Source organism: Peromyscus leucopus, chromosome 23 (assembly GCF_004664715.2).
Source record: "Peromyscus leucopus breed LL Stock chromosome 23, UCI_PerLeu_2.1, whole genome shotgun sequence".
NCBI classification, from domain to species: Eukaryota; Metazoa; Chordata; class Mammalia; order Rodentia; family Cricetidae; genus Peromyscus; species Peromyscus leucopus.
Window position 1 is genome coordinate 42,771,242 of NC_051082.1, and position 72,089 is coordinate 42,843,330.

The 72,089-nt window shown below is 37.1% G+C and overlaps 1 protein-coding gene across 1 annotated transcript; it reads left to right on the plus strand.

Moving 5' to 3' along the window:
• The first annotated feature begins 3,649 nt into the window (after positions 1–3,649).
• LOC114687274 (cytochrome P450 3A13-like) lies at positions 3,650–38,574 on the plus strand. The gene is made up of 13 exons (XM_028861964.2): positions 3,650–3,720; positions 5,346–5,439; positions 13,590–13,642; positions 15,198–15,297; positions 22,235–22,348; positions 22,635–22,723; positions 23,343–23,491; positions 27,270–27,397; positions 28,640–28,706; positions 31,206–31,366; positions 33,476–33,702; positions 35,380–35,542; positions 38,479–38,574. Exons 1-13 carry the CDS (start codon positions 3,650–3,652, stop codon positions 38,572–38,574), a joined length of 1,512 nt encoding a protein of 503 aa, XP_028717797.1.
• Positions 38,575–72,089: the final 33,515 nt, after the last annotated feature.

Genomic DNA, 72,089 nt, shown 5'->3' on the forward strand with positions numbered 1-72,089 from the left:
AATGCTGTAAACAATCAGGAGAAGGCTTAAAATGATTATAGTCAGTCAGCTGTTTCTCTTGGTTTGTTTTCTGTCATTGTCTTATCATTTGTCTGTCGCTTTGCAATAGGAAGGTTTCAGGGCCCTAGAACTCTCAATGAGGGACATTACACTTGAGATATACTTACAATCAGGCCTGCCCTTCCAGAGTGTATTATCATAGATTTGGTTGGATTACCTACATAATTAATAATTAAATGCCTTGTGACAGATCATCTGAGTATAGAAAGCTGCCACTTTGCCTTCTAGGGTCTAGGAAGAAACAGTACATATAAATGATGCTTTCTGTGGTTCATTCCCTTGTGAGTTCATGTGGGTAACAGATAGTTCTATTAGACATTTCTGTGAAAGATGGGAGCAATCATCTCTGTAGGACACAGTTGACAGATCAATGTAGCCATTACCCAAATTCCATCTTGAGGAGTCATGAGGTTATAAAGTTATCACAGGAATTTTTTTGAAATATTACTTGCATGATCATGAATCACTCAAAGGTAGCTGCAGCATCATATCCCCATATCTGGACAGTGAGTCATCTGACTCACAAAATCTGTACCTTTAAAGTATATAGTTATTTTTCATTTTGTGCACATGAATGTTTTGTATGCATGTTGACTTAATAGTATACATGAATACTTGAGTGAGTACAGAGGTGAATATATATTTATATATGTATGTCCATCTGTGTCTTAATTACGGTTTCAATTTCTGTGAAGAGACACCAAGACCATGGTGACCATTTGGCTAACACATGTCACAATTTGAGTTTTTGGGGAAAGATTGGAGCAAATACCCTTTGACCTCAATAGGAAACAATTGGCAGATCATGGTAGGCATTGTTCCAAAGTCCACCATGAAGAGACATGAGTTTATGAGGTTATTACAGGAATTTGTTTAAAAGATTATTTGCAGGAGCATGAACGGTTCAAAGGCAGTTGCAGCTTTAAAGCCACACACCTGAACAGAGTATGACTCACAAAAGCTGTATCTTTAAAATATATTTACTTTTCATTTTGTACATGTGAATGTTTGGCATGCATGTATGTATATGTATCCCATGCATGCCTGATTCCCAGGGACTGTAATTGTAGACCATTGTGAGCAGTGATTTCCTGCCTGAGAACAGAACCTGGGTCCTCTGCAAGAGCAGCAAATGCTCTTGGCTGCTGAGCCATCTCTCCAGGACAAAAGTTACACCTGGGAAGCTGTGTACAATTTTCAGTCTGAGGGACAGGAAAGGTCAGAGAGTCTTGTCAGGGGGCTGTGATAGTTGGCTATCCTCCCCCTCTGAGCGACCTCACTGTTCACTGTTTATAGCTCAAGAGGGATCATGTGGACCTTGCTTTTCAGGTTACCCATGTTGCTGATGATTGTTATTTGCTAAACCTGGTGAGTTCCTCAGTAACATTAAAACTCAAGGTTAGAATGTTGTATTGTATATTAACTCTAGGAATAGGACCATCAAGTGTTAACCTAAAAGTTTAAAATAAAATGGCAAGTGGAGGGAATTTATGCTCTGAATTTTTATGTTATATTCTTCCTTCCAGTTATCTCCCTGGATTATTTCTTGTAGTTGTCAATATTTGTATTCAAAAATGTTATACATATACATTATAACATAAGTGTATCATGGTTAAACATATATCTACATGACTCAAATTTTAAGTATTGGCACTACCTTGTAAGCTCAGAGGTCATATAGGGGACAACAATCATCATAGTTGCCAAGGTCCTCTCTCCATCATGATTTTTTTTTTTTGTTTTTTGAGACAGTGTTTCTCTATGTGGTTTTTGGTGCCTGTCCGGGATCTTGCTCTGTAGATCAGGCTGGCCTCGAAGTAGCAGAGATCCTCCCAGTTCTGCCTCTCTAGTGCTGGGATTAAAGGTATATGCCACCGTCACCTGGATATCACATTGTGATTTAAAAACACCTCCAACTCAATCACCAATCTTTTTGGATGTTCAGTCAAATTGGGACTATGTATGGATATAATTCTAGTTATCTTAGAACCTTATAAGGGACTGAACTTCTGATGGACCCTAGAGCCTTTTTAATTATATACATTGGGATCACTTAAGACTTATCCTGATACTCTACAGTGTACTCTCCCTGTCTGTTTAACCTGCATCTAAGAGAATAACATTACACCCAAATTTATTTACCATGGATTCGCATACAATGAGATTTTACAACCTAAGCAATGCACAACTTTTATCTTAAATTATGCATCCACATAATCCTGACTCAGAATAATCCACGTCCGTATGTGTGGGTTGTGGTAATCATTTGCTGAAAGCAGCCAACAGGTAGAAAGCAACCCTATATTCACCATAAATGATGAAATCAACACATCAATATAGCTTGCTTGTGTATGCTTGTTTTTGCAGTGCTTTTTTTGTTTTCTGGGCATTTCAGGGTTTTTGGGGGGTCTCTAAATTATTTCCTACTCTGTAATCTTTGCTAAAGATTTCTCTAAGGAATCTGTCATTCTCTCTTTGCCATACCATCTGCAATGTCAGATAAATACAGAGCTAAGTTCTTTGATGCGTTACATACATAAGCAGTAGATACAGTCAGATTTACATGCACAGATTACAGATAGACCATCACATAGTGGACACAGACAGATGCATGGGTTGGGAGGAGTGGAGAGAGATAAAGCTTGGCCTTTCCTTTGTTCAACCTACTCCAAAATGGAAGTGATGAGGTAACATTAACACAATTTATGCCTCTCAACATATCTGTAATTCATTTACCTGACACAGGGACTGGGAACATAATGGTCAACAATACCAAGATTATTTCCTTTAATAATATCCTTGTGTAAAGACAATATGTATAGAAACCATTAATGGTGGAAAAAACACAAGAAAAGAAAGGTATGGACCTGAAATTGGTGTCACAATGCCTTTAATCCCAGTACTGAAGAAACAGAAGCAGATGGACCCTTGTGAGTTTGAGGCTAACCTGGCCTGCAGAGTGTTTTCCATAGAACCCAGAGCTAAAAACAGAGAGACTTTTCCCAGAAAAAAAAGATAAAAGAAAAGAGAAGAAATACATGGAACATTTTTCATTTATTATGAAGGGATGAAGTGATGTGTTTGCCAAAATGGTTATAAAATATAGTTAATATTCTATGGCACAAAAGGATCCCAGTGATAAGAATACACATCTATAGGGATTTATAGATGGAGTTTGTGTTTTAAAATGTTTTGCAGTTATGACAGCCACAGAAATATTAAAGGAAATTAAATGCTACCTATTCTATTCCATTTCTGGTAAACATCCATGACCTCTGATCTTACCAAGCATATTGGTTTATTTATTTATTTATTTATTAACTTATCACATAAAATTAACTTTGAAAAGTCAAAATGCATGTTACTGTGAACTATCAACTTCTGTCAACTGAAGAGGACACTCATACTCTATACCCGTGATAGATACTCGGTTGGTCATTTTATTCACAATAGTGACTGCTCCACCCACTTTCCTATCACATAAATACTGCAGATTGTCTTCACGGATTCACACCTGGACTCAGAAGGGGAACTCATGTCCTCACCTACTAGGAAAAGTCATAGAGAAATTTCTTGAAGGAAAAGAGCAATGGACTTGTTTCCAAACTTTGCCGTGGAAATATGGGCACTGCTGGCTACCATCCTGGTGCTCCTCTACCTGTGAGTAATTGGCTGGATGCCTCTCCTTTGTGGCCTTACAGTTGGGATGATTTTCTGGCCCTTTTTCCTTGTCAGAATGCCAAAAGATATAATCCAATGGAAATTCATACCCCTAGCTGAACACATTTTGGCTGTAAACTAAACCATTTAATTCATGTTACTTTTCAGGCAAATGTTCTCAACTGTTGTTAAGTAGACAATGCTGTTCACAATCAGGAGAAGGCTGCCTCTTGGTTTGTTTTCTCTCATTAGTTTTATCATTTATGTGTCATTATGCAGTAGGAAGGTTTAAGGGACCTAGAACTTCCAACGAGAGAAACTACAAAGGAGATATTAATGATTACTTAGACTCAGGCCTGCCTTTCCAGAGAGTATTGTTACAGAGATTCTTAGATTATTGACATAATAACCAACTACCTTGTAACTGATCATTTCAGTATAGAAAGCTGCCATTTTGCAGTCTAGTGTGTAGGAAGAACCAGGATAAAGAAAGAATGCTTCATGTAGTTCATTTCCTCGTGAGTTCATTTGGGTACTACATAGTGCTTTTCAACGTTTCTGGGAAAGATGGGAGCAAATACCCTTGTCCTCAGTAGGACACAATTGACAGATCAATATAGCCAATCCTAAAAATCTGCCTGGAGAGACATGAGTTTATGAGTTTATCACAGGACTTTGTTTGAAAGGTTACTTCCATGAGCATGAATGACTCAAAGGCAACTGTAACATCAAAACCCCACACCTGAACTGATGACTTGCAACATCACTATTTTAAAAATAAATATTTATTTTTATACTGCCCATATGAATGATTTACCTGAATGTATTATGTGTATCACATGCATGCCTTATGCTCACATAGGTTAAAGCAAGGCACTGGATTCTCAGATACTGGAATTATAAACTGTTGTTAGCTCTCATTTGGGGACTAGGAACCCAACCTTGGTCTTCTGCAAGAGCGGCAAATGCTCTTAGCTTCTGAGCCATCTCTCCAGGCCAAAATCTACACCTGGGAAGCTGTGTACAATTTTCAGTCTGATGGAAAGGCAAGGTCAAAAAGTCTTGTCAGGAAGTTCTGCTGGTGGGCTATCCTCCCCTTTGATCAACCTCATTGTTCACTACTTAAATAAAGTTGAGGCAGGATCATGTAGACCTTGCATTGCAGGTTACCCACACTGATGATTTGTGTTTTAAGTCTGGTGAGTCTTTCAGAAACATTCAAACTCAAGTTTATAAAGTTTTATTACATATTAACTCTAAGACTGGAACTATCAAGTATTAACCTAAAAGTTTATAATAAGTTGGTAAGTGAAGGGGATTATTGCTCTGAATTTTTATGTTATTTTCTGCCCACCTGTTAACCTCACTGGATAAATTCTCACAATTCTCAATGCATCCAAGGATATAATATATATATATATTCCCATATACAATCATTTCTACTCATATTATATATTAAGTCAATAATATATATGAATTAGTGTATATATGTGTGTATATATTCATCATTATATGTATTTATAAATGTACATGTGGGAATATGAGATTTATGTATGTGTATGAAAATGAATAACTATGTGCATGATGAGCAAGCCCGTGACCTGACTTTCTCCTTCATGTTTTAGTTATGGGACCTCTTCTCATGGACTTTTTAAGAAGCTAGGGATTCCTGGACCCAAACCTCTGCCTTTTGTTGGGACAATGCTTAACTATAGGAGGGTGAGTGTTGTTGGTTTTCTACTTTGCTTCTGTGATTGTGTCACTTACACAACTATCTTTAAACCTTGTCAGTTCATCTATGCAAATGGCCAGTGGGATTAATGGTAAGACTTTCATTTGGCAGAATTGTTTGTGCTATACTGACATCATTGCCAGGTTACCTTTGGGTGTTACTGACATGTGTTTGTGACCTCAGGTTTGTGTCAGGTCTGGTGAGGACCCTGGCTGTTGGCACACTAAACCTGAGCCTGAAATGCTAATGTGTAGACTTTGGAAGCATCAATGATTTTGTTTCTTTTTCAGTTTAGATTCAAGAAAAATACAGTTATTCTTAATAGTATTTAAAGTAATACATGTAAGGCCACTTAGTGGCATCTCATCAACCTGTGTGATTTATTCACATCTGAGTTCAATAATAATATTTATACTTCTTGCTGAGTATCTCTGGAACATGCCTATCAGGAGGCACATAGTTATTTTGGGGGAATATGCACATACTTGTATCTTCAGCTGAACTTTTTAATCCCATTATTACTTCCAAGGCTCTAGCCAAGCTTTTGCCACCTACAAGATTTGCCTTTACTCCTTTTCATTTCAAGGTAGAATCCTATGTGTGACTCTAAACAGCAGGAATGTGGGAGATGAGACAATATTGCCTATGAACCTCAGATATTTAAGCAGATTGTGAAATTTGTTTCTTGAAACAGAATTAGGAACATTTATATAAAGTCACTAATAAAATCATGATTTGACAAATCTGCCAAAAATGTATATGTAGTGTATGATATATAATATGTACAAATGCATACATTTATACATATACATGTACCTATATAATAGGGACTGTGAATTTACACAGAGTTTTTCTTGATGCTTTCTAAAGGAAGGACTCCTGGCTGTCCTTCCTGAGCTCATGCCCAGGGGCAGTGCCTAGGTACAGACTGCACTCTTGGCAGATTTGCTTCTCTAAATACTCAAAATTTGCTTAATAGATGATAATTTTTCAAAATTAAGGACTCTGTTGCTTATGTTCCTAAGATTTCCATGCTTTCTGCCCCGATTCGAAAAAGCAACATCTTCTTTATGATTTTTGGATGAACTCTTTTTTAGGTTTTCTTTGAAACAAACTTCTGGGGTTTTGTTTTTGTTTCAAGTAGTGTCTCCCGTAGATAAGACTGGTCTTGAACATGATGTTCAGATGATGACCACAGATTACTTCATCCTCTTACTCAGTGCTTGTGCATATCATGATATCTTATATGTAGGCGACTGGGTCCCAGTCCCATGGTTGAGGATGTACTATGCTTACCCAATAAGAACTGTAGGAATAAGAGCTCCAAAAGGTGGGGTTTTGAGAAGGAGGACCAAGGGAGAGAAATAGAAATGACAGATAATGGAACATACATGTCTTACATAAGTTTGTGACTTATGCCAAGGAAGTTTATTAATCAGCATATCTTCTTACATACTATTTGCAGGGAGAATTGGCCAAGGAGAGCTGAGAGTTAAGTCAGAAAATTTTGGCAGAGAGAATCCAAGTTACCTCAGACACTGATGCCTTAAGACTGATAACCACAATCCAGGGAAAAGAGTAAGATTGCCAGAAACTGCAACCAAAACTTCCTAGAGACCCTGGCTCCAAACCCATAGAGGAGCTTTGCAAATCTGTTCCTGGAATGCCACAGAACAGTCATGCCTTTTGTTCTTTTGCAAAGGTGTCTGAGAGAACTTTGGATTAGTCTGCATCAAACAGTACCTCCTCTCCACTTTTTACTTTTTATGGCCATATGAGTTATTTGTATCTAAATGATTAAGATCCACAGATAACCCTTAAACTAGCAAATGCTTCCTAATATTGTTAGATGAATTACCAACACTAAATAATCTGAGGATAATAGTGAACAAATGTTTACCACTGTTAAAGAGATTATGTCTGGCATTTTGTGTAATAAATTTTTGCTGACTCCAAACAGGAATTGACTGTATGATGAGCATGGCACATGTTAGTAAGTATTTGCTTGATGGTTAGGAAATTCTCATGTGGCCATATTCCATGAAAATGATTTTTTATTCTCTTCCATTTTCATTCATGTTCATCATGAATTAAAGGAGCATCATGGGCATATATAAAGCCAGCGTGATACTGTAAAAGTGATTAACATTGCATTGTTTGTACTGTATCTCTTAGGCTCAATACCCAAACTTTTAAAGCATTTAATTATGTTCTAGTTGTTGTGTTCAATTTTATGTTTATTCACCAAAGTTCCGGAAGTATTATAAGGTTAACAAAATGGGCAGTTACACTAGTTGGGCGAGGGCCAATGTGGAAGCAGCCTCTGACTTGAAAACTGTAAGTACTGCAAAAAATAGTTAAAATAAAATCTAGAAATATTTTTTTTAGAACAAGCCTGATGTAGTTCAATAAGAACGCATTGTGCAAAGTCACCATACTTAAAGCATCATTAGGTTGCACAGGAACCACAGCAAAGGAAGACAGTTAAATAAAAGAAGGCTCCCATGAGCAAAGGCATCTACACAGGTAGTGAGGATGCAAGTATCACATGTAATTTTGAAGTGATCTGCCTTTCTTTAACAGAGGGACTTGCAGTCTGTGACATCTATGGAGGGTTAACACAAGCAGTGAGGTCAAATCTAAAATGATATGCATACCATGGTTAGTCATTTTCTCTAAAAATCCCACAGGTCACCCCATTATCTAGGACAATGGCTCACAGCCTAAAGTCCTTTTCCTCTGAAGATAGTATAAACAGAAATTTGTAGCTTGAGTATTCCTGTGTCCACTCAGCTCTTGTAGCCACTCAGACGCAAATAAACACACAGATGCTTACATTATTTAAACTGTTTGGGCTAATGGTGCAGGCATCTTGCTATCTAGATCTTACATCTGAAATTAACCCATTTCTATTAATCAATAAGCTGACACATGTTTGGTGGCTTTACCTGTTGCCTTTACATGCTGCTCCCTGGACAGCAGGCTGGTATCTCCTCACCCAGCCTTCCTGTTCCCAGAATTCTCTCTCTTTGTTCCACCTATACTTGCTGCCTGGCTACTGACTGCTCAGTGTTTTATTTATCCATCAATCATCCACAGCACTTCCCTTTTTTTTAGAACACAAACCTCACAGCCTAATGTTCTGTTCCTCTGAAAATAGTATAAACAAGAAGTGGCCAATGAGAGGATTCTAGGAAGTTATCTTCATCTAGACCAAGTTAGCACCACTAAAACAAGTCAGCCAGCTCCTCAGATCATGCATTCAGAGGCAAGGCAAGAGGTTCTTTAGAATCATGGAAAAAGCCACTTAAGTGGAATTCAATTCTGAAGCAGGGCACAGGAAAATCACTGCATTCTTGGAAATGTCCATTCAATGGGGTAACCTATGGGTGATCAGAATGATGAATAATTTGATGATGCCTGATTTTTGATTCCACATGGATCTTTGAACTATGGGCCTTTCCAGTCACTCACATGAGAAGAACATGGAAATACTGTCCCATCAATGACAAACAAATAAGAATAATTTATGATATAACAATATAGTTAAAGTGAGTAGTGCCAGGCCCCACAGGTGAAACATCAGCATTGTAAAATAACTACCACACCATTAGTAAATTCTCTAGTAGGCAGGTCTTCCCATGTGACTGGATGGGCCAAAGGGAGTATAAGCCATACAGGCCCAGAAGACTTCTGCACTTTTCATGTGTCTGACAGAGAGTAATGCCAAAATTGCTAAAACAAATTGAATATGAATGACAGACTTTCATGTCTCCTTGACCACTCAAATTCCTTCTGCAGTGAGATATTTAATATGTCCCCAACTTGTAAGTGGGCCCTATGATACCAGGTGGACTGCAAGGGGTGAATTGGTCTGCATGCTGCTTTCAAACTCATCATCCTCTGCATCCTTAGCTTCTGTCACCTGTACCACAGCAGATGGCTTCATAGCCTGGGAATGTAGGACAAGGCGCTTCATGACCCAATAAGATCTATCAGCTTCCTGTGTGAAAATAAAAAGATCCTCTCGTCTATCTGACCACAAGTTCAGAATCACACAATTCCCATATCGCAGGAACTTTGCACAAAAGGTCTCCTTATTGAGCATGTCTACTCATAAATACCCTGCTCCAGTTAATCCTTTTTGTTCTGTTCTCAAAAAGAATTAAATTAAAGTACAATTAAGAAGATTTGTAGAAGTAAGAAGGTATAAATACTCCCACTTTTTACTTTTTCAAGCAAAACTTTAATATAATCATGTGCAACTTCTCATCTTTGAGGAATACAAAAGAGGCCAGTTTTATGTACAATGCATATTGTAGCACAAAATTCCTTAAAGGCATCAGAAGTGTATGCTGAAGCACTAATTTTTAAACACTTTGGATGGATCAGCTATAAAAAAAAATGATCACTAGCAATGAGTAATCCAATGCTTACCAGCTTTTCCACTTAATAGGGTAGACATGAGGAGGAACCCAGAATAAATGTCATACTAACATGAATATATTTGAGGCTGCCAAATAATTGAAATGCCTGTAACATCCATCTGACATAAGATAGTAAGCGCTGGAGATTTACCCCATAACAAGAGGAAGGCAGAAGGTCTACACAAGCAGAAAGGTTACAATTTGTCATACTTGAACTCTAGATAACTGAAACTAGTACTATACATAACACAGTGCTGATGGGAAATCACATGAGTCAATAGCTAGCTTAAACCAAACAGTCTCAGCAACCATCTGAATAAAATAAGGCAAAGCTAGATTGAAAGCTTGATTCCCTTTTTCCAAATAACCAGGAAGACTGTAGTGTTCTTGAAAGTATTGGAGAAATTAAGACCCTCCTGGTTCTGACAGTTGTTGGGCATGCTGAAACAAGTAAAACATTTCTTCATCCTCAGTCTGTTTAATAAGAGCCCAAGGAAGTATTTGAGCAACCTACATGAAATATAAACTGTCAGAGTAAGTATTTAGAGGTTGAGGCAATGCAAAGGAAATCAACATTCTGGGGTGATTTAGTTGAAACATTCAATGTATGAGGTGTTACTTCTTGAAGTATAACATTAGTCACCGCAGATGGACTCTCACCAAGGAGCACATATCTATTTGTGGGATTGTGTACCTCACACAAAGTGTTGGGATAACTAGAGAGTAGTGTTGAAAATTTAAAATAAAGGATCTTTAGGATATGAAGTACAAAGCTAGCCCATAAGGTCAAATAGTGCTACCTCTCAAGAGTCAGTGAAGGCACAAATTGAATCATGTTGTGAAGAGGTGAAGGGGTGAACTATCATGTCAATTTATCATGTGATAAATTGAAGGGCTTGAGGACACATTTTTTTGTATAAGCCGAGCAAAGATTTTATAATAAGAAGTCAAGAGGCAGCCAGCATCAGTGGGCAGAAAAACCCAATGTATAGGTCCCTTAGGTTGCAAGAGTGTTCCAGAGGATATGTAGGAGTAACTAACAGTATAGGAGATAAAAGAAGCTTTGTGCCAATACTGGTCAGCTGTGCATGAGTGATGATTAGATGTATTAATTGTAAGGTGTTTGAATCTGAGGAATAAGCTTTCTAGAAGAGGGGTCATTATCTCCTCTAATTATGGAGAAATAGAGAGTCAAATCGTTTGTAGTATGTTTCAGGGAAGTTCTCACCCAATTAATATATCCTTGCATCTTTTGAAAATCAATAAATGTTAGCAGTTACATACAGATCTTGGTGGGCAAATGGTATGCATGATCTTTTGTAATATGACGTAAATAAGAAAAGGGAGCTGTAACCTGTGATTTTTCTGAGGAAATTTTCAGCTGAGTCTGTTGGAAGTGATGCTGGAATGTGATAAATAACTGAGTAATTAAATTTTCAGTAGGTGCTGAAATCACCTAGGTAATAAATCAACGAGGTAATAAATAATCATGAGAAAGTGTACTTTTTTCTAACTGGGAGTAAGGCTTGAACAATAAATTGTTGACACAAGTTGGGGTTATTAGCCATCCCATGTAGTAGCAGCTTCTATTGATCTTTCATCATGAGTTTCTGAAAACTAGAGGAAGGAAGGGAAAAGTTAAATTAGGAGGATTGGGCTTTTGACTCAGTTAGATGATTAGGAGCCAATTCAGGTGATTTTATAACTGCACCAGCAAAAAAGAAGTTTCTCCTCATCCTCTGGCATATCATGAAGTAAAAGTAATTCAAGAAATTAAGCTACCTAATCATCCTCAGAGCTTTTTACCTGATTTTTTGACATCATATTTTTATCTTACATCTCCCAGTTTGATTTGAGTATATTGGCTAGATCTACTGGGGTGCTGAATTGCAAATAAATCATATACGAGCTGTGAGTATACACAATCATGTATAAAATTCAACAGAACAAACCCAAAGTAGAAACCTTAAAGGCATCATAGGTGATATTCTGTCTTTACACTTCCACCTACGTGTTCCCATACCTTTAAATTTACAGAACCTTATTCAGGGAACCAGGAGCATATTTTTTAATGAAAGTAAAGATTTATTTAAGTCCCATAGTGATATATATCAAAGTATAAGTAGATGAAGCATATGAATGAAAATAGATTGTTCTTTAGAATCTTTTTTTCTCCCATGTTTTACTCTCAGCTATTCCTACACACTTTCTTTCTTATAGGTACACATGTCTGACACTTTTTGTACATTTAGCACATTAACACACATTCTTGATGATTTCTAATAATCTTGAGCCCTGCATTGAGCACCAAATTACATGAACCGGAAGGAATGAGAATCCCAAAGGGGAAGGTAATGAGGTGTTTTGGAGGAATATGTATGAGACTAAAGAAGACATGTTGCTGTGACCAGGAGGTATTGCATAATATGATGAATTCTATTGGAATTTTTTAAAGCAGCACAGCTTTTCACATGCTATTTGTAAAGAAGAAATGGCCAAGGTCAGCACACAGCTAAATCATACAATGCTGGCAAAAAGAAAACAGGATACTTCTGACACAGATGTATCAGGATTGAACCACAGCCCAGGAAAAAGTCAAATCACCATGAAACTACAACCTTCCCTCTTTTGAGGTGCTGACTAAGCACTAGATTGGACTTTTCCAATTCAGTTCCTGGACAAGGACAAAGAAGTAATGTTCCCTTTGTAATTTTATTAGGGTCTCAGGAAGTCTTTGGTTCATTCTGCTTTAAATACTAGGCAAAGAACTCTAAATATTGGGCTCTGTCACCCGCCTGGAGACATAGTTTCATATAATTGACATTCACAGTAGCTGAATATGGAATTCCTTCTGTAGAATACTTGCTTGGAATAGATAAAACCCTAGACTTGATCCCAGCACCATATAAACTGGACACGGAGGCACACATCAGTAACCCTGCACTCAGGAGGATCAGAATTTCAAAGTCAGTCTTAGATACACAGAGAGTTTGAGTCCAGGTTGAGTTACTTAGGATCCTATACCCCAAAATTACAATTGCCACTTAATGATTATATGGATTTTTCCAGAGTTCAGAGGTAAAATTCAAATGAAGCATTCATCTTTATGTTTTCTTTATGTGAGGCAGCATATCCTCATCTTTCCCTTTTGAACAGGGACACTAGAAGGCAAAATCATTTGCCTTTACTTCCTTGTTCCTTTTCTTTTAATATTATAAAAGGCAAATATATAAATCTAATATGGTATGTACATCAATGTTGTCTTCAATTTCCTGACTATACTGAAATCCTGGAGAAGTCATCAAGTGAGTGAAAGCATTGAGAAGCAAATAGATTTTGTAAATTCATGGCTGTATCACTGACTATTGTTGGCCTCAGGTATCTAAGGAGGGGAAAAGACAGTGTTCCAAGATTTCAGAGTCAAAACAAAACCAAAAGATAAAGACAGTTTCTACTTTTAAAAGAGAAGGAACGTTTTTGGAATGTACAATATCCAAAAAAAAAAACCATGAATATCTTTAAATTCCCTAGGTGAAGTGTCTTCTGTATTTTCTTTTTTCTCTCAGAGAATTGGAAGGATTTCCATTAATTATTCGGTCAGATAATTAAATAATGAGACTGATGTTCTGTGATTTGAATCATTTGTTTACAGTTTAGTGGGCAATAGAGGTAGAAAAATAATGGCTTTTCATTTTCTTTTCTTTTCTCAGGGAATATCAAAATATGATACAGAATGCCATAAAAAGTATGGAGATCTGTGGGGGTGAGTATTCTGCCAATGTCCAACATGTAGATTTGTTATGATGTGACACCAAACTATGTTGGAGAACTTTTTCAGTCCAGAGTTAATTGGGTCACATTTGCCTGTTTTAAAGTGTCTGAAAGCCTGTCCTGCCAAAGGGTTCCACAAGTATGTTGTTGCCCACAGTCTGAATTAAGATGAGGACATTCCAGACATAAATTGTCTGCATCCTTTGATGTTCCAGAGACACCTAGACTTACTTTAACCCAATGTCTTAGAAGGGTCCCTGCCTTAATTTAATCTTCCTTGAGACTTTTAAAAATTTTAAGATTGTGTTAATTCAGATGCATGTCATATGTGCTCATAAATTTGGGAGAGTGTCTCTTGCCCATACAGATTTACACTTAATTAAAAGCAAAAATAACTTCATCAAAAATATTTCTTGTAAATATTGACTTTTCAAAGATAGGCTAAGGGAAAAATAGGCATATTTACAGTTGTTACTTTTGTTTAATTTAATGTGTGTATAAACTATAGTTTTTTATTTTTATTACTTCCTTTTTGTTTGAGGTTATAATATAATTGCATCCTTTCTCCTTTCACTTTCTTCCTTCAAATACATGCTCTGGTTTTCATTAATTGTTGTTACATGAGTATACGTATATATAAATGCATTTCTATTCATAACTATGACCTATTCAGTATGTATAGGGTTACTTGTACAAGTTTTCAGAACTGACCATGTGGAATCAGGTAAACCAGTCTGTGTGCTCTTCCCTGGGGAAGACCATTTCTCTCATTCTCAATAATCCTTACCTGCCAGTACTTCTTTCTATTGGTTTGAGGCATCCCAGGACTTTCCCCATTGTTTATTTGTTGAGATCATGTCTCAATATATCCAACATTGGACTGGAAGTGTCTAAGAGTCCACATTAGACTAGAAATCACTGTCTTCCTTATCTGCTTCCTGACTACTCGTTTTAGAGTTCTGAAATTCCACACTTTTTAAAATTTTCTTTTACTTTTTACTTTTTGTTACATTTTATACAAAGCATTGACTATTTAATAAAAATGTGTATGGTTATTTCCTCTCAACACATACTACTCACTTTGAAGAAAAGGTGTTGGGTGTGTTACACCAGGCTGTTGACTTCTAGGCTTGTTTCATTAATTATTTTTTGTGATGATTGAGGTAATTTAGGATTTGTCTAGAGCTTGGAAAGAAGTGACATCACTATGTTGTGTGCCACAAACAAGTGGGAAGAGTTTCTGCTTCATCTCTTTTTATCTATCATCAGAAACCACAGTACTAATCACAAGGTCTGCTGAGCTGTCATGGCCATTGACCCATTGCCATAGGCATGATATGCTGCATTCTTATGGCTTTAAAGAAAAGTTCCTTGAAACATTACTCCTTGTCAATTGTTAATAATTTACCATTGGGGCAGTAGAGTAGCATTGAATAAACATTTTTTAATCTTACACAAGGCCAAGTTTCAGTTCACAGAAGCAAGTATTATAGAACCAGAGGTAACATCAGGATCAAAATGTAATCATCTTTGTTTTTCCAATACAGGCTATATGATGGGCTGCTCCCTGTGCTAGTTATCACAGAACCAGATATGATCAAGAATGTGCTAGTGAAAGAATTTTATTCTGTCTTCACAAATCGACATGTAGGTATTCCTTTTTAAAATTGTGAGGATTATACACACCAAACATGTTATAGATACAAATATATATGTATATAAATATGTATACATGTATTCAACAACAATTATTGATACAACAAGGCATGGATATGAAAAAAGAAGGAAGGTATATATGGAAGTGTATGGAAGGGAGAAATGTTACAATTACATTATAATTTCAAATATAAAAAAATAAAATGTAAGTATTCATTGAAAATTTATGATCTCACATAGTCTAGCAGTTAGGATTCCTGGTTTTCACTCAGGGGGCCTAAGTTCCACTCCAGGTGTAGGAACACCTGCATCTTTCAAAAAAATCAGTCAGGCTGTGTTGCTGCACACCTTTAATCACAGCATGTGAGTGGATCTTTGTGAGTTTGAGCTCAACCTGGTCTACAAATCAAGCTCCAGGACAGCCAGGGCTATACAGAGGAATCCTATCTTGTAAAGCAAAAACAAATAAAACATTGTTATAGAGAGGCTGGAGATGTTGCCCAGTGGTAGATTAACCTGATCCAGAGTTCATTCCCCAGCACCACAAAATGAACAAACATTTTATTATGAAATTCTTACATATTCACCAAATTTTGAAACAATGTAAAAGGCATGCTATGTGTCTTCATGTTGTTTTGTTAAGGTGGGGGTTGTTAACCTCTCATTATAAGAAATTGTCAGCACTCAGAGATAAGCAAAAAACTTCTCTTATTGGTTCACAACCATTGTTGAAGAGACACAAACATGCTGTCTAAGTGGGTATTCATTGTGGTCACTTCTCAAAGGGGAAGAGCAGATGTGACCTTGGTCATCAGAGGAATGGACAAGCAGGGTCACAAAGCAGAAGTCAATAGTTCATTTTAGCAGCTCTGCTGTCTCAGGGTAGAGACTGGCTGTTACTGTCTCCTTATACTCTTGTCACCCCATAGTCCCTAAGGAAGCTTAGTAATCATAAATAAGGTTCAAGTTGGTGTTTTCCTTTCTCCTTCAGTTTTTCCTAGGCAGTTCATTATTTATTTTATGTGGCAGTGTGTTTAAGCTTTATTAGTAAGTGTCAGTGCTTGCATTCAAACTCAGTTTGATGTTGACAGAGCTAAGATAATTTATCCACATTTATATACCTCCTTGTGTAAACAGCTTAGAATGGTACTTTTAATTTTTTTTTGTTAAAATACAAATATTTTATGCTTACTCTGGATCCTCCCCCCATTCCCACCCCAGCTCCCTTTAGATGATATAAAATATTGAATCCCTGTGTCATTCAACCATCCATAGTGTTATTCATCATTCCCTCTTCCTCTCCTTCTGTATTTTCCTCCTTCTTCCCTCTCCACTTAAAAGTCCCTCCCATTTTCCCCATTTCTCCTTCATATTATCTGTGTCCTCCTGTTTCCCTCTTAGTGTTTCCCATTGTCACAGCCCCATTTTAGTTTCCTCCTTTCCGTGATCACTCTATTGTATTCACACATATGGAGGGCTGGGAACCAAAGGTGTGAAATAACATGGGGTATTTGTCTTTGTGGGTCTGAGTTATCTCACTCAATTTAATATTTTCTAGTTTCACTTGTTTACTGCATGGTTTCAATTTTCTTTACAGTTAAATGTTATATCATTATATACATATACTGCATTTTTAATATCTATTCACTATCTATTAGTTGAAGGATATTTAGGTTGTTTTCATTTCCTAGTAATTGTGAACAGAGCATCGTCTGTGGAGTAGGATGTCGTCTTTTTTGAATAATTGCTAAGAAGTGGTAAATCTGGGTTATATGTTAGATGTATGTTTGGTTTACTAAAATATTAATCACAGTGATTTTCAGATCTCACCAGTTTGCAATCACACAGTAGATTATGATTCTGTTTTCCTACGTCCTCATTAGCATTTGTTGTTGTTGGTTGTCTTGATTTTAGCAATTCTGATATTGGTAATATGAAATCTCAAAGTTGTTCTAATTTTATTTTACCCAATTTCTATGGGTAATGAACAATCAGTAGATATTTTTTAGGCTTTTTTGTCTTCTTTTGACAATTTTTAAACTCTATTACCTACCTTCCTTGAGATAGAGTCTCTCTGGATAGCCCTGGTTTTCCTAGAACTCACTATGTAGACCAGGCTATTCTTATAATCAAAGAGATCCACCTCACTTTACCTCTGGAGTACTCTTATTAAAGGTATGAGACACTATGCCCATCTCTCATATCTCATTTTTAAATTGAGTCATTTATATTCTTAAGTCTTTGGGGTTTTTTTTGGGGGGTAACTTATAGATTCTGATATTAAACCATTATCAGATATATAGCTGGCAAAGATTCACACTTTGTATAGTTTGCCTTCACTCAAGTGACTGCCTCCTCTGCTGTACAAAGTTTTTTAATTTTATGAGGCAATATTTGTCAATTGTTGACCTTAATTTCCAGACAAATGGAGTCCTATTCATGAAATCCTTTCCTACACCCGTATTCTTCAGGGTCCTGCTTCAGTTTTCTCCTGGAAGATCTAGCATTTCAGATTGTACACTGATGTCTTTGATCTATTTTAGTTAGTTTTCAGTAAGATGATTGATATGGGTCTAACTCATTCTTTTACATGTGGACATCCTATTTTCACAGCGCATTTGTTGAAGATGCTGTCTATTCTCCAGTGTGTATTTTTGGATCTTTGTCAAATATCAGGTGGCTATAGACATGTGTACTCATGTTTGAGTCTTTTGTTCCCTCCATTGATCTATATATCTGTTTTTGCACCAGTAAGATACATTGTTCATTAATACTGATGTAGAACATATTTTGAAATCTGGAATGATAATTATTTCTGCACTGTTCTTATTATTAAGGATTGCTCTGGCTATCCAGGATCTTTTTTGATTACATGTGTATTTTAGGAATTTTTTTCTAGTTCTGCGAATAATGTTGTTGTGATTTTCTTAGTGTTGCCCTGAGTCTATAAGTTGCTTTTGGTAGAATCATCATTTTCACAATGCCATTTCTACTAATACAGAATCAAAGGATGTCTTTCTGTCTTGTAGTATCTCAATCTCTTTCTTCTGAGATTTAAGACTTTAAGTGTAGAGTTCTTTCTCCTCCTTGAGTATGTTCATTGCAAGGTCTGTTACATTCTTTGAAGGTATTGTAAGTGGAAATGCAACCATGATCTTCTCAATCTGCTAGTGTACATATAGGCTACTGATTTTTGTAAGTTGATTTTGTATACTGCCTCTTTATTGAAATTGTTCTTTATTTCAACATGCTTTCTAGTAGAATGTATATTTATATATGTATAAATTTATGTGTATATATATTCTGCAAATAATTTGACTTTCTCTTTGCATAATTTCCTTCACTTGTTGTTTTGCTCTAGCTAGTGCTTTAAGGATTATATTGAAAAAGAGTGGGGATAGTGCACAGGTCCGTCTCACTCTTGATTTTAATTTATTTTAATGGTATTGCTTGAATATTTCTCCATTGAGGATAATGTTGGCTGTGGGTTTGTAATTCAGAGCATTTATTATTTTGATGTTTATTATATATTTTATTTGATGTATGTTTCTTTCATTCCTACTCTCTCTAGATCTTGTATAATGAAGGCATGCTGATTTGTTTTCAAACACTGACTCAAAAGTATCTTCACTGCAATATTGGAACTCAATATGTATTCCAGGATGATGTTGACCTCCCAGATATCTAAATGCCTCTCCATCCTGTGTGCTGAGCTTAAACACACAGCATCACTGTGCTGAATATTTTAACCATTTATTTATTTGTTTGTTTGTTTATTTTTATGCTAATTCTTTTTAATTTTAAAATTAGGTGTGTGCATGTGCATCAGTGTGTGCGTATATGCACATGAATAATGATAGTAATTCTTATTTTATGTCTTCATTATTTCATATATGTGTGTATTATAACTTTTATTATGATATTATTGCAATAAATGCAATACATGATAACATATGGACATATTATCCATATATATATAATTTTTTTGCTTATATTCACCTCTTATTACCTAATCTTGTCTCTTTCCAATTCTTACTATTCTCTTCCTTTTCTAAATTATTTTCCTCCTGCTCTAATGTCATTAAAAAATGGGTGACTCTAGTGAATTTGTTAAGTGTTGATTACAAGAGAACATCCATTGGAAAATTACTTGCAGAAACATAGAGACCCTATCACTCTAAATGGTTCTCCCTTCTCTGGTTGCCATTACTTACCTATAAATCCTAAGGGAGAGACAGAACCTCATGAACTTTTCCCTTCTCCATGATGGAATGTTGATGGGTGTTATCTTGTGAATGGACTTGGGCCAATAATCACAATTCTGGAACTGCAATGATATTTCAAACACAAGGGAACTTTCTATATGTCTCTACCCTTCCTGTTGTTCTTGAATGTATAAGAAACTTTATATATGTTTATTTAAATATGTGTATATGTTTGTGAATATGAGTAAAGTACCCATGAAACCATAACAGTGTGTTGGATTCCCTGGTTCTAGATGCATAGGCAATTGCCCTACCTGACAGGGTTTCTGGAAACTGAACTCAGGTCCTTGTCATGAAGAGTATATGTTCTTAACTAGTGAGCCTCTTCTGCAGGCCAGACCTTATATTTCTTCTGCTCATCTCCCCTTTTCAATCTTCCCTGAACCTTTATGTGGGTGATTTAGATGTCACATTTAGGAGTGATCATTCTGAAGTCACCTTTTTTTTTTACATTGTCTAGTTATAAATTGCTATATTAATCTGTGGTCATGGTAAAATGAAACTTCTAAGACAAACACTGACAGCAGTAATCTGAGGATATAAACATAAGAATCTAGAGGGCAATAAGGTTAGCATCACATTCCATTTTGTAGCAACAGCAGTTGTTTCTGCATTTTGGCCTATAACATGCTTCTATCAGTTTTACAATCCTGCATATGGAGAGATGGCTCAGGCCTCAAGAAACCTAACTGCTATTACAGAAGACCAGGGTTCAATTCCTAGTAGCCATGTGGTACCTGAAACTCAATACTAAGTCCAGTCCCATTGGATCTGATACCTTCTACTGGGCTCTGCAGACACTGCACATTTTTAGTGCAGATGTGGTCCAGATATACGTGGAAAACTGACCTTGCAAATATTATTAGCTCCACAGATAGTGAGTGACATCATGAGCTTCTTTCTTGTCTGTGCTGGATTTGTAAAACTGTATTGATCTTCTAGAGGTCTAGTTGGGATAACCAAAGCAACTGTGAGTCCATGTCAGTCATACCCATGTCATGCCCAGAGTCAAGATCTTCATGGCATTCCTCTGGCTCTAGGATTCTTTTAACCATGTCTTCCACAATGTTTCTTAGGCCTTGGGTGTGAGTGATTATAGGTATTCTGTCACTTTCAATTTCCTTATTTTTTGTGCATAGTCTTTATTTGTTTCATGTAGTTAATAACATATCTATATGGAAATATTTCCACTTCCAATGAAATCTGAGTGCCTTTTAGTTTATCTTTTGCCTCTCATTGCAATTGCTAGACACCGGGTTAGGATGTAGTAAAACGTGAGAACTAGTCTTTTAAAATCTTTTCTTAATGGGAAAATCAGTGTTTCCTTACAAAGGGAGGTGCTAGATGAAGGTTTTGTTTGATGTAGTTTTATCATATGTATGAGGTTTCCTTTCATTATTGACATATATTTATATCATCAAGAACTATTGAAATATTCCAAGTTAGAGTCAAATACAGGAGCATATGGTGGAAGAAAATTTCCAAGGAGGAAAGAGAATTATAGTGCTCCTTTACTTATATTTCAGGATAAACAATCAAGAAGAGATATTTACATGATATTCAGTTAATGCTTTGCCTAATAGTACCCATTTCTTTGGTATTTATGACTATTTAATAATTAATGTTTCATGTTACTTCTCTTCAAAATAGCTCAACCTGAAGATACTTGTAAGTGCAAAACTGGTCTAAGGAAAATTTGCTAATAGAGACCTCCTATATGTAACCTATTGTTCTGGTTGCATTTTGCCAACATGAAACAAATCTAGGCATAGTTAGGAAGAGAAACCTCAGTTGAGAAATGCCTCCAACAGCTTACTTGTAGAAAGGCTGTGGGGCATTTTCTTCGTTAGTGACTGTGTTCAATTCACTGTGGTTGGTGCCACCACTGGGCAGGTAGTCCTGGGTTGTATTTGAAAGCAGGCTGAAGAAACCATGGTGAGAAAGACAGAACGGGCATTCCTCCAAAGCTTCTACTTCAGTTCCTGCCTTCAGAGTCCTGCCTTGAGTTCCTTCCTTGACTTCTCTCAGTGACAGACTATGGCCTGAGAGTTGTAATATTAATAAACCTTCTACATCAGAAGTTGCTTTTTTCCATGGTCTTTATCACATCAATAGAAATCTAACTACAAAACCAACTTTTCTGTACTGACTTGGAGAATACTTTTAGTTTTCTACATGTCTTTTCACAAAAAAAGGCATTTTTTTCTACAGAGGGATTCACATCGAAAGGAAGATTGTAATATAACAACTTTATCCCACACAGGTGGTATATGTATCCGTACTTTAACTTTGAAGCATTTTACATATATTATTTATCACATATGTGTGCCTGAATGTATGCATGTGTACTGCATGTGTGCAAGTACTCACAGAGAGCAGAAGAGGGTATCAGACACACAGAACTGGAGTTACTGACAGTTGTGAACCACCTAATGTAGCTGCTGAGAATTGAACCAGAGTCTCTGCAAAAGGAGCAAGTGGTGTAGACCACGGAGCCATTGCTTAAGCCCTAGTTTGAGAAACTGTTGTTGAGGGACTAGTATGAAACCTGCCACCTAGAAGAGGGTTAGTAACTGTTAAAGAATGTTGTCTATTTTATGCAGGTTTTGTAACTGTTAAGATAACCAATCTAATTCAGGGCAAATTTTTTCTTGGTATTGTAGTTTTTTGGTCCACTTGGATTTATGAAAAAAAGTATAACAACTTCTGAGAATGAAGAATGGAAAAGAATCCGATCATTGCTGACACCAGTCTTTAGCAGTGGAAAACTGAAGGAGGTAAGTTTGTGAAGAATTTTTATTGTAAATGGAGTAGATTTTATCAGAGGGGTGGTAGAAATAATATCACACTCTTTAAAGAGATGTTCCTTTGAGCATTACGTTGCTAAGATTGGTCTTTGTTTTGTTTCACTGTTGTGTTGGGTTTTTGTTTTGTTTTGTTGTTATTTTGTCTTGTGTAGTCATTTTAAAAATGTGATGATCTTTTTATAAATTCAAAAGACTTGCTATTTGGGGTCTCAGATGTTGCCATTTACCATGAGACTGTGTTGTGTTTTGTGCTTAGATGGTCCACATCATCCAAGAATATGGAGATGTGATGGTGAAAAACATGAGTCGGGAAGTAGAGAAGGGCAAGAGTGTTACCATGAACGAGTGAGTAGTGATGCATTACTGTCTGGGGACTCTGTGTTCAATCTGTGAACCTCCCTTTGCCTGATAAATAGATAAATTATTCCGGAGCAAGAGTACAGGAGAGTCATGAAGTTATCCTGCTGTGAACCACTCAGTAAGGAATGCCTCCCAAAACCTCTCCCTGTGAGAGTCTCTTCCTTGAGTACCTGAGACAAAATTAGGTTACCTATTGTCATCTTGTATATTTTAGAAGACAAGTTTTGTAGTTTAGAATGAAAGAAGAAAATTTAGAAATGGTGCAGATGTGGGGATTAAGAAATGTGTGAGGATGATATATGTGCCACATAAGAGGTCATTAATTTGACAAGCGTATTATAGCTGTAACTTTCAACAATCTAAATCTTCAGGATATGCTAAGTGTCTTAGAAAAATATCAGCAAGAGACAAATTTCTTCTACCTTTTTCATCCAACAGAAGGGGAGAAGATTCAGGAAATGTTCTGGGTAGTAAAATCATGTTGATTTGTGAAGACACTACAATAGTAAACTCAGGCTTTGTTGTTTATACTGCAGACCAATGGTCATATAGCTCAGAGGTTGTTATGTGAGTAACACATTAACTCACCTGCTTCTCTCCTCAGAGTCTTTGGGGCCTACAGCATGGATGTGATCACTGGTGCCTTATTTGGAGTGAAGGTGGATTCCCTCAACAACTCCCAGGATCCCTTTGTGAAAAACGCCAGAAAGTTTTTTCTATTTGACTTTTTCAATCCATTGACTTTCTCTACAGGTATATAGTCTATTTTCAACTACATTAAGATCTTATTTTAATTACCATACAATGTAAAGAGGTTCCCTATAGCATATCCATACACAATTATTATCTCCCCCATCTTGCATTCACTTTTTTATGATCTAATTATTTTATTCCCCTTTGAATTTTCATAGCACATGGTGTTATCCATCATTGCCACATACTTTTGTACATTTTGATAGGTATGAGATGATTATGTAATTTTTGTCTTTGAGCCATTGATGTCATGATTTATATTTATACATTTACATATATTGAATCATTCCTCCATCTCTGGAATAAAACTTGAATCAAAGTTAAATTAATATTATGCACTTCCAATGTTTCTCTGTTTATTTTATTATGGATAATATATTTATTTTAAGAGTGGGTATAGAAGTCACTCACTATTACATGCAGAATTCATTCTGTAACATATCTATTAGCATTTTTATGAAAGTGAGTGCACATATCGATGCATACATATTTAGAGTTGCAGAACCTTGTGGATGGATAGATTTTTTAAAAGGGTATAAAGCAATCTTCTATATCCTTGTGATTACCTTTAGTTTGATATTAGAATAACGATGCACGCTTGTTTCCTGTGTTGATATTTGGTGGTTGGTAACAATTCTTGGGTCAGGAAAAAACATGATTGATAAGCAAATATGCTAGTCTCTGTATTATTACTTACTTATTTATTAAAAGACGGGTTCCATGTATTCCTAGCTGGTCTAGAACTGGCTGTATAGATAAGACTTGTCTGAATCTTACAGTGATCTGCCTGCCTTTGGCTGTTGAGTGCTGAGATTAAAGGATGTGTCCTTAGATAAAGGAATATAAGCTGTTAATATTCAGACTTCTTATTGAAAGTCATGCATGGATTCCTGGCATGATACTAATTTTCTACTGTGTGGCATTGTTTTTACCCTCTATTATTAACAGGTTTCTCAGCATTGTTTTTTTCTCTAGCCTATTGACTATGTTTTTTTTTCCTTCAGTCAAACTGATCTTTGCATTATGTAATGCAATTAGACTTTATTGTGCAGATGTAATTCTGAACAGTCCAATGAGAGCTGGTGAATTCTGTGTCTCAGGAAGCCACTGGGGTTGCAGGGGTGTGGGTAGGTTTGGAGTAGGGCATGAAACTTGTAGATTGCAGGGCTCAATGGGAAGTTTAGTGGGGGAGCCTGTCCCCAGGAGTCTTCCCTGCTGGCCAGCACCTGGGCAGCAATGAGCAGGGTGTTCCCAGGGACTGGTTGTGTCCTGGGGCCTAGGTTCTGGAGGCAGGGCTCTGTGTGGGAGAAGAGTCACTCACTTCTTGGTCCAATGAGAGCTGGCAGATTTTGTGTCTCAGGAAGCCAATGGGGTCACAGGGGGATGGATATTTTTGAGGTAGGGCATGTATCTTATAGATTGCAGGGTCAGATGGGGGTTTTGGTGGGAGATCCTGCCAATAGTAGTCTTCCCTGCTGTTTAGCACTGGAGCAGCAATGTGTAGGAATTACAGGGGACTGGTTATGTGCCAGTGGCTAGGTCCTAGAGTCACTTTGATTTCTTATCCTGTGTTGTGTACATTACCTTTATGGGTGGTTATTCTGTGATTGAAGGATAATTGATGTAGTTTTTCATGTTACTTATGCTTTACAACTAAGAAATGCCCATCTGTGGTTACATCAATGGTTACTTTTTTTAAAAAAAAAAAGTTTGTTATTTTTTTAAAAATTTTTGTCATCTTTCTCCCTACAGTGAGAGTTTTTTCAGTTTTCAGGAAAGCCTGGGCTGTACTAGGTTTGAGGTGTTGTTTTCTTCTGTTAGGCTTATGTTCAGGGTTCCAAGCTCTTCTCCCAGTGATTCTCTGGTAGTTGATCAGTGTTTGCAACAATAATTATCAACAGTTAGCAAACTCTCTATGAAAATAGAGTAGCAGTTGATTTAAAAACAGTCATTAGTCATCCTTTTGGTGCCAACTATTTTAGGGGAAAAAGTAGACTCCATTTTCACTACTCTGACATGTTAGCTATTGTGGGTATATGTATGAATAAAGGGGAAAAATAAGTTATGGTAGTACTAGTTATTAATAGAATGTTGCTAAGTGGGACAGACTGGAGCAGCAAAAATATCATAGTAGAGTAAAAAAAATGTGGGATGCAGGAAGATTTTGGAGTTTGGGTTAAAGATAAACTAGAAAAAAGAGAGGATAGATTGTGCAGTCATATCATGTAGAGCAGGCCAATCTTTCAAGAAACTGAGTAACAGAGTTCCTTTAAACCAAGAATATCTTTGTTACTAAGATGGAAGAAAGAATGTATGAAAACATTTTCAAAAATATGAAATTACAAAAGATTTGAAAATTTAGAAACAGGGATGCCTTCCTATATTATCCTTGGTTATTCTATAAATAAGGAATAGATGTAGGGGGAAATGACAATGGAGTTTAGCTATTGAATAATACAACTAGATGCCCAGTTATCTCATTACTGGGAGACCCTCTGTATTGTCCTCCCCAGCTTCTTATTGAGTTTCAGCATCAAGTTCTTTCTGGACCATTCCCCATGATTGTGATATGGGCAGAAGGGTCAGTGTGCAGATGTTGGACCATGATTATTTGTATCTTGCCAATTTTGTAAATAATGTTTTCTTGCTAATCATTGGCCTTGATTTTTGCATTATTTATGAGAACACCAAAGAAAAGGGACATGACTTTGTCAAGAGTGTTGAGGAATATTTTTAATCCCTGCTGTAGATCAATACAGGGTGAAAAATTTTAATTCTTGCCTTACCCAGCATTCAATCAAGATGCTTCCTCAAGCCAGAGGCTAGGGATGATGCCTGGCTATTATATATAAGGCTATGACTTTCATGACCAACACTGCAATTTTTCTTAATTTTTAAACAGATTCTGTCTCCTAATCAAGTCGGCTTTCAAACTTGTGTTTCTCTGACTCAGCCTCCAGAGCACATGTTTACGATTTATTTTCATACATGTTTTGTGTATTAATGTTCTACCATGAATGACATATATGCACCTGTTTTTTGGTTCTAGTCACTGGGTAGAAGTAATGATAGCATGAACAACCTATTATTGCCTTTTTCCAAGCATGATGGAAAAGACTAACTCCCTCAATTTCTATTTTAGCCCTTAGTTTCCATTGACAATTCTCATAAAGTTAGGGAAATCACTGCTGTTCCCAATTTTCTGAGAACATTAAGTAGGAAAGGATGTTGTCTTTTCCCTGAATTTTCTCAAAATTCTCCATCTCTGCTTGCTTGTATGATTTGGTTTTATTCTGTGTTGTAACTCAGTGGGTAGCATAGAACAGAATTCTTTTCATGTTTCTGCCTTCAGTTGGTAAGAGTTTTGCTTTTAAAATCCCTTTGGTAGCTTTAAGTCACATTTCTACACAGGTTTCCTTCCCAAGGTTTATTTTGATTTTAATAATAGGGCAGTAGAAGCTTCCAGACTCAATTCAACACTTTCCCCTAGTTTTCTAAGTTTTGGCAATGCCTATGTAAAACTGGTAAGTATTATCTGTTAAATATATCATAATAAAATTCCACACTGAATCTTTCTGGAGGGAAATGCTTTTATTTAGAATTCAACTATTTTTTGGTGTGATATAATTTCTATATTTTATAACTATATTCATTTCTACCTCAGTTATTAATATTGTTTTGATATTTACTTAAATTATTAAAATTTTTTTCAGTGAATAAAATAACTGTCAGAAGCTTCAATTTGCATTTTCATCATGTTATTTTTCTTTCTCTACAGTACTCTTTCCATTCCTTTCCAGAATATATAACAAACTAAACATCTGCCTCTGTCCAAGTGATGCTACATCATTTTTTAAAAAATTCATAGAAAAGACCAAAAAAGATCAGCTTGAAAATACCCAAGAGGTAAAATATGACACAACTTATTGTAATTCTAAGTCAATGATGTCAAAAGATAAACATTGCTTATAGAAAGCCCTCTTCGGATAGTTAATGGATTTGGTCTTTTCAATTTGAGTTGTATCATGCCTAGAACTTTAGCAGTATCTCTGAGCATTGAGATTTTCACTTACATAATACAGTTTTTCTTAATAGATGTTATATGCTGGACTAAAGATAAGAATGTTGGCAGAAAAAATGCTAATAGAAGGCTGTTAGGGAGTCAGTATTATGTCTGAGGAGGTGCCATTGCTTACTTCCTAGTATTCTGAGGTTCAGAGCATTTGTTAAGTGTGGTTGTTTGAGAGAAAATGCCTCACAAAGGGAGGGTCACTATTAGTAGTTGTGGCTTTTTTTGGAATAGATTTGCCTAGTTGGAGGAAGTGTGTCACAGTGGAGGCAGGCTTTGAGGTTTCATATATGCTCAAGCCATGCCCAGTGTCTCAGACCACTTCAAGGTGCCTGTCAAGATGTAAGAACTCTCAGCTACCACTCTAGTACCATGTTGCCTATATGCTGCTTTATTTCTGACATGACAATAATGGACTAAATCTCTAAACTTTAAGAAATCCACCAGAGTTAAATGTTTTCCTTTATAAGAGTTGCAATAGTCTGGTGTCTCTTCACAGCAATAGAAACCCTCAGGTCTACTGACAATCACACAAAACCTAGCAATGACTTCCAGAAACAGCAGTTGATGAATATGAAATATTCATAAACATTATGTCAAGGGAACGTTATATTGATGCGTAGGACTTATTTCTAAACAAGTGCCTGAGAAAGGAGAAGAAACTCACAACTATCCATCCACAAGTCTGTCCTCAGGAGCTACAGATGCTTAGAATGAGAGAAAGCCATGAGACATGTTGTTAGACTTATTTTTTTTTCAAATTTTTCATCACAGTTTTTCTCTGAGTAGCCCTGACTTTCCTGGAACTCATTTTATAGATCAGGCTGAACTCAAACTCAAAGATCCAACTGCTTCCCAAGTGATGGGATTAAAGGTGTGTGTCATCACCACCAGGGCTCATGATAAACTTTTTGTTCCCCCAAATCTATGGGTCAGTGTTTTGTGTTACTAGTGATTCAGGCAACATTAGCTGACTTCTTATGTAAACCATTTCCTCACGAGAGTTTAACTTCTTTGGTTCATACTTATTTTGACCAGCCAAACCACTTTCTGCATTTGAAATTTCTGTTTCCTTTCAGCATCGAATGGATTTTCTTCAGCTGATGATGAACTCCCAGAATTCCAAAGACATGGAGTCCTATAAACGTAACTAAGGATCATTTAGGGTCTAAAGGGACTGAACAGGGGGAAGGGTTCTTCTTGAAATGTAAAGGGATCATTCAGGCAGAGAAAGCTTTCTGCTCAATTACAAAAAGACATAGTCAGACTATGTTATATGAAGCAGCCTACTAAAATCATGGAGTATATACAGAAAATGTCAAGGTTATTGAAACTTCCATCTAAGATAGGGAAGTTACACCCATGAAATATCATAAACATGCCTGCCTAACTAAGACTTGAATTGCAACAACAACAGCTGACCTTCCAACGTAGATGGAGAAAATCTCATGAGAACCCATCCTTAGATGGTAGTTCAGAATAACGGAGGGAGAGATAATTAGACTTCCAAAGGGATGAGTCCCTGATTGTTTATCCAATACTAAATGGTCAACCCAGAAACAAGTACAAGTAGACAAAAGTGAATAGACTCGGCAGGTTGTATTTATGCTTATTTATCTGTATATGAAATAAAAATGGTTAAAGAAGAGGCCCTAAATTTGAGAGTGAGTGGAGATGTGGCATGGGAAGGGTAGGAAGAAAGAGAGAAAGAAGGAAATGAAATAATTGTATACTGATTCAAAATTTTAAACTCTAAAGTTCTGTAATGAGCATTGATTTTACACTTCAAGAGTCTTCAGCAATGTGAGGGATACCTACATTGATCAAATGCTGATTCTCAGCCTCAGGTAGGGCCACTGAATCAACCTCTACTTGCAAATCTTCTTCCAGAGCACCCAATTAGGAGGCACAGTGTCCAAATAGCAACTTTCACTGTGATTTATTCATTGGAAATATGTTCACAAGCTTAAGGGATTGTGGAGATTTCTTTTTCCTTTCACATTAATATAGTACATTAAAGACGAAAAATCATAGTGTTTATAATATATTTCTTCTGCATTCTTTTACTCACTATGAATGGCTTAATATTTCACAGTAAAGCTTCTTTCCATACATTGGTACTACAATGTATGGAATGAAAATTTTAATAAATGAATTCCATTGTTAATACCACATTTGAAGTCAATGCCCAATTTTTTGGTTATTTTCTTTTATTAAACAATTTTTGAATTTAAATATATTTTGTTCATATTTTTCTCTTCCCCAAAGGCCTCCTGAATACTCCACCCAGTGAACTTCAAGTCCCAAACACAAACAAAAGCCCAATACAAAGATAAGAAAGTGTAATACAAAAGGAAAAATTACCCAAAACCAAGGAAATAAAATAAAAAAATACTCCCCCCCAAAAAACAAACACCAAATTGAAACAAAATAAAAGTACACACACACACACACACACACACACACACCACACACACACACCACACACACACACACACACACACACACCACACACACATACACACCACACACACACACACACACACACACACACACACACACACACACAGTGGAGTTCATTAATATGATGGGCAACTAGTCCTGAACATGAGGCCTGTTCTGGAGTGGTTGATATTCCCTGTGCCACACCACTTGGAAAAAAACTAATGCTTGTCTCCCAACACATATAAAGGACAGTTCAGTTGTTAACCTTTATCCCAGCAGATAGGTTTTTATTTATTCATTCATTTTTTAAATGAACAAAATAAAATGCATTAACATAAAAAAACTAATGTATCAAAATTAGAGTAGACAAATTAACAGAAGATAAAAGTCCAAGGGAAGATACAAGAATCAGAGACACCACTCATTTGCACACTCTGAGATCTCATAAATACAGTGAACCAGAAGTCATAATATATACACAGAGGACCTTCTAGAAACCTGTGCAGGACTTATGCATGCTTCCTCAGTCTCTGTGAGTTCATATGATATTTCATCTTGTTGATTTGGTAGACCCTGTATTCTTGGTATTGTCGGTATTATCAAGTCCATGGGCTATTACATTCTTATTGACAACTCTTCTGTGGGATTCCCTGGGCTCTGAGGAGAAGAATTTGGTGGAGACAACCCATTTAGGATTGAATGTTCCAAAGGCTCTCACTCTTTGCCTAACATCTGGTTGTGGCTCTGAACATTTGTTCCCTTATGCTGCAGGAGGAAGCTTCTCTGGTGATGGCTGAGCAAGGCACTTCTCTACAATTATAGCAGAATACCACTAGGAGTCATTTGATCTCTACATTTCTTTTTTTATATTAGTATTATTTGGTTTTGCCCTTGGCCCCTGGGATATCTAGTCTTAGGTTGTAGATCATCTAAGCAGCACCAAGTCTTGGTTGCTTTTCATAGAGTAGATCCTAGGTCAAATCAGTTATTGGTTGGTTACTCCAACATGTATTGTGCCACCATTGCCCTTGCATATCTGCTGCAGTACACCATTGTAGATAAAGTGCAGTACCTTTATCTACAATGCAGTACAGCATTGTAGATAAAATGCTGCACCAAAGATGGTAGAATAAAGCAGATGAAGGCTCTGGGTAGGCACCAGCCTTGATCATTGACATGAAATGTCTTATCTCATTTTAGCTCTTTCAGATCTGGAGATCCTGGCCCAATCAATCACATTTATTTTTGCTGGCTATGAGGCAACAAGCACCACTCTTACATTTATTGCATATTTACTGGCAATTCACCCCAATGTTCAGAAGAAACTCCAGCATGAGATTGATGCAGTCCTGCCCAATAAGGTGAGTAGATGGTGCTGGGAGCCATAGGGAAAATGTCAAACCTCAGCAAGAAACACTACTTCCACACTTGCTTTTTGAATTATAGTAAATACAGTAAGAATTATTTTTTTGAGCAATAGTCACTGAAAGATCTAAGACAAAGCAAAAATTATGTGTAGAGAAAAACTAATCTCTGTAATTCTGTCCTGAACCTGTCATAAACACTATCTCTAACTACAATGACACAGTCCAAAAACATGCATAAAATCTCTTTAGATTTTTAAGGATAAGCAAGTGTCAGTCAAGTGTCTTCTTTAAACTTAAATGGGTGGTTTGCCTGAAAGTATATCTCTGTACCATGTGCATATCTGAAACATGAGGAAGCCAGAAGAGGATCTCTGATTCTCTAAATCTAGATTTCCAGGAAATGTGCTTACCATGTGGGTACTGGAAACTGACCCTGGGTCCTCTGCAAGAGCAAAAAAGTCCTGGTAACCACTGAGGCATCCCCCTAGAACTTAAACAATGGACCCGACAGCTGTATTATTACTCTTATATTTTTGGTTGTGAGCCTAGCCTTTAATGGCTGAGCCTTCTCTCCAGCCCAACAGCTGTATTATTACTAAAAATGCTTTGGCATGATTGTTGTCAATGGAGCCTTGCATATCTTGGTTAGGCAGGCTAATTCAGTTATCTTTTTTATTGCTCCTCTCTCTAATCACATAATTAGACTCAAACAAAGCATATCATGGCAGCTTCCAACTTAAAATGTTCACTTCTACATTATACTAGCTTTAGTGTTGCACAATGTGACGGCCATTCATCACATATGCTATCTTCTTATGTATGCCCAAAACTGGATGCAATGCGGTGTGAGGTACCAGAAATCTGGGACTGGCTGGGTTGTCAATGAGGTACATACAAAGCATCTTCAGACCTCATACACACCCTTCTTCTTATTTCATCCTGTCACTGTGACAAATGTCATGATCCAAAACAAAATGGGTAGGAAATCATTTACTTTAGCTTACATTTTCACATGACAGACTGTCACAGAGGACAGTCAATGCAGGAACTAAAGACAGGAACTTGTAGGCAGGACTGCCTGTCACTCTATACAGCACTTCTTCTGACCAAGGTACTTATAGTCAAAGAAGCACAGTAGGGGCTATGGAGGATGCTGGCTGCTCTCTGACCCTCACTGACCTATTATTATCTAGATGTTCTCATGCAGCTCGTGGCTATCCAGTCAGGAAACAATACTACCTGCAAATTGCTGGAACATACTACATCAATAAATAGTAAGGAAAACAACTTTCCTAGATATATTCACAAAACAATCTAATCTAGCAATCCCTTATCTTTCAATTTAGACCTCTTTCCCAGGTGACTCTAGCATGTGGGATGATGAAAGTTAAAGATTTATAAGAACGACATATGAAGTAACAAGGGAAAGATTCTTTTAGAAACTGAGCATGGAGCTGAATGGGCCTCTCACTACAATAGAAATTGTTTGCTCAATTGGTATCAGTTTTTAGGCTATTTTACCATAATGAGTTTCAAAGGGAAAAGATCCTATTGAAGTTAGTCACTATAATTTTATATACTATTCCTGTTGAATATGACATTGATCTTCAAATTGAACATCTATAGTGTTATTACATTTAGTCATAGGATTTAAAACTGTCAGTTGTCTCTGAAAGGATTGATATGGAATTTTAAAAAGGAATTTAATGCTCCCCATATTATATATTTTCGGTTAGGACTTTTGGCCTGCTTATATTAAGTTTTGACACCCTCAACAGCTAATTTATGTTAAATGAGATTGACAAGATATGCCATTCGTTATTAATGAAAATGAAAACAGTACAAAGGAAAACTGAAGATTTGGGACCTAAATGTAAGCTTATGTGAATATTCTTCCATATTCACTTCATCATGTAATTCAGTGGATTTTAGTATGTCAACACATAGGACTGTGTTCAATAGCACTTATCAATGGTAAATCCACTCATTAATCTGGGTTGAATATGGAATTTCTAAAATCTTAGTAGTACTGTATAGATTGATATGAAAGTTAGTTTTAAATCTCAAACAAGCAAAGTCTTTTTTTTTTTTTATTTTTCCCAGGCACCTGCCACTTATGAAGCCCTGGTAGAGATGGAATACCTGGACATGGTGGTGAATGAAACTATGAGATTATATCCAGCTGCCAACAGGGTTATCAGGCTCAGTAAAAAAGATGCTGAAATCAATGATGTGTTCATTCCCAAAGGGACACAGGTGGTCATACCTATCTATGTTCTTCACCGAGATCCAAGATACTGGCCAGATCCTGAGGAGTTCTTTCCTGAAAGGTATAAGGACACTGAGAAGGGCAACATACACAGAACCAGACTTCTTTATTTATGTTAAGATGTCTTTACTGTAATCAGATAAATAAATTTATATTATTGCATGTATATTTAATCTTAGAATATATGTAGTACAATTTGATAATTATTGTAAAAACTACAGACATTTTATTGACCAAAAAAATGACAGTCCTATATTTTGTAATTGTGTTTTAGAGACTTAGACATGTCTTAGTCATGGTTTTTAATGTTGTGAAGAGATACTTTCACCATGGCAACTCTTATGAAGGAAAACATTTCTTTCGGGATGGCTTACAGTTCAGAGGTTTAGTCCATTATCGTCATGGGGGGGAGCATAGCAGCATGCAGACAGACATGTGGCTGGGAAAGTAGCTGAGAGTTCTACATCCAGATCAGCAGGCAGCAGGGAGAGAAGATTGAGATACTAGGCTTGGCTTGAGATCCTGAGACCTCAAATCCCACCACCAGTGACAACTTACCACAAAAGGCCATACCTCTCCAAAGTGCCTTTCCCTACTAACCTATGGGGCCATTTTCATTCAAAGTACCACAAAACATTAATGAAAATTTCATTAATGTTATGACATCATGGACAAATTTCAAAGCATATGTAAGTATTTAGAAATTAGAGAAACATCAGTTTTCTCCTATTTTTATAATTGCTGATTACTTTCTATAACCTATAAATGGTATCTTATGACACTTGCTTTTGTGTGTGTGTGTGTGTGTGTGTGTGTGTGTGTGTGTGTGTGTAAAATCTTTCTCAACAGGATTCTATCAAGTTCACCTTGCACATATGTACCAGTACAATTTTCACTGGTCTCTAATGCTGTTCTATAAAATAGCTTAAAATTATTTCTCAAACTTCCCTAATACTTAATAACTCTCAGAGAATAGATGGTTATTAGTCTTCTAGAACATTTCCAGAATCAGCATTTTTATTTAAATAATTATTTGAGAAATCAAATTTTAATCGGACATAGGTCTATACTTTTATAGTTTTTTTTCCCATAATGAAGGAGATGGAGACAAAATTCAGTGATAACAGAGTAGAGAAGCAGCATGTGTCCTTGCAAACCACTTTAGTTGATAACTCTTGGAGGAGGGAGAGACAGTCAAAGATTTTGTGAAAAGGGATTAATGAGGGACATGCGAGGCTGGAGAGGAAGAGCAGGAAGAATCTGAAATATATTAGGATGATTAGAATGAAAAAAGGACAGGAAGAAACAAGAGGATGTTGAAGAGAGAATGGAATCAAACATTTCATTTGTAACATACATCTCCTCCTTCCCCAATGAGCCAATGCATAACTCAAGTGTCAGGGCAATTTTTAACTTGTCCATCACTTTTACTTTGTGATGTTCACACACTGGGAACACATGACATTCTTAATATTTTAAACTTTAAAGACACATTTAATTTTAATGAGCATTAACCACACATCATCTTATTTACTTCGGGAGCTCCTTTACTGTAAAGTTGTAGAAAGAACTTTAACTCCCAAATCTCATAATGAATTAACTCACCCAATTGCAATAGTGAACACACTGATGTGCCCTGTGTGATTCTGGCTGAGGACTGTAGTTGAAAACTGTAAACATGTCACTCTTGTGCACTTCATGTTTCATTATTTGTATTCTTGTTCAATTGTGACACCAGGTTCAGCAAGGAGAATAAAGATAGAATAAATCCTTATACATACCTGCCTTTTGGACATGGTCCTAGAAACTGCATTGGCATGAGGTTTGCTCTCATTAACATGAAGCTTGCTATTATCAAAATCCTGCAGAACTTTTCCCTGAGTCCTTATGAAGAAACAGAGGTGAGGCAGAACATACACTATTTGACATGTTTTTATTTTTTATTCATAGGCATTTCCATAAACTTGTATATATGTATATATATAACATATACATGGAATATATTGATTGATTATCAATTAATGTTTTCTCTGTCAAAAGATCTATATAAAGCCATGATTGAGCCCTTGAGCCCTTGAGTTTTGGAAAAATTAGCCTGTGTCTAAGTGTAAATGTTAAGATCATGTAGATTCAGTGAAGATATTCTTTTTATGATTATATATAATATCATTGAATTGAGTATATTTCTTGTTCAAGAACATATGCATTTTAAAAATAATAGTCTTTAAAAAGCATTTTCATGCTTGTATGTAACATATATGGAAAATATTATATGCTTATTATTTGCTCCTCTCTCCTAAAATACATCCTGACACAGCCTCCTCTATCCTTCCTCTGATCCTCCCAGTGCCCCATTTCCACCTCCCATATCCACTGCTCTTCCATTTCCCAGCAGAAAAGAGCAGGCCTCCCTGGGGCATCAACCAAACACTGCATAACAAGATGACATGAGACTAGGCATAAAAGCTCATATCTAGGCTGGATGAGACAACTCATTAGGAGGAAAAGGGTCCTATGAGTAGGCAAAAGAGTCAGGACAACCCTACTCCCACTATTAGGAGTCCTACTCCAATCTAAACAACCACAGCATGTATGTAATAGGCCCTGCACAGACCCATGCAGACTCCATGATTGCTGCTTCAGTCTCAGAGCTCCTATGTGCTCTGTGTAGTTGATTCTGTGGAACTTGTTGGTAGCTTCAAACCCTCTGGCTCCTAAAATCATGGAACAGATTTGTAAAGTGTGTTTTAGTTTAACTATGTATATGTACATGCTTTGTCTCCAAGAGGTATCATGGTCATCTTAGGATCCCTGTGTCATCTCACAATGTCAAAAATCCTTTACTCACCAGAGAGTCTTTAAACATTCCACAGTGGTTGCCATTTATAGCCGCAGACAAAAATCACTGAACTAAATAATTATTCATGGATATGAAGGACTTCTTTGTTTGGTCATTTTTCATATGTGTCTGCACACTTTAGTAACTCAGTTCTAGACCAGCAGGCCTCCACTTATATCCTTATAAATGGATGTGTTTCTTCCGCTCTTTATTCATCATTTTATTTTATCCTTCAAGTTCATATCAATCAAGTTCCCTCCAAGCCAAGAACCTTCACTAGATTTTCTCAGTGCACTTTACTCCTGTCTTCTAGATATGGTATCTTCATACTGCCACTGCCCCCTAACCCTCAAACCCATGAACTACCCACATGTACTTCCTGCTGTTATTTTCTCTTTATTTATTAAAACATCCCCTACTTTTTAAATCACCTAATTGTATTCTTCCCAAAAATTAAAATGGTACATTGGAGGACGTTTGTATATTAAATCTTTCAATAAATACATTAAACATTTTAAACTATTCTAAATATTAAAAACAGTCAAAATTTTTAATAGATGCATTTCTTTATGTATGCTTTTATACTTTGTTATTAATTCTTGGTGAATTCATACCATACATTTTGATTACATTCACCCCATCACCATAATTTATCCCACATCCATTCCCACCCATCTCACCTCACATTCAATGTGATCTCTCTCCATTTTTCCTCTCAAATTTTTAAGTCAATCAAGTCTACTTTCTGTTAGATGACTGCTCTTATGTGTGTGACCTGGCCTGGAATCTGGTTGATTTAATAGATGTAACAGCCTTAATAAAGACATCAGACAACCTTTCACAGCAAATGTCAAACATCAAAGCTCCTCAGCCATGAGTGGGACTATAATTCTTTTCACACAGACACATACCATTTAGCTTGAGTGTGCACATGTCATACATCTTGTGCATACTTTCACATCTTTGTAAGTATATATGTATACCTGCCCTATTCTTTCTGGATTAATGCCATACTGGTACCCAAAGTCACTCCATCTATCATGAACCCACATCTATCAGTTTGGAAAGTAAATGCATTGTTCCAAAGTCAGAGTATGACAATAGTATTTACAATGTACCAAACCTACATGTGGTTTTCTTTCCAGTTTTACTAAATGAAAATTAACTTAATATAACCTTTTAAAATAGTATCTGTCCAAAAATGTGCTTTACAAAGTTCAAACTTTTAATTTTCAGTTAAACTTTAGAACAATAAGGAAGACAACATCACAATTTTATCTCAGACCTTTTACAGATTCAGTGCTTAATATATTTGTTGAAGTATCAATAGATTGAACATTTCTATGTTTTCATATTCCATAGAAGCAATAGAAGACATTGGGTGTTTGTCTTAGTTGGGGTTTCTTTGTTATGAAGAGACACCATGACCATGGTAACTCCTATAAAGGAAAACATTTTTAGTTAGGTGACAACTTACCTTTTCTGTGGTTTAGTCCATCATCATCATGACAGGGATCACAGTGGCCTGCAGGCAGACATGGTGCAAGGGAATTCTTTATCTTGATTTAAAGGCAACAGGAACTGGCCTGAGACACTGGGTGTGTGTTGAGTATATGAGAACACAAGGTCTAATTCCATAGTGGCATACTTTCTACAAGACCACACCTACTCCAAAAGACCACACCTCCTAATAGTGTCACCATTTGGGGGGAACATTTTCTTTCAAAATACCATAGTGTTAGAAGTTTTATATATAAATGTAGATTTATTTATTTCTGGAAAGCATTTCATATTGTTCAAGATGGTACAAAACATGCTATGTAGCTAAGCATGCTGTATTCATGTATTCCTTCTCCCTTTTACTTCTGAATGCTAGGGTCACAGCCCTGTGACAACAAATGAAAAAGCTACTATTGTTCTTAATATATTGGGCCTGTCAGCCTTCTGTGAAATTGATGATTCATTTAACTTACCAGTCTCTTTATTCAACTATTATAGGTTTCCTTGAAATTAGGTAAGAGAATGATTCATACTCCAGAAAATCCTCTTGTCCTGAAGATTATATCAAGAAATGGAGTCATATCTGAATGTTGATTTTATCTCAAGTTCTGTTTTCTACAAAGAGTGCATTTTAAATACCTGGATTTTAATTAATTCCTGAAGAAACCTAGATGGATATGAGTTTTATCTACCACATTTCATGACACAATCTTCAATTATTTCTCATTGTCTCAATTTTTATGGAAGGAAAATGATTGTTTAGCAATCTTTATATTTTCTCATATCAAAATTTGCCATTTCCCCCAAAATAGAACAATGTTTCATTTCAATTCTAATAAAAGATTTGTCATTAATTTTGTCAATATTGTTCCCAATATAGAAATTGTACTTTCCTATTGGTGGCTGAGCATTCCACTGACAATTATTCTTTGCACTTTGATGAATTATAAGTTTCTGTGTTAACCACTACCCACTGCACTAAGAAATTTCTTTGTTTAGATCTGAGGGCTACATTAATCTATTGATAAAAGTTGCAAATTTAGAAGGCAGTTGGATATAAGACCATTTATGAGAATAATAGGTTCCTTCTTGGGCCTGTGAACTCCAGAACCTTGGGTTCTTGGCCAGAGATACAGTACTAAGCATGTATTTCCTCCTCTGGAATGGAGTTAAATCCAAGCAGAAAGAAGTTGGCTACTCCTGTAATATTCATGCCACTATTCCATATGTATATTTCTATCTTGACATGATGGTCAGTATAGGAGTTCATGGGATTTACTGCTGGGTAAGAAAGAATTGACTACTTGTGCGGAATAGTGGGAGTGGGTTAGGAGGGGAATACTGGGCAGTGCGAGGAGGGAAGAGGCAGATCTTTGATTGGTGTGTAAAATGAATGAAAACATTTTCTTAATTAAAAAAACTAGAAATAGATTACATAATGCTCTGTTAAGATGAATTTTCTAAAAGCTAATGAGAAAGAAATAACAGCTGGTCTAAACCACAGCAGTGGACTTATGCCAGATTTAGGAGCAGAGCCCAGTGGCCTTGCCCAGTGAGTGGTGGTCATAGTGGTACAACCTGAAGGAAGAACTCTCACCTATTTCTGGGTGCTGGGGAATGCTGTCTGCCTTCATTGTAAAACACATTAAAATCTTTGAAAACAGGCTCCATCTATAAATCTTTACACATGTGTGTTCCTTTCTCTGGGATTCCTGTATATCACAGAATGTATTTTACAAGCACTTTTTGCAAAATAAAAATCACTTCTCTCCATAACTTAGAGTTTATGTTATATTACTATTATTGTCTGTTTTGCATCATTGATAGTTTCCACTAATAAGCCCCTTACACAGTGACATTATGAATGGAATAAACTGGAACTGGTCACTTACAGTCCCAGTCTTTTTGCCAGTTAAATGTATTAAAGATAACCTCAGATGCACCACAGTGTATTAGTTCTTCCAATTTGGATTAATTTGACCAAGAAAAATCCCATGCCTGATTTCTCCACTTTACTCCTGTGCCTTGCATCTGTCTGTAGCATAAGGTGGTCTAACTGTAATCTGTCCCTGTCAATCTGTCTGTACCTATTTCTTGTGTATGAAAACAAAGGGCTTTGCTCTGTATGTATTGACCATCACATAAAGGATGACATGTGGAAGAGAAGATGGATGATTTTACAGAAATATTTAACAGTTTTACAGGGAGAACATACATTTACTGACCACAACAAATACTGAAACTCTTATAAGACCAAAAAGTACTCTAAACATAAACAAGCTATATCTATGTGATATATGCTTGTGTTAGATATTCAATTATTGAATTGCTTCCAACCCATTCGCTGCTCTCAACAAATTATTACAACTCATACATACACCAATGCATTATTCTGAGTCAGTGGCATGGATAGATACATAATTTATGATTTAACGTGTGCATTAGCATAAGTTGTAAAAGCTAATTTAATAAGAAATCCAAGGCAAATAAAGTTTGTTGGGGCATTGTTGCCTTAACAGCAGGTTAAGCAAACAGGATAAATACACAATAGGGTATCAGGCTAAGTCTTAAGTAATATCAAGGTATATTATTAACTTGGCAGTCAGGTTCAGAAAAAGTTAGGTCTCTTAGAATGTAAGAGACTATAAAATACATAAGATATATAGAATTGTATTAATACACAATCCTGATCAGTTTGGACACCCAAAAATGTTGGTTCAGTTGAGTTGAAAGGACTATTAACTTACAAATGACTTTCATTACACAATAATCATGATGCTTTACATAGATGATCTAAGTGATAGCTCATGATGCTGAATTTACAGGCAGAAAAAAATAGCTTATAAATACGGTGTCATATATATCACTGTATAGTGATTGTCACTGTCACCCAAAATCTCACACCACTTTCTTGATGGCAGAGCCTTTCCAACCTAGAAATTAGGAAACACACTGTAGTGGCTGAAGGAATGACTCCATGGTTAAGAAGTCTTTCTGGTCTGTACCTGATGTTTTCTCTGGTCCTGCCCAGCCCCACAGACCCCACAACTGCTCATAAAATAATCACTCAGAAGTTGATAATACTTAAAACTGCTTGGCCATTAGCTCAGGCCTACTACTGACCAGCTCTTACATTTAAACTCAGCCCATTTCTGTTAATCTATTTGTTGCCATAGGTTCCATGGCTTTACCTGTGTGCCATTACATGTTGCTACCTGGACGGTGGGCTGACATCTACTTACTCAGTCTTCTTGTTCCCAGAATTCTCCTTGTCTATTTACCCCACCTATACTTCCTGCCTTGCTACTAGTCAATCAGCTTTTTATTCATTAACCAATCAGAGGAGCACATTCACAGCATATAGAACATAACACAGCACCTCTACTTTTCTTTATAATCAAAAAGGAATGGTTTAACTTTAACAGTGAAATTACATACAACAAACCATTAATCAAGCAAGAATTACAGTTATAATATTTAGTCTATTTGTATTTGCCAAAATTAAATGAAATATTCTATCTATCCTATATTTGTGAGTCTAAAGTTTCATATTTATTTTATCTCTTATCATAAGTAGGGAAAAAACATAATTATAACTACCTAGTCTTCCACTACATCAAAGAACCCAGGAGGATATAATATTACTTAAGTAACAGGAAATGCATTGTAAGCAACTTCCAGAACTCTGGAAATGACAGAGACAAAAGCCTGCCTGGACAGTCATCCAAAGTTCCTCTGCAGCATTGGAGCCTCCATCTTCAGCTCACAGGCCTAGAGTCTCTCATTTGCTTCTTCCTGTGTCCTGTAGAATTTAATAGCCTTGATATTACAGTGGTCATCTTTCTATGGGTCCTGCATGTCCCATCAATACAACATTTTGTCAAACAATCCAGGCAATAACAGTTTCTTACCCAAATGGATATTTTTGCCAAGAAGAAAATAAATTCCATATGGAGTGTCTTCGATGCCCATCTTTCTCTTTAACGTAAATTGGTGCACCAGGAGCAGACATGTCTCATTGTCCAGAAAAGTCTAAGTTTTTAAAACATTTTTAATGTCATATTCTGTAGGTCTTTGAAGTGTTTGAAGATTACCTATCTCTCTGAAATATATCTATGTATACCTAAGAAAACTAAACTAACATGACTATAACTTTGAATATCATAGATGATTAACTATTAATCTCTATTTATTAATGATACATTACAATTTTAATTGAGTTGTATATACATAATACCTTAAACAAGAGTAAAAATAAATATACACTACATCAAAATTAACTTTAAATTTGTATCAATAAACTAAAATCCATAGCAATGTAAAACATTTTAAAGAGTTGTTGCCCTTTAAAATTAGGTTCAATAATCTATCCTTTCATCCTATCATATCTATATATTATATTTCTATATCATATTGTCCTTTCTTCTTTTATAAAGAGATTGACTATGACCAATAAGAATTTGTAACCAACAACCTAAACAAAGACAAACACCCATAATCCATTTTTTGGAATGTGGGCATAGTATTCTAGGCTACTTCCTACTGATAGAGGGTGCTGGTAATCTTATGGGGACACAAAGAAAATTTTAGGATTATGGTCAGTTCCTGACTGAAGTAGTTTGTGATGCTGTATTCTCTGAGCCAGTTGCCTTGAAGTTGATTTTGGATGTTGGATGATTGGGACCATGGAGTCATTGGAGACCTATCAGGGAGTCTTGGCTGGTCAAACCTTATATATCTTAATCTGGAACAAATCCATAGCCTCTTGCTTCCTGTGAAAACAAAAGCAGAGCATCCTTTCCAAAGCAACATATTCTTACATCCAAATTTTGAAGTCAAGGTACCTTTAAAATATATACATTGGTTTAACTGAGCAGCCTTTACAATCAAATGTCTTTCTGCAGTTAAAATTCCCAAAGACAATACAATCCAAATTCTCTGTGTAATATCCATCTTTATGTGGCTTGTTTTTATACTACCTTTACTGTCTCTTTAAAGACTTTATTTTTAAAAACTATTTCTTTATATACCTGTCTATATTCATTTTCATCTCTCTTCCAAGCCTACATACATTTTTACACACATTGTAAACCATTGAAAGTCTTGTTTCATCTGAATCACCTTATTGTGCAACTATTGCTTTAAACTGCTTTGGTTAGTACTGAAGCAGAAGCCTGGACTGCTGACTCCAGAGAACTCAGCTTCCAACATTGCGGAGGTAATTCACCTCAAACTCTGGGCCATGTGTACCATCAATTCTCAGAAACAGCGGGTCTATGCCTCCATTAAAGCAGCATATAGCACAGCAACCTTTTATTTTTAACTAGGAAAAGCTATATTTACCACACAGCATAATGCTAAGCTTGGAGACAACTCTGTGTAATGTGGCAGGTGTGTGACATGGCATAGTTCAAGTTGACACACCCCAAACCCAACATAGAGTAGCTCAAGCCAGCATGTTGCTGTGTCTCGCTGCCTGCCTGAGACTTAAAGCAGGAACCTGTGTTTGGCTCCATTTAGAATTGCTTATTAAGTATTCTCAGGTTTCAGGTGGACACTGGAGCCTTTGGGTGCCATTTGTAGCTTATGTTTTCTCCACTCCTGCCCTGCCCCACAGACCCTGCAGCCATTTATAAAATAATCACTTAGAAGCTTATATTAACTAAAAGTGCTTGACCATTAGCTCAGGCCTACCACTGACTAGCTCTTACATTTAAACTCAGCCCATTTCTGTTAATCTATATGTTGCCACATGTTCCATGGCTTTATCTGTGTGCTATTACATGCTGCTCCCTGGAAGATGGGCTGGCGTCTGCTTACTCAGCCTTCCTGTTCCCATAATTCTCCTTGTCTGTTTACCCCACCTATACTTCCTGCCTGGCTATTGGCCAATAGGCTTTTTATTTATCAACCAAGCAGAGTAACACATTCACAACATATAGAACATTCCAGAGCACTAGCCTAGTTAGAATAATGAGCAAGAAGCCCATATGCCTTAGAACTCTCTAATACCCTCAGTTCTGATCATAAAGACACAATCAGCTACTATCCTTTCTTACCTCATTTCCCACCTTGTTTCTGTGCCTGTGCCACCAACTCAGGCAGATATCCACTACTTAGGTGCAGGCTAAACCAATCAGAAGAAGAGGTGCATGCCATACCAGCTGAAAAAACAGATAGATAAACTCAGCTTCTAGAACTACAGATAGGTGTCCCACCTGAATACCTCTCCAGGTCTTTAATTACCCACCTCCTACCTGACACTATCAATAATGTTCCCTCCCTTCTTAATCAACATTTACCACTCATAACTCAGGCTGAGACTCCCTTTTAGACCAGAAGTCATACCTCTTGTCAGAACTTCAGGCCACAAATACCAGAAGAAAAAGGAAGAAACAGTAATTAAGAACAAAATATCCATCCAGTAAAGACAAACTCAAAAATTGGCACCATGAAATATAATCATTCCAAACCCAGACACCTAAAGTGTAGAAGAATAAAATCAATACCAGCAAAGCAATTTTCCCCATCAAAATCAAGATATCCTACTACAGGAAGGCTTGAAAATTTCAACACATCTGAAGCACAAGAAAATCACCTGAAAACCAACTTATGAAAATGATAGAGGTTCTTAAAGAGGAAATGAATAAATACATTAAAGAATTATAAGAAAAAAGGAAACAAACAGTTGAAGAGGACAAATAACCCATTTCAAGACCTGAAAATGAAACTAGAAGCAATAAAGAAAACCAAAATTGAGGGAATTCTGGAAATGGAAAATCTAGGTAACTGGGCAGGAACTACAGATGCAAGCATCAACAAGAGAACACAAGGGATGAAAGGGTGACTATCAGTCACTGATGATACAATAGAAGAAACTCAGTATTCCATAGCACCATTAGTTCATACTTATAAATCTGTACACTAAAAAATCAGAAAATCTGAAAGAAATGGACATTTTCCCAATAGATACCACTTATCTAAGTTAAAAGAAGAGTAGATAAGCATTTTAAATAGATATAAAACCCCCTGAGGAGATAGAAGCAGTCATTAAAATATTCCAAACAAAAGAGCCCATGGCCAGATGGCTTTAGAGCCAAATTCTCTCAGACTTTAAGGGAAGAGCTAACATCAATACTCAAACTATTCCATAAAATAGTTTTTTATAGAAGGAACACTGCCCAATTCATGTTATGAGGTCACACTTACCCTAATACCAAAACTACATGAAGACTCCACAAAAAGAAAATTATGGAACAACTTCCCTCATGTACATTGATGCAAAAATACTGAATAAAATACTTGCAAACTGAATCCAAGAACACATCAAAAAGATCATTAACCATGATCAAATAGGCTGCATTCTAGAGATGAAAGGATGGTTCAATATATACGATTCTGTCTGTGTAATCCACCACATAAACAAACCAAATGAAAAAAAAAGCAAACATTCATCTCATGAGATACTGAAAAATCCTTTGACAAAGCACAATACCCATTCAAGATAAAAGTCTTGGAGAGATCATGGATACAAGGGACAAAACTAAACATAATAAAGGCAATTTACAGTAAGCTCATAGCCACTATCAAATTAAAAGGAGAAAAACTAAAAAAAAAAAACTACACTAAAATCATGGATAAGAAGATGTGATCCACTCTCTCCCTATCTATTTAATATAGTAATTGAAGTTCTAGCTAGAGCACTAAGTCTACTGAAGGAGATTGAAGAGGTAAAAGTTGGAAAGTAAGGAGACAAAGTATTGATATTTCTAGATGATACAATACTATATATAAGAGACACCCAAAATTCTGTTAGAGAATTCCTAAAGTTGAACAACACTATCAGTAAAGTGGCTGGATACAAGATTAACTTAAAAAATATCCCTCCTATATACAAATAGCAAGCAAGCTAAGAAAGAAATAAGGAAAATAATACGTTTACCAATAGCCACAAATAGTATAAAATATCTTGGAGTAACCAAAAGCCAGCAAGCAGACTTGTAAGACAATAACTTCAAGTATTTAAGACAGAAATTGGAGAAAATATCCAAAGATGGAAATGCTCATTGATCTGTAGTAAAAATGCCCATCTTACCAAAAGCAATCTACAGATTCAACAATATCCCCATAAAAATTCTAACACACACTGAAGGTCATGAGGATGTCTATGTTTCCAGGGTTCATGTTGATTCGAATGGCCTGTACTACTACCTGAGGTTATGCTGATGTCGGAGGTCTATGGTGCCATGGAGGACTATGCTGTGTCCTTGGTCTTAGGGCAGCTGAGTGCTGTGCTGTTGTCCATCCATGGCCAGTTTTACTACTGATGGCCTTGCAGATGTCTGTGGTCCTTGCTGCCATCTGAAGCTATGTAGTTTTCTGTGGGCCTTCTGCTGCCTGAAGCCATGTAAATGTGAGTGACTTGGCTGCCAACTGAGGGCATGTTGATATCCATGGTCTATCCTGCCTCTGGGGGTTATTATGGTGTCCATGGTCCATGCTGCAGCAGAAGACCTTGTTCATGGTATATTCTGCCACTGCAGACCACACTGAGTTCCATGGCATGTACAGGTGCCTGAGACAATAAGAGTAAGTTCATGATCTATGCTAATAATGATGGTAAAGTGCAAGGAGGATTTTTTTCCTGTGGTGTTGATGACTGTAGACTCAAAGGTGAGAAATGGTAAAATAGAAAGCCTATATTACAGTGCCTACACCACTCCCCCAAGAAACAGCCTAGACAGAAAGCCATTAAATAGCTTAAAAACTGTGATAAGGATTGTGAAGTATACCACAACTATGGCTTCTGGCAGGAATGCAGGTGGGGAAGGACCCAATTTTCTTTAAGGAACTGCCTATGCAGAGTTTGATCATTCTTCAGTGAGTATAAGGGCAACACAAATTAGACCTTCTTTTCTTCTTCTTCTTCTTCTTCTTCTTCTTCTTCTTCTTCTTCTTCTTCTTCTTCTTCTTCTTCTTCTCTCCTCCTCTTCCTCCTCCTCCTCCTCCTCCTCCTCCTCATTCTCCTTTTCCTCCTCCTCCTCCTTCTTCTTTTTGTCAGGTGAAAGTAACAGGGGTGAGGGCCTCGACCTGTAGAGACTGTGAAAGAGTATGATTAGGGTGCATGATGTGAAACTCCCAAATTATCAATAAAAAATACAACGAAGAGTCACAAATTCCAACATAATTCTTTACTAACATTGAAAGAACAATACCTAACTTCACATGAAAAACAAAAAAAGCAAAGATAGCTAATACAATCCTGTACAATAAAAAAACTTCTGGATGGATTACCATCCTGGATATCAAGCTGTACTACAGAGCTATAGTAATAAAAGCTACATGGTATTGGCATTCAAAACAGACAGGTTGATCAAAGGAATATAATTGAATACCCAGATATAAATCCACACACCTACAGACAGTAGAGTTTTTATAAAGAAGCCAGAAATAGACAATGAAAAAATAAAGCATCTTCAAACAATTATACTGGTCTTACTGGACGTCTGAATGTACAAGAATACAAATTGATCCATCTCTATCACCCTGTACAAAATTCAAGTCCAAGTAGATAAAAAACCTTAAACATAAATCTAGATACAGTTCACCTGATGGGACAGAAAATGAGCAGCCTTGAATGCATTGTCACAGAGGATAACTTCCCGAACAGTACACCAATAGCAATGGCACTAAAATCAACAATCAATAATTGGGATCTCATAAAACTGAAAAGCTTCTGTAAGGTAAAAGACAGCTCCTTGAAATATATATGTGACAGGAATTTAAATAGAGGCAACAAATAAGGAGAAAATACTCCAACAAGACATTTTATGCCATCAAATGAAACCTTTTATTGCCTCATTTGATTAGTATGCCTCATTTAGTCATTGTCCATAATGGGTCCATTGAGAACTCCTAAGTATCACAAGATATTGCCAAGGCTATTGCTTAATTTCCACATCTCAATGGTAAGGTGCTAGCAGAATACAACAATTATGCAGAAGACCAAGCTCAGACCCATTAGAGGATCCATGGTTGTTTCTACAGTTTCTCTGATGTCCTATGAACCCTCATGTGTTGATATATTGGCCCTGTTTGTGGTAATATGTTGTTTGTGCTTTAATAAATAAAGCTTGCCTGGAGATAAGAGGAAAAAGGCCAGTTTATAAGTAATCATAGAAGTCAGGCAGCGGTACCACACATCTTTAATCCTATCACTTAACAGGCAACATCTCTGTGTGTTTGAGGCCATAATGGAAACCTACCCAGGTGTGGTGACACATGCCTAAATTGTAACACTAGTTAACCGTGGAGGTTTGGAGGTCTATAAAGGCCAACAGAAACTCACAGAGCTGTGTAGGAAGAGGAAGTGATGCAGCAAATCAATGGCAGAACAGCAAGACATATGTGTGTTGGTAGACAGGCAGTAACTGACATTTGGAAGCTTGAGTTGTTGAACTAAGGTTGGCTGGTAGTTTTTCCTATTAGCATATACAAGCTAGTTGGACTCAAGTGGGAATGTTAGATTTAAGGAGATTTACAGAAGCTATCGTATCATATGACATGCAGTCTCCATTTGTAAAGCAAATGTTAAACTCCTCGTCCACTTGTAATAGAATTATTCCTCAGGACTGGAAAGAATTATTACAGCTGTCCTAGAAGCTGGAGCACAATTACAATGGAGAACTTAAATTAAAGAGGAAACCAAAACAATAGAACAACAATGTAGGACTACAAATGTGGAATTTTCCCAGGATCAGCTTCTTGGAGAAGGTGATTATGCTGATATACGAAGACAATATTTATATGATAACCAAGCCTTAATTCTATGCCATGAGGCAGCCATGAATGCATGGGACAGAATTGAGGAAGCAAGGAAGAAAATTGAGTCATTTAAGAAAGTTATACAAGGCCCCAGAGAATCCTTTACATATTTTGTACAAAGGCTCTCATCATCAGTAAACAGAATGATACCAAATTCAGAAGCTAGACAGATAATAAATGAATCTTTGTCTTTTGAAAATGCAAATGCAGCATGCAAAAGAATAAGCATACTGTTAAAGGTAAGATCAGCACCCTTGAAGGATTAAATCAGGGACACAATCAATATTGAATATAGTGACCATGATAATACACAGATAGAAGAGGTTGAAAAGTTTTGAGGAAAAATAATAATGTCAGATGTTTTAGTTGGGGTAAACAAGGTCATTTAAAATGGGAGTGTAAACAGGACATTCTTAGAAACAATGTTCATGCTTGTAACTGACACAGAATAATAAAGTATATGGACTAAGGAATTTCATGTACATAGATTCATTTCTTTTCATCAAGGATTAATCATCAGCTGGTTGTAGGTTCTTTCCGGACCCTGGGAGGGGACTATCGAGGGGCTGGACCCCCCTTAGACCCTGATAGGTTTATGCATGAGTAAATATTTATGTTTATGTATGTGTATATGTAAATGTGTGTGTTTATATGTACTCGTGTAAATGTTTGTATTTCTGTATGTGCATGCATACAACTGTGTTTTTATGTATGTTCATGTATGAATATATATGTGTCTGTTTAACAATCTTATGTCCTGGTTTTCTCCTCCATGTTTTAGTTATAGGATCTCTTTTCATGGACTTTTTAGGAAGAATCCTGGCTCAAAACCTCTACCTTTTGTTGGGATGAGGCTTAACTACAGCAGGGTGAGTGCTGTTTGGGTTCCTGGATTTGCTTCTTTAGTGATGTGTGGGTTACCTACTTCAGTCAAATGCTGATTCTCAGCCTCATACAAGGTTACTGAAACAGAACCACTACCTCCAAATTTGCCATAGCATCTAATCAGGAAACAGTCTGTCCAAATACCAACTGTCACTGTGGTTCATGCATTAGAAATGTTTTCACTAGCTTAAAGGACTGTGAAAACTTATTTTTGCTTTTACAACAACATGATGCATTTAAAGAGGTAAGCCATAGTGTAGATGTATCCAATTGTCTTTTTAAAATAAAAAACACAGAGCCAATGTAAAAGAGAGAAAGCCGAGAGGTCAGAGCTCAGACATAAAATTTTACCTCCTGCAGTGCTCCTAACTTCCCCGAGAGAGAGCTACTTCCTGTTTGTCTGTGTTTAAATAGTCTTTTTGTTCTGCCTTCTCATTGGTTCTAAACCCAACCACATGACTGCCTCATCACTGCCTGTAAGTACCGCCCTACAGGTCTTAAAGGCATATGTCTCCAATACTGGCTGTATCCCTGAACACACAGAAATCTACCTAGCTCTTCTAACCATCACGCTCTTGCTATGGCTCTAATAGCTCTGACCCCAGGGCAACTTTATTTATTAACATAAAATTAAAATTACATTTCAGTACAAATAAAATATCACCATATTTCCCCTTTTCTATTTTAATAAAAAGAAAAAAAAAGCAAAAGGTTATAACTAACAAAAGAAAAACTATATACAAAAGTACAATAACTATATACAATATATACAAGTAACAAATACCTAAACGATGTCTAGTCCATTTGTATTTGATAAATCAGAGAAAATAATTCCCTTATCTATCCTATTTTAGTAAGTCCAAAATGTATCTAATTCACTTTCTATCCTAATTAATCTTCAACTATAACTAACTAATCTTCAACTCCCTCAGAGACCCAAGAAGGAAATAATATTAGCTAACAAAAATAAAAACAGGAAGTGCACAAAAGCAACTTCCAAAAATTTTGTGAGTTGACAGAAACAGCCAGCTGCCTGGACAGTCACCTGAGGTTTCTCCGCAGTGTTGGGGCATCATCTTCAGCCTATAGGCTTATTGTATCTGACAGACTCATTTGTGAAGTAGGTTGTACACAAGGTCAACAGTTCAACCTCACATTGGGTGAGAGCAGTCCATGTACCAGAAACACCTGAATTCCACTAGTGTCATGTCATGATTCAGGATTTTAAATTCTGGAAATTGTTGATGGTTTTTGAATTCAGCTGTCCATTCTTCTTGGCTGTGTATATATGGCTTCATCTCAGCATCCCCTTTTTCTCCACATCCCTCTATTAAATGCCAGTCTACTATTGAGAGGCATGAGCTTTCAGTTGTTGTTCCATTGCACACCAGAAGCCATCGGCCCACTGCCTGTTCAGCTGTCTTCGAAGAAAAGGACACTGTACCTTTTCCAGATTGTGAAGGCCACTTCAGGGATGGTGCCATATTGTCCTGACCTCAGAAGATGCCTTTTGATAAAGCCATAACCACACTTGTTTTGGCAGGAATTGGTAGTCCTTTGTTTCGTGTTCTGTCTGTCCATTTTTCCTGTTGATTCGAGGATACTTTGTTGTCCAGTGGCTAACTTTTGCCACAATGAAAATTAACTCCATATGCAGTTTCTTCAATGCCCATATTTTCTCTGAAGTAGATTGGTACTTCCAGGAGCCGACATGTCTCAAAAAAGAAAAATTTCTAAGTTATTAAAACATTTTAAATGCCATATTCGGTAGATCTCTGAAGGGTTTGAAGATGACCTGTCTAAAATATATCTGCTCAATTTTTAAAACATATCTAATATGACTGTAATTTCTATTGTAATGTCTAACTACTATCTTTCATTTCTTTATGTCCTAATAGTTGGTAATAATGTAAAGTATTTAAAACTAGTAATTGTCTTTTTCTTTTCTTTTCTTTTTTTTTTTAAACAAGAACCTTAAATCTAATCTCCTTTGCTTAGCCTTTTTCCTAACCCTTGCCAACAATGTATAACCAACCCCCCTAAACAATGAAAATTATCCCAGACCCAAAACCCATTAAAAAGAACCAAAAAAAAACTACCCGCCCCACACCACCTCTTTGGGAATGTGGGCGTCGTATTCTTAAAATTGCTTGCTGCTGGGTATGGGCGAAGTTATCTTTATCCTGAAAGAAAAATTTTAGGTTAATTGTCAAATTCTAGGAAAGGTAACTATATCCTTCATTATTATCCAGTCTGTGTATAATGCCAAAGTTCAGGGTTTATCTCAAGTCCTTATTCAAGTAGTCTTTGAGACTGGATCATCTCAGCTAGTCATCTCAAAATTGCTCTGAGCACCTTGTAGTTCAAAGCTGATCTGTAGATGATGTTTGTCAGTTCAGTGATATTATTATTGTCCACGTGGAATTGTTGTTGTTGTTGTTGTGGGGCCCCATCTTCTTCCTGGAGATTTCAGTTGATATTAGGCCTGGCTGTGATTTCCTGCAGAAAACTGATAAGAGACTCGAACACAAAGACATATATATGCAGCTAATTGAAGCCTTTTTTCTAGAATTAGTTAGTACTCTATATGACCATTCATATCTTAACAAAGTTTAAAATGTATATGTATATATTAATCTTGTAAATTTTGATATAAAATTTATACTTTAAGAAAAGTTTAAAGAATCAGAATAGAATCAAAGAGTTGAGAATAGTAATAGAATAGTCCCTTAATTAATTTGGCTTTTGTCCTGTCCCATAGCAGAAAATGGCTCTTTCTGGCATGATACAGGGAGTTTGCATTTTCCTTTTAACAACATGCTTGAGTTTAAAGAAGGAGAGAGCCATTCTCCAACTCCAAAGTCAGCTTTAAATTTTAATTGAACTGGGACTATTAGAAGACCAATAGTGTTAAATCTTTAGAGAAAAGCAGAAACAAACATTTAGGAAGACATAAAAGTTTTTTAGATTATATATACCCATACGCCATTTCACTTTGTTTCCTGGGATAGATGATTTGTCCCTTTTCTTCAGTTGTCTCATTTGTCTTGTGTTCTTCAGATTCCTTAACCATCATTCTCCTAAAAGACAAAAACAAAAACCTTTCCCCAAGGCTAATTTTGGGGATGTTCCTTTTTGGCAAATTATTATCTGATTAAATGAAAAGACGTGTTACTGGTACAAGTTAGTTTAAATTGGATGTTCATGCTGGTTGATGAACTATCATCTCCTCTAATTAAGAGGTTTCTCTTGTTCAAATCGAACCTTTATCAATTTTGATGGTACCCACAGCTTATCTTCTCCTGTAGAAACAAAAGCAAAACCTCGTCCCCAACATAATACATACCCTGCTTTCCATTCTGAGGTCAGCACATCCTTAAAGTATATAGGCTGATTTAATTCTGTAGTTTTTTCTATTATCCAATGTCTCTCTGCAGCTGTTGTTCCTTTCTCATTGGCATTCAGAAAATTCAAAGTTAATAGAGCATTGTGCAGTCTATTTCTGGGGGTTTTTGTTACTCCTTTCTGTTTATTTAGCATATCCTTTAGAGTTCTGTTTGATCTTTCTATAACTGCTTGACCTGTAGGATTATGTGGTATACCTGTAATATGCTTTATTTTGTAATAATCAAAAAACTGTTTCATTTTAACAGAGACATATGATGGAGCATTGTCAGTTTTGATTTGTGCAGGTATACCCATGATGGCCATAACTTCTAGCAAATGAGTGATTACAGAATCAGCTTTTTCAGAACTCAGAGCAGTTGCCCATTGAAATCCTGAATAAGTATCGATGGTGTGGTGTACATATTTCAATTTTCCAAATTCTGCAAAGTGAAACACGTCCATCTGCCAGATTTCATTCCTCTGAGTACCCTTTGGGTTACATCCTGCTGGTAATGGCGTTTGATTATAGAAGGAACAAGTAGGACATTTCTTTACTATTTCTTTGGCTTGTTGCCAGGTTATGGAAAAATCCTTTTTTAAACCTTTACTATTGACATGATGTTTTTTATGAAATTCTGAGGCCTCCAGCACATTTCCTATCAATAATTTATCAATCTCATCATTGCCTTGTGCTAAAGGGCCTGGCAGACCAGTATGAGATCGGATGTGAGTTATATATAAAGGATGACTCCTTTTCCTGATTGTATCTTGTAATTAAATAAATAGTGAAGTTAATTCTGAAGCATCAGGGATAAATTCTGCAGTCTCAATATGTAATACCACTCTTTCAGCATACTGAGAGTCAGTTACTATGTTGAGAGGTTCTGAAAAATACATTAATACCAACATAATAGCATACAATTCTGATTTTTGCACTGAATTATAAGGACTTTGTACCACTTTTCTTAAATTTTCTGATTTGTAACCTGCCTTTCCTTGTTTGTTGGCATCTGTATAAAATGTACGAACTCCAGATATGGGTTTTTGCCGTACAATTCGAGGCAAGATCCAATCAGCTCTCTTTATAAAATCAATTCTGTTGCTTTTGGGATATTTGCTGTTAATTTCTCCCAAAAAATTACTGCAAGCTCTTTGCCAAGGTTCACTTTCTGTCCATAATTTTTCAATGTCCTCCTTAGTTAAAGGTACGACAATTTCTGCTGGGTCTATTCCTGCTAATTGACGAAGTCTCAATTTTCCTTTCCAAATCAAGTCAGAGATTTTTTCCCCATAAGTTTTTAATTTTTTATTTGGTTTATTTGGTAAAAATATCCATTCCAATATAATATCTTCCCTCTGCATTAATATTCCAGTAGGGGAACGCCTAGAAGGTAAAATAACCAAAATGCAATCCAGCTTTGGATCAATACGATCCACATGCCCTTCATGAACTTTCTTTTCTACCAAGACCAATTCTTTCTCAGCTTCAGGTGATAATTCTCTTGGACTATTTAAGTCCTTGTCACCTTCTAAGGTTTTGAACAAATTAGTCAGTTCATCATTTTTTACCCCAACAATAGTTCGTAGGTGAGAAATATCTCCAAATAATCTTTGAAAGTCATTAAGAGTCTGTAGTCTATCTCTCCTATTTTGCACCTTTTGGGGTCTAATTTTTTGCAGCTCTATTTTATATCCTAAATAATTAATAGAATCTCCTCTTTGTATTTTTTCAGGAGCAATTTGTAATCCCCAGCAAGGCAAAATTTTCTTTACTTCTTCAAACATTCTTTCTAAAGTATCTGCATTTGAGTCAGCTAATAAAATATCATCCATATAATGATAAATTATAGATTTAGGAAATTTTTTACGTATCACTTCCAATGGCTGTTGTACAAAATATTGGCACAGAGTTGGGCTATTAAACATTCCCTGTGGGAGGACCCTCCATTGAAATCTTTTAACCGGTTGAGAATTATTATAAGTAGGCACTGTGAAAGCAAATCTTTCTTTGTCTTTTTCTTGTAAGGGTATTGAAAAGAAACAGTCTTTTAAATCAATAACTATGAGAGGCCATCCTTTTGGTAACAGAGTAGGCAAAGGAATTCCAGATTGTAGAGAGCCCATCGGCTGAATTACTTTGTTAATTGCTCTAAGGTCTGTTACCATTCTCCATTTACCAGATTTCTTTTTAATAACAAATACAGGAGAATTCCAAGGGCTGGTTGACTGTTCAATATGCTGAGCATTTAGCTGTTCTTCTACCAGCTCTTCTAAAGCCTGGAGTTTCTCTGTTGTTAAAGGCCATTGCTGAACCCATACAGGCTTGTCTGTTAACCATTTTAAAGGTAGAGCTGTTGGTATTTTTGGAAGATTATCAGTTGTTGTGCCCTGTTCTTGTATAATATGGATGGCTGGTGACCACTCAAAATAATGCCTTCTAATATTTCTCTCAGAAACATGTGCTAGTTTATGATTTGTTTCTGAGATTGGAGGGATTTTAATCTGAGTATTCCATTGTTGCAACAAGTCTCGACCCCACAGGTTCATAGCTATGTTAGCCACATATGGTTTTAATTTTCCTCTCTGTCCTTCTGGACCTATACATTCCAGCCATCTTGCACTCTGTTTCACTCCAGATAATGTCCCAATTCCTAACAATTGAACGTTTACCTCCTGAAGAGGCCAAGCTGGATGCCAAAATTCTGGTGCAATTATGGTAATGTCCGCACCTGTGTCTACCAGACCAGACAACAAAACACCATTTATTTTTATCATTAATTTTGGTCTCTGTTCATTAATAGAAGTTTGCCAAAAAATTTTCTTTATGTTTTCTCCTGAATTTTCTATTCTCTCTGTTTCATCATCCTGACCAGCATGATTTATTCCAATAGTCATTTGGTTATTTAATCGCTCTCCAGAGCAGGCATTTCCTCTACAGCTGCAGGAAAGGTTTGAACTGGTTTTGCTATGGGGGCCTGCATGAGGCCCCTCCGGGAGTTTCCCGAAAACTGAGGCAAAGGATTACCCTGTCTGTCCTTTGTTGATCTACATTCGTTGGTCCAGTGTTTTCCCTTACCACACCTTCTGCATACTCCAGAAGGAAGGGGCATTCTGTTGCCATTGTTCCTTGAAGAAACATTGTTTCTAGGAATGACCTGTTTACAGTCCCTTTTCAAATGTCCTTGCTTTCCACACCCAAAACATCTAACACTCCTCAAACCTTTTGAAATTAATTCTCCTACCCACGTATCATCATGCTCATCAACCTCAACATTAATTGTTTCTCTAATCCAATCTTCCAAAGGTGCAGATCTTGCCCTTAACGGCCTGATTATTCTTTTGCATGCTGCATTCGCATTCTCAAATGCCAAAGCTTCAATTATTGCCTTACTAGCTTCTGATCCTGAGACCATTACTGCTGAAGCCAGTCTTTCTAAAAAATCTGTGAAAGATTCTTTTGGGCCTTGCATAACCTTTGTGAATGACTCAGGTTTTTTTCCTGGTTCCTCAACTCTGTCCCATGCATTCAAGGCTTCCATTCGACATAAAATTAGGGTTTGAACATCATATAAACATTGTGTTTGTATTGAAGCATATTGGCCTTCTCCAATAAGCTGATCCTGACAAACTTGTATTCCTTTATCCCTCCATTGTTGTTCTACGTTTCTAGCTTCCTCCTTAAACCACGTTAGAAATTGAAGTCTCTGGCTGGGTTCCAGAACAGCTTGTGCAAGGTCCCGCCAGTCCTGTGGTATAATCCTATTATATGTTGACCAAGAGTTTAACATTTGCTTTACATATGGGGAATGCATGCCATAAGATACTATTGCCTCCTTAAACCTTTTAAAATCCATCAGTTCAATTGGAGCCCAGGTATTTTGTGTAGCCATTTGATCAGGCATCTGCTGTACGGTTACAGGATAAATTAAGGGTGACTGTGTGAAAACAGGCTTTCTTTCTGTAACCTTATGATCCAGACTTGAACCAACTTCACTGTTAAAATTAACAGGTTTTTCTAAAGCTGTTATCCTGGCACTTAAATCGACTATCTTTTTAAATAGTAAAATGAGAATAAGCATGGTGATAAACTGCATAATTCGATCAACATTAATCTTCTCATATAGTTGTTCCATTGTCAGACTGCCTAAAATTTCAAAAACCCAATTTTCTTCCAATGTACACAGAAAACCCATTTTTTTAAATGTGGAAAAAAATTGTCTTTTAAATAGTTTCCTTTATGACTTACCAAATCTGCGTAGAACAGTAGAAATCCGAGCGAATTTCAAAAGAGCCACCTAGTGTCCTAGATGTGAATCCAGAGAGAGAGAGAGAGAGAGAGAGAGAGAGAGAGAGAGAGAGAGAGAAACAGAGAGACAGAGAGAAAGCAAGAGAGAAAGCAAAAGTGAAAGTGAAAGTGAAAGTGAAAGTGAAGGGGTAGCCGGCTAAAGCTTAAAGCCAGCCACTTGTTCCCTCTTGAGCCGAGTCAAGGCTTGGCTCTACAGGCAGGGGCCCTGTTTAGCAGGGCAGGCCTGAGCTGTTTGTAGCACTGGCCTTAAGCAAGCAGCTCACAGTCCGGCCTGAGCCCAAGCAGACCTGGGCCGGGGCTAGGGAGCCGGCTGCTCCGGCTAGGGAGCCGGCCCAAAGCAGTTTTTAATGGATTCTTGTCACGTTGGGCGCCAGATGTAGATGTATCCAATCGTCTTTTTAAAATAAAAAACACAGAGCCAATGTAAAAGAGAGAAAGCCGAGAGGTCAGAGCTCAGACATAAAATTTTACCTCCTGCAGTGCTCCTAACTTCCCCTAGAGAGAGCTACTTCCTGTTTGTCTGTGTTTAAATAGTCTTTTTGTTCTGCCTTCTCATTGGTTCTAAACCCAACCACATGACTGCCTCATCACTGCCTGTAAGTACCGCCCTACAGGTCTTAAAGGCATATGTCTTCAATACTGGCTGTATCCCTGAACACACAGAAATCTACCTAGCTCTTCTAACCATCACACTCTTGCTATGGCTCTAATAGCTCTGACCCCAGGGCAACTTTATTTATTAACATAAAATTAAAATTACATTTCAGTACAAATAAAATATCACCATACCATAGTGCTTATATTTCCTATTGACACTTTTATTCACTGTGACTGGGTTTCATATATCAGAATAATGCTTCCTTAATACTACATGTGTGTGTGGGGGGAATATTAATTATTTAATTCTATTGTTCATTCAACATTTGAAGTCAATGCCATTTTCCCTGTTATTTAAAACATTTTTTTTTTTTTTTTGGTTTTTCGAGACAGGGTTTCTCTGTGTAGCTTTTTTCCTTTCCTGGAACTCACTTGGTAGCCCAGGCTGGCCTTGAACTCACAGAGATCCACCTGGCTCTGCCTCCCGAGTGCTGGGATTAAAGGCGTGCACCACCACTGCCCGGCATTTAAAACAATTTAAATATAAATATATTTTGATAATATTCTTCCCATCCACCAAAGCCTTCCAGATCACCCACCCACCTAATATTAAGGTATTTCTCAAAATCAAACCAAACACAAAACAAGAGTAAAACCAACCAAAACAAACACAAAAATTGAAATAATACCAAAGAACCCAATACCAAACTGTAACCAAATAAAGAGACACACACACACAGACTGTGGAGTCCATTATATGTTGGGTCACTATTCCTGATAATGAAGCCTGCCCAGATTGCTTGAATGTCCAGTGTGAGTCAATTGCAGAAAACTGATTTCCCTTATCCCAACTGGCTTTAAAAGACAGTTCAGTTGTTAAATCCCCCCCCCAGTGGCTAGTTGTTCATTCATTCATTGTTTTTTAATGCAACAAAATAAAATATAATAATATAAAACAAAAACTAACATATCAAAGTTGGAGAATATAAACTAACAGAAGAAAAAGACTCCAAAGGAAGATATAAGATTCAGAGGCCAACTCAGTTGCATACTCAGGAAACCCATAAAACCAATAAACTTGGAGCCATAATACATAAAGACCTAGGGGAGCCCTGTGAAGCCCCTATGCATGATGTCCCAGTCTCTGTGAGTTCATATGAGCTTTGATAATATTGTTTTGAGGGGCCCTGTATCCTTGGTATTCTCAATCTTTCTGGTTGTTACAGTCTTACTGACTCCTATTTCATGGGATTCCCTGAGCTCTGAGGAGGGGGATTGTGTGGAGACATTGATTTAGGTTTTCCAAAGACTCTCATTCTTTTCCTTATATCTGATTGTGGTTTTCTATATTTGTTCCCATCTGCTACAGGAGGAAGCTCCTTTGATGACAGTTGAGAAAGGCACCTATCTACAAGTATAGTGGAATAGCATTAGGAGTCATTTTATCTCTATATATTTTTCCTTTTTTGTAAAACCAGTATTATTTAATTTTGCCCTTCACTCCTGGGCTAATTAGTCTAGAGTTCTAGGTCACCTAAGCAGTGCCAAGGTTTGTTTCCACCTCATGGAGTAGGTCCTGTGTCAAATTAGTTACTAGTTGGTTACTCCCACAAGTATTGTGCCACCATTGTCCTAGCACATCTTGCAGGCAGTACACCATTGTAGAAATAGGGCAGCATACATTTCTGTACCAAAGATGGTAGAACATAGCAGATGAATGAAGGCCCTGTGCAGGCACCAGCCTTGATCATTGACATAAAATGCTTCATTTTAGCTCTTCCTGATCTAGGGATCAGGGACCAATCAGTTACATTTATTTTTGTATGACACAGCAAGCACTTTTCTGTCCTTTATTATGCATTTACTGGATATTCACCCCAACATTCAGAAGAAACTCAAGCGTAAGATGGATGCAAACCTGCCTAATAAGGAGAGTGAATGGTCCCTGGGGAGAGAGGGAAAATAATCAACCTCAACAAGAAACACTGTTTCCATAGTTGCTTATACTATGTAAATGCACATTACTATATACATAGTAAATACATTAAGAAATGATTCTTTTAGTGACAGTCACTGAAAATATAAGCATGGAAAAATTGTTTATAGAGAAAAACTAATCTCTGTAATTCTGTACTGACCCTGTAATATCCACTATCTCTAACTACGGTTACACAGTTCAAAGCATGTATAAAATCTCTGCAGATTTTTAAGTATAAGCAAGTGTCAGTCAAGTGTCTTCTTTAAGCTTAAATGGGTGTTTTGCCTGCATGTATATCTGTGTACCATATGCATACCTGAAACACGAGGAACTCAGAACAGGGCCTCAGATTCCCTGAAACTAGAATTCAAAGAAATGTGCTCACCATATGGTTACTGGGAATTGACCCAGTGTTATCTGCAAGAGCAAACAGCACTCTTAACCACTGCGTCATGCCTTTAAATCCTCAAACAAGTGACTGATAGCATTCCTGGAAATGCTTTGGCATGACTGCTATCAGTGGAGCATGGCCTTGTGTTGCCAGGAGAGGCTGATTCAGCTATTGTCCCTATAACTCCTCTCTCTAATCATAAAATTAGTCTTTAAATAAGGCAAGCCAATGAAGCTTCCAACCTTAACTGTTCATATCTACATGTGGTCTCTACAGTGCCCATGAAGTCACAACCATATATTATATAGGCTCCCTTCATATCTGTGACCAAACTTTGGTTTGGGGCTTATGTGGCTGTCATGTATTATCAGTGAGATATACACTTCAGACCTCATACTCACCCCCATATTCTTATTTCATTCTGATACTGTGACCAATACAATGTTTAAAAGCAACTATGGAGAGTAGAGGATTTACGTCATCTTACATTCTCTGATGACCATCTATCTCACTAGGATCTCAAGAGAGGAAGTTGTAGGCAGGGCTGCTTGCCACTCGACAGCACTGCTTCTGACCACAGCACTGACTCAGAGTCACAGAAGCACAACAGGGACAATTGAGGATGCTGGTTTCTAAATGGATCACTCCCTGACCAGTGCTATAAAGCTGGTCTCATGTAGCTTAGAGATAACCTGCCCAGAAATAGATCTACTTACTGTGGGCTTGACCCTGCTAATCAAATAACAACCTAGATGAGCCATTCTCAAATGTTCACAAACCAATATGATCTAGTAATCCCTAAACCTTCAGTTGATATCTCCTTGTCAGATGACCCTAGGCTGTATGAAATAGATAAAGTTAAGGATGACAGGATCTAAGACAACAGGAAAACTCTTGCCACAGCCAAGCATGGACCTGGGGGGACCTCTCACTAGAATGGAAAAGTTTTGCTCAGGTAGTATCCATTATTACCTTATTGTACCATCTTGAGTTTTAAAGGAGATAGTTCCTATTTGTTATTCACTATCAATTTCATATACTATTTGTGTTGAATATAGCACTGATATTCAAACAGCCTACCTATAGTAATATTATTGACTCAAAATTTTACCTAACATGAATTATAGATTGAAAGGCTTCATCTGGGATGTAAAAAAAGATAAAATGCAATATTCTGCACTATATTTCTTTTCTCTGAGCTTATCATCTCTCTATAAAGTTTTAACCTTTTTGACAACTGATTTATGTTCAGTGTGATTGGCCACTTTTATAATGTGAAGTCCATTTTTATAATGTGAAAACAGTGCAAATGAAAACTGAGTATTTGGGTCTTGATATGGGCTTGTCCAGATAGTCTCCCATATTCACTTCACCATATGTTTCGGTGCTCTTTTAGCAAGTCAAAACACAGGACTGTTGTGAACATGACTTATGATGATAAATCCACTCATTAATCTGGGTGGAATGTGGATTTCCTAATGAGTTAATCTATTTATATATGGACATGAAAATTAATTTCAAATCTTAACTCATCAAAATCTCTTTTTCTCTTCCCAGACACCTGCCACTTATGAAGCCCTGGTAAAGATAAAATATCCAGACATGGTGTTGAATGAAACTGAGATTATATGTATTTGCTAACAGGGTTAACAGCATCAGTAAGAAATATGCTGAAATAAATGGTGTGATCATGCTGGGCAGTGGTGGCACATGCCTTTAATCCCAGCACTCAGGAGGCAGAGCCAGGTGGATCTCTGTGAGTTCGAGGCCAGCCTGGGCTACCAAGTGAGTTCCAGGAAAGGCACAAAGCTACACAGAGAAACCCTGTCTCGAAAAACCAAAAAAAAAAAAAAAAGGTGTGATCATTCCCAAAGGGATAATGGTGAACATACCTATGTTCACTCTTAACTGAGATCCAAAATACTGGCTAGAGCCTGAAGATTTCTGTCCTGAAAGGTATGAGGACACTGAAACATACAACCTATTGAGAAACAGGTGTCTCTAAGCATGATAAGATGTCTCTTACCGGTAACCACATAGGTATGAATTTATGTTATGTTGCATAAATGTTTGACTATAAAATTGTATTACAAAGCAGTAATTATTATACAAACCAGGTATTTTAACCCAGAAAAAATATGACTTTACTACAATTTTTTGATTTTACTTTAAAGTCTTAAAACCTTAGCACGCATCCAATTGATATCATAATATCAGTAGGCACATATCTGTATGTACATAGTTATTTAAATTTTTAATACCAGTGTTCTCCTGTTTTTGAAAATGTTAATGGATTTTAGTAACATATAAACACTATTTTATGATAAAATGTATGGCTGTATGTGTGTGCATGATTGCACATGTGTGTCAGAGAGAGAAAAACACAATGACCATGATTAGGAAATCAATATCATATTTAAGTGGTTAGGTATATATTACTTTGAGGTTGTCATATTGTCACAAGAACACTCTGAACACATCAAAAATTTAAGAGTCATTTCCATACTCATTGGCACATGTGGAAGGCATAAAAGGACTCCTCTTTGATGGTTCAAACACTCTCACTGAGTATAAATGAGAATAAAAGTTCTCAGTCCTGCCTGTGATATGAGGCCAACACCCTCACCCTCATCTATTGGGTGAGTACTGTCTTTGCCTATCTACTCTCTAGAAAATTGAGATTTTCATCCTTCCTTAATCTGGATCAGGGTTTTGTGTTAATGGAGAGACATAAGATGTCTGTGGGCACTGTACGCTGCATGACAAGAGTTGATAGTCTGCAATTATTGTACTAGAAATAAAAATTCAAAATGATATTTGTCTTTATTTTTATATGTTTGAAATTATAATTTAATTTGATTTTTCCCTTACGTTTCTTCTGACCTAACCTTCCCAATTACCTCTCTAGTCTTCTTCACATTCATAACCTCATTTCCCCCAATCATTATTGCTTGTGTACCTATACATATGTATATATACATATATACGTGTGTGTGTGTGAATATATATATGTGTGTATATATATATATATATATATATATATATATATATACACACACACTATTATTTCTAAATATAACCTGTTTGATCAACATAATGCTATTTATATTTAAATGTTAATGTAATATAGTGGCAATTGAATCAGGAGGGAAACAATGAAATATTTGATTGGTGTGTAAAGTGAATGAAAAAATTTTCTTAATTAAAAAAAAGAATTTAGACATCCAGCAGCTTCTTTTGATAAGGTTCTTGATGCCAAAGACTTTGTGTTCTTAGCCATTTGTCTCTGCTGCTGATGGACAGTCTACATACAGTGCTTATTAGAGGAGTTGGATAGAATTGACCAATTTCTGTTTTCTGGCTAGGTGACTTCTGTATCCCCTCTATATATCCACCACTTCAACCTCCTATTGTCCATGACTATAAACTCTGAAAATGTGCATTATGCTTAGAAAGTGTAGGCTCAGTGGGCATCACTCACTAAAGCAGGATGCAAGAAATGCAATAACCAAAAATAGAAGATTGAGGATATGATAAAACACAGTGTATATTAGAAGTCTACAGAAGAGTTGTAATGTTTCTTTCATGTGTCTTCTTTGCCATTTGGATAGATACTACAAAGGAAAACTTCCAACCTGATCAGCACAACAATCTTCTGACTCAACATCTGTTCTACAGAATAACACTTAATAAATATTTCAGAATCTTTCCTGATCCATAGTATGTCTCAAAGAACAGACAGTTATGATTTCTCAGTCACATTTCCAGAAACATAATTTTTATATAAAAATATTTTATATAACGAGAAATAAAATTTTAGTTAGACATAGTCCTCTAGTTTTAGTATGTTTTGACCTAATGGAGAAGATTGAGAAGAGAGTCAGTGAGAGAAACTGTTAAAGACAAATTTCAGGACATTCGGGCCCAGCGGTGGCCCACAGAGGTAGACAGGCCCAGCGGCGAAGACAAGCAGACGCAGGTAGGCCTGCGGCGGCGGCCTGCGGAGGCAGACAGGCCGGCAGCAGCGTCCCACAGGGACGTTCAGGCCCTGTAGCAGCCGGCAGAGACATTCAGGCCCAGTGGCAGCCCACAGAGGTAGACAGGCCCGGCGGCGGAGACAAGCAGACGCAGGTAGGTCCACAGAGGCAGCCTGCAGAGGTAGACGGGCCCTGCGGCGGTGGTGGCTGACAGAGACATTCAGGCCCTGCGGCAGCCAGCAGAGACATACAGACCCAGCAGCAGCCCACAGAGGTAGACAGGCCCAGCGGCGGAGACAAGCAGACGCAGGTAGGCCTGCGGCGGCAGCCCATGGAGCTAGATGGGCCCATCGGCGGCCCACAGAGGTAGACGGGCCTGGCGGCAGAGACAAGCAGACACAGGTAGGCCCACAGAGGCGGCGTACAGAGGTAGATGGGCCCAGCAGCGGCAGCCGACAGGGACATACAGGCCCGGCGGCAGACCGCAGAGGTAGACAGGCCTAGGGACGGAGACAAGCAGACACAGCTTGGAACAGGGATGCCCCTAACCCCAACACCTGGGGAAGAAGCTATCTCCGTGGGTCGGAACCAGAACAAATCTGAACACTCTGTCTGAGGACAACCCAGGGCCCAGCTGCTGATCCTGTGAAACCCAACAACTTGGAGGTGTTGGTGAGACTACCCCGCTCAGCTGAAACCCATCTGGGAGAGGATTCAGACGCCTACAGTTTGAAGTCTGAAGAAACAAGATCAGCTGAGGAGTTGACAAAACGTGACCTGGGAACACAGAAGAAGGTGCTACCCAGCCACCAAAACAGATCACCAGAATCATAAGTATGTAATTCATCAACTGAAATCAGCTGCCCCTGAAGAAATAGCCCAATAGCACCAATTTAACCAAGAACCCCTACTAAACCAAGACTAAAAATTAGAACAAGAGAGGCACTCTCAGACACAGACGCCTCCTGCACCACACAGAGGAAGAGATGAGTAGATGCCAGTGCAAAAATACAGGCAACAACATAAAGACCTATATGGCAACATCAGAACCTAGTGATTCTACACCTGCAAGACCTAAACATACCATGACAGAAGAAACAGAAGAAATCAACCCTAAAAATGACTTTCAGAAGATGATAGAGGCCCTTAAAGAAGAAATAAAACATTCCCTCAAAGAGGAAATAAAAACTTTCCTTAAAGAGGAAATGAAAAACTCCCTTAAAGAGGAAATAAAAACTTCCCTTAAAGAGGAAATGAAAAACTCCATTAAAGAGGAAATAAAATCTCCCTTAAAGAAATGGAAGAAAAAATGAACAAAAAATGGGAAGAAATCAAATCAAGCCAAGAAAAAGCAATTAAACAGATGAAAGAAACATTCCAAAATCTGAAAAATGAATTTGAGACAATAAAGAAAACACATTCTGAAGGAATGCTGGAAATAGAAATTCTGACTAAACGAACAGGAACTACAGAAACAAGCATAACCAACCGATTGCAAGAGATGGAACAGAGAATCTCTGACACTGAAAACACGATAGAGAAAATAGATTTGTCAGTCAAAGAAAACACTAAAGACAAAAAAGTCGTAACACAAAACATCCAGGAAATTTGGGACACCATGAAAAGACCAAACCTAAGAATAATAGGGATAGAAGAAGGAGAAGAATACCAATTCAAAGGCACAGAAAATATATTCAACAAAATCATAGAAGAAAACTTTCCTAACCTAAAGAAAGAAATACCTATGAAGATACAAGTAGCATACAGAACACTGAATAGGCTGGATCCAAAAAAAAGGTCCCCTTGCCACATAATAATCAAAACACTAAACACACAGAACAAAGAAAAAATATTAAGAGCCGCAAAGGAAAAAGACCAAGTAACATATAAAGGCAAACGCGTCAGAATAACACCAGACTACTCAATAGAGACTATGAAAGCTAGACGATCATGGACAAACCTCATGCAGACACTAAGAGACCACGGATGCCAACCCAGACTATTATACTCAGCAAAACTCTCAATCACCATAGGCAGAGTAAACAAAATATTCCAGGATAAAACCAGATTTAATCAATACCTGTCCACAAACCCAGCCCTACAGAAAGCACTAGAAGGGAAAATTCAACCCAAAGAAGCTAAACACATCCATGAAAAATCAAGCAATAGATAATCCCACACCAACATACACCACAGAACGACAACACAACCAGAAAAAAATAACAGGAATTAACAATCACTTGTCATTAATATCCATCAATATCAATTGTCTCAACTCATCTATAAAAAGACACAGGCTAACAGAATGGATAAGAAAACAGGACCCATCCCTCTGCTGCAAACAAGAAACACACCTTAACCTCAAAGACAGACACTACCTCTGAATAAAGGGCTGGGAAAAGACTTTCCAAACAAATGGACCTAAGAAACAAGCTGGTGTAGCTATCCTAATATCTAAAAAAATAGACTTCAAACTAAAATCAATCAAAAGAGAACAGGATGGACATTACATATTTATCACGGGAAAAATGCACCAAGATGAAGTCTCGATTCTAAACATTTATGCTCCAAATACAAAAGCACCCACATTCATAAAAGAAACACTACTAAAGTTTAAAACGCACATCAAACCCCACACATTAGTAGTGGGAGATTTTAACACACCATTCTCACCAAAAGATATATCTACCAGACTGAAACTTAACAAAGAAATAAAGGACCTAACAGATGTTATGACTCTTTAGCCCATTTTTTAATTGGACTGTTCAGTACTTTGATGTCTAGTTTCTTGAGTTCTTTATATATTGTGGAGATCAATCCTCTGTCAGATGTAGGGTTGGTGAAGATCTTTTCCCAATCTGTTGGCTGTCTTTTTCTCTTATTGACTGTGTCTTTTGCCCTGCAAAAGCTTCTCAGTTTCGAGAGGTCCCATTTATTAATTGTTGTTAAATTTTTCATAAAAATTAATTGTTAAAATTTTACATAAAAATTTCAGTTTTACTCAATTATTGAAAAAATATAGCCAAATGAATGGAAACACATGAACTATGAACCAAAGGTTGAGGGGGCCCCCAGCTTGATTAGGCCCTCGGAATAGGTGAGACAATTGATTGCCTTGATCAGGTTGGGAGGCAACTAGGCAGTGGGACCGAGTCCTGTGCTCATTGCATGAGTTGGTTGTTTGAAACCTGGAGCTTATGAAGGGACTCTTGGCTCAGTCTGGGAGGAAGGGACTGGACCTCCCTGGACTGAGTCTACCAGGTTGATCGCAGTCCTCGGGGGAGGACTTGTCCTGGAAGAGGTGGGAATGGAGGGTAGCCTTGGGGTAAAGGGGAGGGGGTGGGAAGGGGGGAGAATAGGGGAACCCATGGCTGATATGTAGAACTGAATGATATTGTAAATTTCACTTGATTACTCTTTGGAAAAGATATAGAAAGTAAAAGATTTCATGGAAAAGCTAAAAATGGAAAAAAAGGAGGCTGAGAAGGAAGAGGATGCGGAAGAAGAGAAAGAAGATGAGGAAGACCAGATTGAAATGAGGAGAAAGATAGAAAGAAAGGAGAAGAAAGATGGGAATGGATTAGAAATGTTTCATTAGTAACACACATCTTCTCCTTCCCTAAGGAACAAACACTTAACTTAAATATAAAGACTAATTACCTCTTCCTCTTTCATGCTAATTTCTCTGATGTTTTCACACTGAGAACCCACAATATCACCACACATTATCTTATTAACAGTGGGAGTTCCTTTGATGTAAAGGTGTAGAAAGAAACTTTAACTTTCAAATCTCCTAATGAATTAACCATGTTACAATAGGTATAGTAAACTCTAAAGTACCCTTGTATGATTTTGGCTGGTTAAGTTTAAGTGAAAACTGCAAATATGTCTCTCTTGTGTACTTCATGTTTTATTATTTATGTTCTTAATCAATTGTGACACCAGGTTCTGCAAGGAGAATAAAAGTAGAATCAATCCATACATATTCCTGCCTATTGTAAATGGTCCCATGTATTGATATTTTATTTGTGTTGAAATATGGTGATATTTTATTTGTTCTTTAATAAAGTTTGCCTGGCATTCATAGGAAACAACAAGCCATTTTAAGTAAACAAAGAGGCCAGGCAGTGGTAGCACATGCCCTTAATCCTATCACTTAGCAGGCAGGATCTCTATGTGTTCAAGGCCACACTAGGGAACAGAGCCAAGTGTGGTGACACACGCCTTTAATCCTGGTACCAGCCATAGTGACTGGAAGTCTGTGCAGACAGACAGAAAGTGACAGAGCTGTATAGGAAGAGCAAGTGAGGAAACAGGGTTAAGAGAGCCAATCAGAGGGCAGAAAAGCAAGGCATATAAAGCTTGGGTATACAGGAAGTCATACACATTTGGAAGCTGAAGAGTTGGTGAGGTAATGTTAGCTGGTGGCTTTCCCTATTTCCCTGATCTCTAAGGCTTTCACCCCTATATTTGGCTCCATTTTTTTTATTTAATAAGACCATTTAGAAATTTGGCTACAGTCCCAGACAATATATTGGCATGCGGTTTAACTTTGATTAACATAGCTTGCTGTAGGCAAAACCCTACAGAACTTACTGCATCTGTGTGAAGAAACATAGTTGAGGCAGAAAAATATTCTTTTTTTCCGTGTATTTTTATTATTCATCACATTTTCATGAACTGGGGAGTGAATATATTTAAAAAGAAAGCCATGTGTGAACTCTAGGACCCTTCAGACATGAAGTAGTTTATGTCTAAGAATATATGCTATGGTCAGATAGAATCAGTGTCAGTTGTCTTATGTGATAATGTATGATATCCTGGAAGTGGAGCAAAATTTTTTTTCTTTTCAATTAGTATATGTATATTCTATAAAAAGCCTGTGTTTTTGAAGCTTATTCATATATATATATATATATATATATATATATATATATATATATATATATATTATACACAGATCATATTTTAAATAGTTTTTTATGTTAACTATGTATGTGGACATGCCTTATCTCCAGGAGGTATAATGATCACCTTATGATGCTGGTGTCATCTCAGATAATGCAAGATCCTTCAGCAGTCATGTGGCTTTAAAAGCTCCACAGTGGTTTCCAAATATAAGTGCAGCCCAAATCACTGACTTAAGTCATTATTTATGGATATGAAGGTTTCTTTTATTGTGCCATTTTACTCAATTGTCCTCACATTTTAGTAACTCTGGTGTAGATTAAAAGGTACCCATTTACATTTTTATAATAAGTCCATGTATTTTCTTCCCTTCCTCATTTATCATTATTTTTCATCCTGCAAGTTCATTATTCTTTTTTTATCCTGGCATGATGGTACACCAGAAGGCCTGGGAATTGAACCTGCGTCCTCTGGAACATTAGGCAGGGCTATTAAACTACTGAGCCACCTCTCTCCTCTCATCCTGCACGTTCAAATCAATCAAATCTCTTCCAAGCCAAGAAGCTTTCCTAGCTTTTCTCTGCGCAGTTTACTCCTGTATTCTACTGATGGTATCTTCAGACTGCCTTCACCCTCAGTAACATATTAACTACCACATACATTTCTTGCTGTTTTTCTCTGTATATATAAAAGCATCCCCTAATTCCTTTATCACCTAATTTTATTCTTTCTAATAGCTAAAATGGTGCCTCAAAGGAACTTTGTATATTTAAAACCCTCAATAAAAATATCAAGGGTGATCTGTAGCTGTTCTGTAGATCTAGGGATTACATTTTTAAACTATTCTAAATATTTAAAAATTAACTTTTAAATATTTTTATTAAATCTTTTATAATCCATTTTTGTCACTTTCACCACCTCACTTCCTCTCTTTACCTCACCCCTTTACCACATTTTATCCCAGATCTAAGTACACATCCTTATCGACTCAATTTTATATTCCTTTTCTTTTCTCTCAATGTCTCTCATTTTTAAATAAGTCATATTTAGTTTCTTTTACACAACTACTCTTAGGTGTGGAGCCTGGCCTGGAGTCTGGTTAACTTAGGAAAGGTCATACCTGATGGGTTTACAACACACCTCCACGGTTGGGCATATTTGTACATGCCCAGCAGACCTGGACACTTCCACCTAGCCAGTTCCAGGTCAAAATAGTCATTTCTGGGTCAAGGCATCTCATGTGACCAGGATCCATGACTTTGCATGGTTAAGTAAGAGCGCACAACTCAGCCATGTGATCTATTCACATGGTGGAGTATTTACATCAACCTGTGCACGCCCAGCCTTCATAAGCCTGCACCATATTCCCGGCTTCCTCTCTCTCCTCTTTTTCTTCTTCTTCTCTACACATGTGTCTCTTCCATCTATTTCATCTTAATAAAACTCTTGTTAGCAGATTCTGTCGTGTTTTCTGACATTTCTTTGCAGGGTAAGAGCGCCACAAAATAACTAACATATGGTGCTGAAACCGAGTGGGCACTTCCGGGTGCCCTGCACCTGTAAACCCGTAAACTGGGGACTCTGCTAAGCTGATCCATCTCTGTACTAAGAAATGGCCCAAATATGCTTTAGTAAACAACAAAAAATGGCCGCCGAGTGGTTCCTTAAATCCCGATATTTTATAGGAGTTCTCTAATTTCTGTCAGCATTCATGCAAATGAAAGAGTTGCTTTCTTCTTTCTCAGTGCTAAAGAATCTCTTCTAGATTCCTTCTCTCCTGCTCATATGCTGCTAGCTATGCCTAAACTGGAGGATTCAATGACTCAGGAATCTCTGACTCTAGAACCTCCACCTATTTGACCTGCGGCTGCCACTCCTACTCCTAGGGCAATTGTTTCTTCAGCTCCTCTTCCATATTCTTCTCCTTCTAAAGCTTATCTTCCTTCAGCAGCAGCTGCTCCTCCCTCAGCAGTGGTCGTTTTCAAAGGCCCTGCCCTGGCTCTGACCTTTACTCTTTCTACCACCCGTTCTCGAACTGCTAAATTGCCTGATTCCAACCATCCAAACCATTCCACTGTTCTCCCTTTGCGAGAGGTGGCTGGTGTGGATGGACTGATTAAACTTCATGTTCCATTCTCTCTAGCAGAACTCTCAGATAGAATGTAAGCTGGGTTCTTATACTTCTAATTCTGCTTCCTTTATTAAACAGTTTCAATATATAACTCAATCTGATAGTCTCACCTTTCATGATATATAAATGATACTTTCTAATAATTTACTTCATGAGGAGCATGGGCAGGTATAGGAACAGGCTAGGACCCATGCAGATGAAATTCATCAGACTAACCTTTCACACCCCCCAGGAGCTGAGGTGGTTCCCGACCAAAAACCACACTGGAACTATAATACCCAGGGTGGCTGTCTAGCCAGAGATAGGTTTATTACTTGTCTCCTGACAGGTCTCCGTAAGGCTGCCCTAAAACCAGTAAACTATGAAAAACTAAAAATGATAATTCAGGATAAGGATGAAAATCACTCTCACTTCTTAGAGTGGCTCACCAAGGCTCTACTTCAGTTCACTAGCTTAGACCCAGAGAGCCCTGAGGGCAGGCAGCTGCTAATGACCCACTTTGTCTCACAGAGCTTTCCTGACATTAGGAATAAACTTAAACGTTTGGAGAATGGCCCTCTGACTCCACAGGCAAATGTGCTGGCTATAGCCTTTAAGGTGTACCATGGGAGAGATGAAAAAGCCCAGAAAAGGAACTGCCAGATGCTGGCAAGCACCATCCAACCAGCTCCCCGAAAGCCATCTGGTCCCTGTTTCAAGTGCGGGAAAGAAGGCCATTGGGCCCG

Coding starts and splice junctions, on each gene's coding strand:
- LOC114687274 (XM_028861964.2), top strand. CDS start 3,650: ATGGACTTGTTTCCAAACTTTGCCGTGGAAATATGGGCACTGCTGGCT. Junction 5,440..13,589: donor CAATGCTTAACTATAGGAGG/GTGAGTGTTGTT, acceptor TTCTTTTCTCAG/GGAATATCAAAATATGATAC. Junction 28,707..31,205: donor AGACATGGAGTCCTATAAAC/GTAACTAAGGAT, acceptor ATCTCATTTTAG/CTCTTTCAGATCTGGAGATC.